Below are 71,010 nucleotides of genomic sequence, written 5' to 3'. Positions count from 1 at the left end.
AATAGGATTTTTTGGGAAGGTAAGTCTGGCCAGTTATACAGCAACACGAGTCAGACGAGTCTGAAGATCTGAGCTGAATTTGGTGAAACATTAAAGTTCTAGTCTGTGTCAGTTACTCTCATAATAAATAATAATAATTAAACCTCTTTCCTTGAAGTTCTTGATGATCCTATAAATTGTTGATTTAGGTGCAATCTTAGTAGCCACAATATTCTTGACTGTGAAGCCATTTTTATGCAATGCAATGATTGCTGCACGCGTTTCTTTGCAGGTCACCATGGTTAACAATGGAAGAACAATGATTTCAAGCATCACCCTCCTTTTAACATGTCAAGTTTGCCATTCTAACCCAATCAGCCTGACATAATGATCTCCAGCCTTGTGCTCGTCAACATTCTCACCTGAGTTAACAAGACGATTACTGAAATGATCTAAGCAGGTCCTTTAATGACAGCAATGAAATGCAGTGGAAAGGTTTTTTTGGGATTAAGTTAATTTTCATGGCAAAGAAGGACTATGCAATTCATCTGATCACTCTTCATAACATTCTGGAGTATATGCAAATTGCTATTATAAAAACTTAAGCAGCAACTTTTCCAATTTCCAATATTTATGTAATTCTCAAAACTTTTGGCCACGACTGTAGAAGTAACACTAGCGTGCTGTTTGAGGGAGAAAAGTTTGACAGGCATCGAAGGGTCTGGTCTTTTTTATGTTATTTGACTAAACTATTATTATATTACAGTACTTATTAATTTTTTTAACACATAGAGTGCCTTAAAATAATTTTCACAACACTGGTAAGGCTTATTCAGATTTTTTCATTCTCTGAATTATCATTATAAAAATAAAAACAATTCAGAAATGAATTAAAATATAATTATATTTTAAATGTGACGCAAATATATATTCTTTTCTACAATAGCAACAGTGTTTACAACAGCAAGACCACTTTAGCCTGTAAACTCAATAATATCTCTCTGGAAATAAATGTAAAAATATCAATGTCAATAAAAAAATGCATAATATACCTGACATCAAAGTGCAGTGTGAAGGATATGAATAACAAATGTGCCCTGTCATTTTTTTACATTGCAAAGGTGTTCGATTTTAGACAACAACAACTACAACAGTAATAATAATATGAATCACTATATTCCAGTGTATCAGTTTTTTATGTTTTGTATCAATATTTAAGGTGGACTTATTGATTAGGTGCAAGAGTAGTAGTGATGGTTAAAATAATAGATTAATGTTGAAATAGTAAATTGAGCCTTGTTCCTAGATGGACAGAGAGTGGAAAGTAATAGATCAAATGAGGAGATGGAGAAAGAGGAAGAAAAAGAGGGAAATGTAGAGGCACAAGTGACAGAAAGAGCAGGTAACAGCAAGCCAGGAGACAGAGGCTGGTGAGAAAGAGGAAATGAAGAGGCACGAGTGTTTTCTATAGTTTTTACTATAACAGCTGTTCTTAATTATTCTGTAGAACAGAGAAGAAAACCCATCAGGTTGGGACAATTTAAGACATTTCAGTTTCTAATCCCAGAGCTATTATTATTTTAAACTTAAAATTCTTCTCTATTGTTTCTTTTTCAAAACAGCATCAAAGCATTTGCTGCTGTATCAATATATAATCATCCATATCGATACGCAAATCAGCAAGGAATGCATCACAATATATTGCTGTATTGATATTTTGAACAGCGCCATTTAAAGCCTTGTTCCATGTGCCCCTTTTATACTTTGAGCACCTGCCCCTCCAAAGGTCTCTCCACGGCCCTGTTCAGAGGGAGTGTCAGCCACGTTAAAAAAGTTAACCGCTTAAGTCATTTGTGGATTAATGCGTATTGGTGACGCGAACCATTTAAAGCGCCAACCCTTTAAAGTTTGAGCATATTGTTTGCAAACTGCAATTGATTAATTAATTAAAAACAAAGTAGTTGATATGCTGTTGTTTTTGTTGTTTAGTAGCAGTAATATGCAGTTATTAGCCGTGTCCACTGTATTTTTTGTTGGTTTTCATGAGACCCCCCTTGAAATGACCAGGACCCCCCATTGCCCCCCAAATCAAAATTGTCTGGAGCCACCACTGGGAAGACAATGGACAAAGCAGAGGAAAGTCATAATGTAGCAGAATTCAAAGGATTGCCCTTGCATTTCAGCAAAGATCATATACAGGTGCATCTCAATTAATTAGAAAAGTTCATTTATTTCAGTAATTCAACTCAAATTGTGAAACTTCAATGCACACAGACTGAAGAAGTTTAAGTCTTTGGTTCTTTTAATTGTGATGATTTTGGCTCACAACCCCTGGTTCACAACACTTTCTGATTTTCAGCTCATCTTTGAAATCGCTAGGTGAGAACCATGTCCCATCTCAACAGCCATCGGAACAATTCTTTCATTATCAGCGAAAATGTGAAATAACCTTTGCGAAGGTGGGTAAAGTTTTCAAGCTGCTGGTACACCAAGGTCTCCTTGACATTTTTCCGCTCATCTTTTTTTTCGAACGCTTTCTCCTGTCTGTGCGCAACCCAATGACATTTACCAAAATCATCAAGAACAGGGGGAAAAATGGTATTACTGAAGAAGAAACAGCTAAAAGCAGCTTGTTCCGGAGACTGGATTTATAAGAAAAAACTGTATAAGCAAGTCAGATGCAATACTGACTCCTCCACCACCTCACTGTATAATGCCATTGATCCTGGACTTCGGTAGTCAAGAAGTGTGAAATAAAGATACATCCCAAAATAACACAACTTATGAAACTAAATACTTTTAGTTTGATTGGTTTTAAATGTATACACCTTTTACATTTTCCCCAAATACTATAACACACTTTCCTGAATTTAAAGGACAGTAAACCTTGAACCAGTAAACCTTCAAAATCTTATTATTGTTAAAAATATTTCCCAAATTTTCGGTAAAACACTATGAACATAATGTCATAATTTTTCTATATGAGCATTTTTATAGCTTTCTGGATCAGTCCATATACGTCCGTCATGTTAGATATAAATTGAAGCTCTGGCAAGTCATAGCTTAGCCTATATGCCTCATGCACTTTACAATAGGCTACCAATCGAAAGAAACATCCTCACAGTCTAGGCCATTGCCTAGAGGTTTTTCCCCTTCACACAGAGGAAAAACATGGATAACACAGCACAGATCTCATCAGAGACTTCCTCTTACATGCACTCTTCTTCTTGAACATTTTCCGTTTCGATCCCAAGCTAATAAACACATGTAACCCTTTTTATTCATTCTGACTGGTGTGTTGAGATTTAGTTACCAGTTGTCCGCTTCTTCCAAAATCAGTCAGAAAAATGTTATACAGTCTATGGTGTTAACGGTTGCCAATTTTGCAGTTTTGTTGCTAGATTTAACAACTTTTTTTTTTCTTTTCAAAAAGCACATAGCAACAAATTTAGATTTTTTTTAAAGGCAACTTTTAGTAACTTGACTCAAATGAAAAATAAAGGCACATATTTTCATCTAAATTACACACAAAGAGGAAGCAGCACATCAGCCTGGAGAATGACGCCTAGTACTAACATCAAATGTGCATTACTGATAGTAAGAAAAGCTGTTCAGAATGTGCAGTTTTACTAGTTATTAAGAAAATGTGCAACTGTCCAATAATTCAATGTTGAAAAAAAATCCTTACTTTTACAAATTAAAATATTTTGTTTATAACAAATAACATTAAAAACATTTATGTTACATATAACATTTAAAAATATATATATTTTCCGCTGAGATCTGCCTTTAGCAACTTACCCTGAAAATTAGTTGACAATACTACTATCATTCAAGTCCAGAAGCGTAGTGAGCAGAGGGATTTTTCTGGATGTTCACTTTCCCCCATAATTCTCTGCTGCAGCATCACTCGAGGCTTTCCTTGTTTCATTCCGGGGGTGTTTTATGGAAGACTTTGACTATATATATCATACTCTCGTCTATTTGTGGAAAGCAGCTACCAAGTTTTTAATGGAGGGAAGCAGCAGCGAGACTAATTATTTTAAAGGATGTCTTATGCTTTCAGGGAGTTTAAACAACAGTCTCCAATATTTACTTAAGAATATAACTGAAATTAATATGTGAAACACAATGTCATGAAGCTTACTTTGTCCAGGAAGGCAGCATTCTGAAATCTGACCCAAATTGGTTTCATCATCATACAACTGATGCATGTGCCTCATGAGTTTAGTAACATGCTTAGATGTTATGCTAGACATACACCGAGGAAATTTCCTCCACGTCAACACCTCACTACTCCCGGGTATAGAAAGAAAGACAGGTTTCTTTACACCGACATCACTCCAAGAGCAACCATTCAGAGCAGTGCTTCCCCACCAAGTAAAACAACCTTCAAACGAAGCCACTGGATGATTGTGTGCATGAATATTAAATGTAAAATATTATTAATATTTTTAATATAACACCAATAAATAAACCACAAAATCAAGATTTGTTTCTCTTATGCTAATAAAAGATCAGATTTGAAAACTAAATCAGATTCGTCTCAGAAGCATTCATATAAACACCAAAATAATCATGAGACATGAACTGGTTATTCACTGTATGTGGGAGAAAACCCTTTACTAATCATTTTTGAGAGAAAATACAAGAGACATCAATAATGTTAAAAAGGTATCCAGGAAAACAAAAACAAGATTGTGCAATTTAGTCTCTTTGCATAAATTAGGAACAAGGGCTGTTGAGGAGAAGTGTGCGGACATCTTCTTGTTCTTTAGTTCATCTTTAAACCTTTGGTCCGTCTGGATTTGTTTAGAAGTCAGGACGGTCCTTCTTCAGCTTGCTGTAGTCCATGTTCACTGCATAGAACTTGAAAAAGAAGAACAGAAAACTGAGAAAACAAAATAAGCAGTTTAACAACATGCACTCAGCAAAATCCATTAACTCCACTGCCTGTTTAAGTATTGAACTTGAACTCGACTCCACATCAAGACACGAGCACGATTAGATTTGTACCAACTAACAGAACACATAAAATGAGCTTATGGAGCGCTTAATGAATTAAACTCATTAGGATCTGAGATTAGGTCCTGATACGGTCCTTCAGTCACATCTTTTAATGGGATTCTTCCTCAGGCGCTCCGGCAACAATAGCGGGTTTAAGTGCTAGACTAACACCACACACACTGGTCAGTTAGCTTGCAAACTCACATTTGCTGTTGCATGGTGGATGCTAAACATTATAAAGAGTGCTTTATCATTACATTAACAATGTTCTGAATCAAAGCAAACGTTTTATCAGTCGCCACAGACCATATTTTTTATTACATAAAATATTTTAAATATGAATAATAATATTAGTAATTATTATAGCATAGTTTTAAAAAAATAATGTTCCTGAATTCTGTCATTATTGAAGAGCTCAGTTTTTTCATGCCTACTTATGAATTTTATAATTGTGGCACATTAATGTTCTGGTGCTTTAAAATGTGTAAACACACAGCCCTTCAGTGGCTTTGTCACTACGCTTCCATTAAAAGTACTTTTACTGTAAATGCAATTGTTTCAAACTGAAGGATAAGTCAGATCCAAATGCCGTTGACAGAATTTGGATGGTACCCAAAAACATTCCTTTAAATACATGTAACAAATAAATAACTTAGAAGCAAGAGACATCCAGGACGCAGGGTTTAAATGATCATGCACATGGATCATACCTTGTACTGATCATTGGGCCCCAGTTTATTCCAGGGCTCTGGGTTGTTCTTTTTGTCCCAGCTGTGGATGAAGTGCAGAAATGAATGAGGCTTGCATGATAAAAAAAATTTAAATGCAACGATGGCATGAAGATCTGAGCCACACTGTTGTTCTCTCCCAATACTTTGGGTAAAGATATGAACAATCCTAAATCATATTCATGAATCACAATTACAATCGTTCCTCAATTAAAAAAGACTGTTTTATCTATTGTAAGACAGATGATTAATGCATTTGAATCTTCTATAGAACAGGTGCTTACCAAACATCTGGGTTACGCAAGGCCAGGCGAGCCAGATATGTCATAGACATGGTGCATCCCCCGCCAATGAAAATAAACAGTGGGATCAACTATGATGAGAGGTGAACAAAATAAATAAAAATTTAAAAATTAAATCCACTATAAAGAAAGTCAAATGTAATAGATGATGTAATAAACCATCTAGTATTGTGGTTCACGGCTGGTTTGGTTTTATAATATACATTTTATTGTATTCCAACTGGCAACCGAAAACATGATTTATTGTACATCAGCAAATAAAATGTCTAAAAATCATACTACAGACCTCCAGCTGAGAACCACAATTCTAGATTACACAGTAATGAATGACATTACTGTTGCATATAATGTTCACAAATGTTACTTAAACACAAAAGCCTTAAATAACTCAAATATAATAAATTAGAGTTCCTAAAACTTATCACACCTTCAAAACTTCACATGCAAATATCTTCAGGACACGGTCTTCACATGTTCAAGAAGATGTGGACCGCGAAATTAAAATATGGGGCTAACTGACAAAGAAATATTAATAATGCGATTATTACAGCTGTTTGAAAGTAAAAATTTATTTGTCCTCAGTGTAACCCGCTCGTCCTTGAGCTGCAGACAGACATGTGACACGAGGTCTCCTTATGGCAAGTGCGCACATGAAATTAAACTCGGTTTAATGTCACCTGATTTAAATTATATTTAAAATTCACCTATTTTTGTGGTTAGCGCAATACATGGGGAAAATGTGTCGTTTACGTTAACGTTACTTGTGTTGTGACCGTTTTGACACCGAGATAGTTTAATAGTTTAGTGGCAACTCAATATGAACATTTTGTTCGCTTCTCAAAGCATTCTTTTGTTACTTATTCTGGATTCTTTATTTTTTCTAAATAAGTTTGAGATGGCATTAAAACGAGCAATTTTAGCCGATGAAATAACTCAAGGCAGATCATTTCATAAACCACTATAAACCATTCCACTATTTTAATAACTTCCATAAATGTTCCAGGCATGGGAATCACCATGTTAAACATTTCGTGTAATTTAATCGATACGTATTTTGAGATGGTATATGACGTTTATTCAGCGGCAGGGACGCTTAGACTAGCGGAAGTGTTTTTACAACGCCTTCTTGACTTTGACGGGATATAAATCGCCCCGAGATCATCGTTCACTTACGGCAGGGTGGCTTCTGAGTTGCCGACTGACTGTGCTCAGCATCGTGATTGATGAGATGAAATAAACTCTCCCAAAATGTACAGAAAGAAAGAAAAAGAACTATAGGAAGTCCGTTCCAACCGTCGACGGTTCCAGCACTGAGGAGAGGACACAGTCCGCGGGGGGCTTATAGAGTTTGCCTGCTTCCTTATTTTATTCTTTGACATACTTTGTTGTCTCATTTCAGTTAATAAATGCTTATTTATAGTGTAATAATTTTAGTGTTAATAAACTGCTAATAAAAGAGATGAATTAATGATAATTTAATTATACTCGGAGGTATTTTGTAAAGGCGGCGCTGTGGATACCCCTTCGAAGGCGCTTTGCTTGTTCTATTTGATCGCTGAACTGATCTAAGGTCAGTTTGTGAGTTCGCACGCGCTACAATGTTATCTGGAGTGATTTCAAATATCTGATCCCAGACGAGAAAGATCTTTGGACTTTGCCGGATCTTGAAGTGACCGAGAAACAAGGTCGCTCTAGGTCGAAACGCTGTTTTCTGTCAATATTAATAAGAAATATAACATTAATTTGAAAATGTGCACGGACACGTTTGACTCACGCGCACATTTTAAAGGGTTGTTCATTTCCAAGTGTAGTTAGAAACCAAGTGTAGTTAGTAACCAATCCATTACATTACACATTTCAGGCAATATAATCAGACTACCTTTAGATTACTTTTGAGCTAACAAGTTTATCACATTGATTTAAATAGGATAATCTCGTACCATATTGATATACAAATGTAAAGAAAATGGAGATAGATTGCATTTCTTGTTATTAATATAATGAAGTGCACTAAACATTACATTATGTCAAGGTTTCCCAAACTGGAATTCGTGAAAGAACTGCAGGGGGTTCACGAGTTTAATGAAAAGCTAACAATCATAAAAATGTAAAATGAAAACAAATAATATTAAAATAGCAAAAATCTAAATTAAACTCTTACTATAATTTCATGTGACTATTAACCAGTGTTAGAGAACCCTGAATATGCAAATGTGCTACTAAATTATTAACTTATTACCTTAAAATCTCAGGGGGACTTCAAATAATCAGGCTATATTAGATGAAAAAATCGGCTAAAAAAAAGAGAGAATCCCTGCATTGCATGTAAAGAAGATCTGATGTGAATTTGTGCATTTTAATGTGTTTGAACGAAAAAAGCCTTCAAAAGACATAGCCTAGTAATAACCTGCTGAGTGATAATTCAAATAAATATGGATGTGTTCATCATAGTTAATGCAATGTTGAGAAAACACTTATTAAATGAAAATGATTTTTGTAAATCCAGTGGTCAAATGCTGTTTGGCCTCACAATTGTCTGTGAAGGCACATGACGACTGCTCTTTGTGTGAATGTCCACAAAACTGGAAGACTTTCTGAATGTATATAAGCAGTAGGAACATTTAAACGATGAAAAAGAGGATTGATTAATAATTTATTTCTATTGTATGAATAATATGTAATCAATAAAAAAGTAACTGTAGTCTGATTCCAAGGATATATAGATAGATAGATAGATAGATAGATAGATAGATAGATAGATAGATAGATAGATAGATAGATAGATAGATAGATAGATAGATGTAGACTACATAACATTGTTTTGGGTCACAGATTTATGAACCTTACTCTTTAAGAGCCACTATCATCATGCATTTGCTTATTTATAGTCATTCCATGTGTTAACAAAACCACCTTAAAATTCTGCTTACATATCTTAAAAGTGCTCATTTTAAAAATGAGCATAAGATTAAAGTAGAGGTAGAGAGCAGGAGAAAAGCTCTTCATCATCGTGTTAGCCAGGACAGCCTCAGGGCTGAGTTTTGCTGCGCTGCAGTTCTCCTCTGCTGGCTGCCTCTCTTAATCAGATTGCCTTCCTGACATCCGTCCTTGTTTGTTTCCCTCCAATTTCATTTTCTGCTTTGAATTGCACATTAACCTTTCCTCAGAGTTCCTGTTGAGCAAACGGCGCCTGTTCTCTATTGCGATCACGATTAATGGAAGCTGGAGAGCTGATTCTCGTCAGGTAGCCTACATTTCATCTTAATTCAGCGGCATCTTCTGCTTCATCCATTCAAGTCAGTGCATGACAGAACCAGGCCAATACATTATCTTCTACTGCGCTGATGTTAAAAAAATGTGCTCCTTCCCCTCGTTTAAATTAATTCGTGGTCACGTATTACGTTACTACTAATACGTTCCTTCGTTTGCTTAAGTCTAAAGTCGTGGAGAATTCTTAGTTCGTGGTCAAGATATTTTTGTCCGAATATAATTCGCGGGGCTCTGTAGTTTAGTACCACCACTGCAACAAGCCTTCAAATGTAGGGCTGGGAGTCGATTCTAAAAAGAACCGATTCCTCGATTTCGCCAATTTTGAGCGCAGCACGACAGAATAGATCATGACGTCATCGAGGGTCTTGAGCTTGAACTTGATCTTATTACCATGTGAACGTTATGTCTTGTTTAATTCAAGCGATAAACGCATGTCCCTGCTGAGCTGTGGGCTATGACTAATTTCACGGGCAAAGCAGACAAAATTACAATTTACGTAGCCTATCTTTTTTTTTTTTTTTTACAAACAAAGCTTCATATTATGAGAAGGACACATTCTACGACCTTTCCTGCAGTCATCATGGTGAGATTAGTTTCCTTCAATCTAAAAAAAAAAGAAAAAAAGAGAGAGAGAGAGAGTCGAAACCAACAGTGAAGAATCGATTCCAGAACCAAGAATCAGAATCGGACTCGCAGAAATGCAACAAAAAACTGCTCAAATGTCTATAAAAACCCCAATTACAGAAACCAATTGCAAATATTTAATTGGAAGTTGAACCTATTAAATGCAATTACCAAATCATCTAATACCATTAAATATGATGTGTCTTTACATTATTTTATTAATTTTTAGGACTTATGTTTGTTTTATGGAGAGCTTGGCTAATTAAAATAAGATACTGAGAGCTACAACGCTTCCTTTTTATAATACAAAAACTTGTCATTAAAATGAATTAGTAAAACTGTTCAGAAATAATTAAAACCACTGGCTCAAGGATTCATATAGACTGTAAAATGATTCGCAAAGGGGGTGAAGCTTCAGGAAGCAGCCCACAAACACATTCATGCCCAGGCTGTGTTTTTTTTTTTTAGTTTTTCTGTCACCAAACGGAGAGAGAAGATGATGCTGACAGACAGTTCCCCAATGACAGCAGGTCAACGGCATCTTCTGGAAACATGATTGAGTTTAAACACGTGTTACGATTCCAAACAGATCGTTCCATTAAGATGCAGAGTAGAATTAATCTACAAAACTCCAACTTTATTCTGACATAAAGATAGTTATTATAATGCAGATTTATTTTATATATATATATATATATATATAGTCAAAAAGAAGTAAACTTTCTAAACATTTACTTTGTTGACTTCAAACAACACTCATGAGACATGAATATAAATATGACATCTGGTATGAAAAAGCCATGTTTTGACAAATATTTCATCTATACAGATGTTTGTGCATTACATACACAAAGTAAACACCACATACACACACACTTCCTGGGGAATGCAATGACGATGAGACGTTTAACAATTTACTGCCTAAATTAAGACTACAATTAAGTCAGACCACACCAGTGTGAACTCCCTGTACTTCTCAAATATCTAGGAGGCATTTATAGAAATGTGTCAAAAGTATGAAGTGGGGTAGTTACAAAAATCAGTCGCTGCCTCGCTGGAGGGAGTCTTCAAGGAATACAATCAACTGTGGTGTGTCTACATTTTATAGACTACAGTTTTAAATTGGATCTTTATCCAACCTTTATCTTTTCGATTTTGCCATATGAGCATGACAGATTATGATTAGGCACAGACACACATTAGCACTGTCCCTCTGTTTCCAAGGATACCATTTTGCAAGATGAAGGGCAAATATATCCCATAATTAAATGTTCCGAACATCAGCATAACAATATTTTGAGTGCTAAAACGTCATCTCTTAAGTACACCACTTATGAAGTTAGTGTGGTAAAGGTTTTAGAGTAAATGTCTATGTTTGTTTCAGGGGTTCAAACGCAGGCACACACCGGGTTCCAGTCTTCAGTATGTCGTCTTCTTAGGAGACTTTCCAAATTTGGCATCCAGTCCAAGGCCTAAAAGACAGAGCACAGTCATGGTTGAGCTTATTATACAGCTGTTCACCATTTCACAATCTTACTGTATTTTTGATGCAGACTTGGTGAGCTTAAGAGACTTCTTTTTGAATCCTAGTGTTTGTGTGTGTGTGTGTTTATTACAATACCACTCACCGAGGAAGACGAGGATGGTACCAAACCACTGCATAGGGCTGATGATGTTCCCAAACAGCAGCACAGACCCCAGGATGGTGAAGAACTTCCGTGTGGTTGTGATGATGGAACAGGTGAGCGGCCCAAAATACACCACAGTCATGAAGATGAAAGTCTAAGAGAAGAAGGATGAGGAGAATAAAACCCTGCATAATCACCTCATTCTCATGAATGATGATTATCATTCAAACAACAAACCTACCTGTCCAAGAGCGCTAGTGATACCGAACAGGAGGATATTATAGATGATGCCAGGATAGCGGTCAGCAAATGCCAAAAACTCCCACACCTCCCCTGTCCAAAGCACAGCTATGCAGAAATAAACAGCGAGACAGAACTTCATTTTGGACTCTTTTATAGTTAAAAGAGAAACTTTATAAAAAATTTTCATTATTTTTGATAACTTAAGAGAGCACCACAGGACGGCTCTGGTTTCATAATGAGAGATTTGGAAGAAAGGAAGTTTGCTGCATGTGTGATGAGATTAAAGATTAAAAGTGAGGAACAGATGCCTTTCAGAGCGGAGGAAGACAGACTGAACAGCTGCTGGAGATCAGCAGGGTTGCTTCTGTCAGGCCTGAAATAATAACAACATCAGCAACACTAACCATAGAACCAGAGCTCCCCCTGCTGGAGGAAAATACACTGACAATGATGAAACAAAACCAGAACACTAACACTTGATACAAAAACTAGGAGGAAATAATGCGGGGTACTAAAAATGATATCTAAATATGTATACATTGGCTCCGAAATGGCTTAAAAGAGTGACAGAGGCAACAATTTCAACCAAACAGTCATTTTTGCTTAGTAGATTGCGGATCTACTAGAAAAGGAAAATTTGGTTAAAAAAAATAATCATGGCATGTTTTCAACACTGATTTTCACTACACGAATACCAAAATGATATTCAATCATTCTCATTTTATGCACCAACATGGCAAAATTGTTCATAATTATGGAGTTGTTAAGGTTTTTGAAACAAGTCTCATGGTCACCCAGGCTGATAGTATTTAAAATAGCTGACAAAGCTGGATTTTCAGCATCTTTACTCGAGTCTTCAGTGTAACATGATCCTTCAGAAATCATTCTGATACAATGATTTTGTGCGCAACAAACATTTCTTATAATTATTAATGATAAGATTATTAATGAAAACAGACGTCATGATTTTTTTATTAAGGTTAATCGAAAGTTCAAGAGAACAGCATTTATTTGAAATATATCTATTTTGTAACATAATAAATATCTTCACTGTCACTTTTGATCAATTTACTGTATCACTGCTAAATAAAACTATTCATTTTTTCATCTTACTGACCCAAAACGTTTAAATTGTACTGTATTTATAGCTGAAACACTTTAATAACGGCCACACAGTGACTTCCAGGAATACTTTTGAGTGATGATATGAATGAATCGTTGAGTCAGAACTTTTTAAATGATTCACTGAAGTGCATTATTAGAAATGATTCACAGAAATAAATTCAACTTAATTTTTTCTTTAAATAGTCTTAATCTCATATGCAGAAGTCATGAAAAAAATGTATATTTATTGAATTTTCTACTATATCACCCAGATCAAAGGGTCGGTAAAGCCAGTATATGTCCTCTGTTCTTACATTCAAGTGATAAACATGTATTCTTTTATCTTTAATAACCAGTATTTTGACTAATGAAGTGCCAGTGTTCCTATAATTTAATACGCCTCTCTTTTTGAACTCACTTATTCCTAGGACCAGTGTGGACCACATGTTGATGTTCAGCATCATGTGATTGGCTCCTGTCTGGTACCGTGCCCTCATGTGGTCCTGAGTTACACCGGTCAGCCCATCCAGAGTCAGAGACAGCAGCTACAGTCACACACACACACACACATCAGATCTGCCTTAACAAGACAACAGGAAATGGTATACAAGTTAGAGAACGTAATACTTTAAAAGAGAGACCTACCAGTAGCATTTCTCCAAAACCAGATGTGTGTTCATCTGATGTGCTGGAGCCTTTGTTGGGTTCGTAGAGGAAGAGAGCGACCCCGGTGACGATTAGAAACACACACAGATACTTCGCCATGGGATATCTCTTCCTTAGGATTATGACACCCAGAATCATCACTGTGGAGCCAAGGGGAAAAAAGCACAGTGAGAAGACATGACCAACACCATAACTCTGCAGACGTTTCTGTTGGGTGGTTAAAAGGAATATGCAAGAACAAAGAGAAGAGTTTGCCATATGGCCAACAAACATAAGCCAAAAAATATAGCCATATGGGAATATGCCGATACAGAAAAGCGTACGCTGTCTGCATCCAGCTCATAATCTCCAAAATGGCGTTACGGTGAAGAGGAGAGAAACAGAGGAGATGAATTGTTGAATAAAGTCATTATTTTTGTTTTCTTCGTGTACAAAAAGTATTCTCATCACTTCATAACATTACGATTGAATCACTGATGGCAGATGGACTATTCTGATATACTTTCCTGGACCTTGACAGTGTTATTTACTTGGCAGTCTATGGGACAGTCTCAAGCCTCCCGGTTTTCATCCAAAATATCTTGAATAGTGTTCCGAAGACGAACAAAGCTTTTACGGGTTTGGAAGGACATGGGGGTAAAGTGATTAGATGACTACATTTTCATTCTGGGATGGAGTAACCCTTTCAACTTTTGAATGGAAGTGTATGAACAAATGAAACTGAATATCCCTTAAGCCTTAAGTGTGTGTGTTTTGAATGTGAACTACAGTAAAACAAGCCCAGCATGTTCCACATTGTTTCCTGAAACACGAGAGTGGTGTTTGTGGGACTAAAACAGATAAAGATGCTCACCTGGAATCGGTTTACAAGATTTTCCCAACACCTAGAAAGAACAAAGACTCATGAGCATGATGTTGTGAAGAGCGGAAACAGAGACACGCGAGTAGAGAGCTGTGCAGACCTGTGTGGGGTAGTTGACATACTGCAGGGCCGAGTTACTGGACACCATGGCACCAAGGTAAGAGAGAGAGCACATGCCGTACAGCCAGCTTCTCGTGTGGTCCTGCTTTGAGCTCTCAAATATCTGAATCACTACAGACACAAAATAGAGAGAATAGGACATTAGGACTTTAAACACCTGCAGCAGCATTTATATGAAAAAAGAGGAGCCATAACATGATGCCACCCAATCACTACGACACACACATGATCTCCACACATGCCATCAGAACATCTGCAGGTTTGACTCACAGAGTCTGGCGAAAGCGGAGTTGATGATACACTGGATGAAGACTAGTGTGATGGCGTAACGAAACTGCTCCTTCTTCCCCGCGTGACTGTAGTCTCCTCGCGTGCTGGATTAAACAATACAGAGGCACTGAATTATGGGACTGAAGGGAACAGCTGTGTGGAGGTTAAAATAACCAACAGAGGCTGGGGAAGAAATTGTTGTTTACAGCAGCGACTAATTGAAGCGCTTGATAAAAGGACTTGGTGCTGACAGGTCGACTTGTCTAAGGAGGTTCAAAACAGTGTGTCTGGAGGTTAAAAATCTGAAGAAAAAAATAATAATAATACACTGCTTGTTCATGCGAGACAAACTATGCCCAGATTTCAAAAGGACAAAGACATTGTGCTGGGTTTGTGTTACTTAAAGACACATAAAAGAAAAACCTTCTGACCTGAAACTTGTTTGCTGACATGGTTTTGGCTATGACCTCTGTGGTTCAGATTCATCTATTCACTTCTAATCAATATACATTCCAGTCTGGTTGCTGGTTCACATTTTGGTTTTAAAACTCATTACTTACTAGTACTTATTCTGTCGTTTCCTCCTAGTCCTTTTAAATATAACAAATAGACTTTAATCCAGTTGGTCTAGTTCTAACTAAATAGACACCGGTTGCATATTTATTACACACTACGGTCTCATTCCAGATCCCTGTAGTAAAATTGTAATTAATCTTACTATTAAGATTTTCAATTGAACTCTAAAACTGTCAGTCTCACACATTACAAATTGAAAAAGCTGTAATGACTAGTAAGATAATAAATGTTACAAGCACCTAACAACTGGGATTGATAGGACAGTGTAAATACTCATACAAGCGCTAGTGACTCATGAATAATCAATCACTAGTAAAATCTGTAAAGGTTCCAGAATCAGTTGGAGAACATGCGAAATTAATTCATTGTGGAACTTCTGACTAGTATCTAATGAAGAGTTACAAACAAAACTGAGATTCGAGAACTTAGTAATTACACTAATACTATATTACATTATATTATGCTAGTAAGTATTAGCTAGTTTACAGCAGTGTTTTTTTTTTACCGGGGGCCCGAGTATGTCTTGACTTTTTTTTTTAAAGTTAGTTATATTAATATAATCATAAAAAACACTTATATGTGATGGCAGAAGGCAAATATATTTTGCAAATATATTTCTGGACAAAGAGGGGCCTTGAAGTCAAAAAGGCTGAGAACCACTGGTTTAAAGGAATATATAAAGTGAAGTGACATTCGGCCAAGTATGGTGACCCATACTCAGAATTTGTGCTCTGCATTTAACCCATCCGAAGTGCACACACACAGAGCAGTGAACACACACACACACTGTGAACACACACCCGGAGCAGTGGGCAGCCATTTATGCTGCGGCGCCCGGGGAGCAGTTGGGGGTTCGATGCCTTGCTCAAGGGCACCTAAGTCGTGGTATTGAAGGTGGAGAGAGAACTGTACATGCACTCCCCCCACCCACAATTCCTGCCAGCCCGGGACTCGAACCCACAACCCTTCGATTGGGAGTCCGATTCTCTAACCACCAGGCCACGACTTCCCAGCCTCACATTCACACACCGACTGCGGTGTCAGCCATTCAAGGCACCATCCAGCTCGTCGGGAGCAGCTGGGGTTAGGTGTCTTGCTCAAGGACACCTCGACACTTGGTCAGGTGGAGCCGGGGATTGAACCACCAACCTTCTGGTTTGTAGACAACCTACATGAACCACTGAGCCACTGCCGCCCCAATGCTAAAGCAGCTGGCCATTTATAGAGAACAATAAAACAACAGTGTGTGATAAAACATTGCTCTGAAAGAGACTGACATGTGAGCTGTAAGACTGCACATCTTTACCATAATATACTTCATTTCGTGGACAGAATGCAGAGTGTCAACTAGCAAGGTGAAATAGCGAAGAGAGGTTTCCTCTTTAACTTAATTTACTGTATTTAGCAGACGGGCAGAGAGTAATCTAGTGCATTAATAACTTAAATGAATGGAAGAAGAAATGCAGATATGCAATATCTGGTTAAATAAATCTGTGTCTATGCAGTGCTGTGTTGAACTCACATCGTCTCCTGCAGTATCCCGTAGTAGAGGTAACAGACGAACACCCCGCAGAAGCACACGATGAACCGGAGCCGCTCGTTCTGCCAGAGAGACGGTGTGCTCGCTGCCTTCCCGGCGGCCATGCTGTCGTCCCGCAGTTTCGGTATGGACACGGACACCGCTCCGCTCCCCGTCCCCCGCGCTCCTGCGTCCCGATCCACTCTACCGGCGATGACCGGGAGCCCGGAAATGATGACGCGACTCTAGATTTTCTGCTCTGATGATGAGGCTCTTCTTCCTCCGATGTCACATCTATAGTGTTAAAGCCACTTTGTTTAACACTAAACTCCCGCTCTTGCTATCTTACGTTTATTTGTGTTTTATTGTATTTACGGTTCAGTCATGTAAATGCACCGCGCGCTAGCTGTATCCAGATAACGTTATCCGCATTCTGATAACGAGGTGTAAGTTAAGTGAATGCAGGTAAAAATGCGTACAATTGTTTCCGGGTATTGCGATGAAGCCTCAGAAGTAACTCGAGATGCTTAGTTAATGGTCCGTTTTTGACATTTAATAACAACAGATGATAACTACTGCTGGGGCATCCTCTAATAAATGTTTTGGTTTGACGCGTCAAATGACACTAGAGGAGAAGGACCCGAGGAACTCCAGGTACTCTGCTGATATGCCTGTAACTTTATCAGGATCGAAGACGGATTTAAAATACAGTATTACGCCACGAACATGTCTTTATTTGTTAAATCGCGTTGACTTCCCTCACAGCTCAGGTTTTCTGCTCAATCTATGTTTTTGTCTACTACTAACAGCACGCGGCTTGAACTTTATTTGGGCATTAGATACAAGTCCCCGTCAACAAATCTCTGGGGCCTTTCTTGAAAATAAGCAGGTAGGATTTTTACGTAGCGGTATGTGTATTAGCTGGATTGGTCCAAATAAGCAAAAGCTGACGACATGCAGCCAATCACAGGGATGGAATCTTTAAGAGGGCGGGGCATAGAGTTCCTCCGCACGCATCACGTGTACGTCTCATTCATGCAAATATTAAACGGACACACATGAATGTATATTACATTGTTATATGTATGTATGGACAGACAGACAGATAGACAGACAGATTGATAGACAGACAGACAGACAGATCGATAGATAGACAGACAGACAGACAGACAGACAGACAGACAGACAGACAGACAGACAGACAGACAGACAGACAGACAGACAGACAGACAGATAGATAGATAGATAGATAGATAGATAGATAGATAGATAGATAGATAGATAGATAGATAGATAGATAGATAGATAGATAGATAGATAGATACTTATGTGAAACTTGTGCTCAAGAATGCATAATTATGAAGCTGATATACAGAACAGAAACCACACTCTTAATTCTCAGCACTTCTCATTTATGGCAGCCAAAACTGAGTAACATAAATGTACAATATATAGAACAAAACAGGTTTGGTGTACTATAATTGTACTCAAGACAAATAATCTGAGAACAATGTCAATGAAACAGCACCCTTACAGAACAAGGTAACAAGTGAGAACTTTAAAAAAAAACTGAATGAATGATGCCAAGACTGAGACAATCCATGCAAGCATATAGGATAATAACAGTGCTTTAAATGTCAGCAAACAATAATTTGCTGGAAGTCTCGTCCTGTATGATTTGCACATATTGTACCTGAATGCAGCAAACGTGCTTGTGTCTTATGTAGAGTGTTTGTGTAACAGCTTGGTGCTCAAATGAACTGAACAATATGACCACTGTGGGTTAAAATAGTAGTCAAGTCTGAAGTGAAACTCAGAAAAACATACAGCACACTTATCAAGTGCCTAGCAAAATAAACCCTTAATGGGGTCCCGTCGGTATTCTTGTCTTATACCAAACTTGGCACACAGTACATGAAGACCTCAGAATAAACAAGCAATAATGGCCTCTGCTTTTCTCTTATTAAATTACAACTGTAAACTGTTTCTCTGGACCGGTGAATCTCACATAACATCTTTTAAGAAAATATCCCCATCATATTTCAATCCAAACTCAAAAGATAAAGTTGAAAAATAATCTTTGTACCTATTTTATTCGTACATATACAAATATTTCTTTGTACTTTTTAACTTTAATACAGTAACAATGTGCTTACTCATCCTACAATTATGACACAATGAAAATCCTAATACAAATGTATTCTTTATTTAATTTTATTAGTGGTGAAATATGATCGGGACATTTTTTGACAAGCTCTGCAAGATTACTTTATGAATAATAGCTTTTCACTGAACATTTGGTGACATTCATTAAAACACTTAATGCTTAATGATGTCTAAATGTATATATTGTGAACTACTAAACAGACCAAACAAACCCAGCCTTCAAAACCCAACTTGGACAGCCGTTAAAAAGAAATGCCACTGTAATGAACAGCTGATGAGAGACGATCTGGTCTATTGCTGCCTCTTTTGTGCTGGTAAAAAAGTCCAGCATGCCGTAAAGACCTGTGTCTGTAAATACTGAATAAAGAAACATGTTTCTGATTGATCCACAGCTCTGTAAAACCATCATGCACTGGGTCAGGCTTAAAGCACATATGTTTTAAAGTCTGATAGACGAAATATGATAGCGAATGCTCAGAATAACTCTTCTGACAAAGCTAAAAATATATTCTTACACAGATGATGAATAGTCATCGGTATTGTTTTATAGAAATTAGAAAAAATATAGCAATAGTTCAATGCTATAACGTGAAAAGAAATGATCACAAGTGCCAAGTGGAGTGTCCTGAGGTCAAAAGGTTGCAGACAAATCACACTGGAGAGAGTCCACCATAGTTTTGGACTATGATGTTTTGGATTTTTTTCCCTCTCTGTGCCGATCAAAACAAATCAGATACCGCGTGGATGGCATGAGCAGTTTATTCTTTTTGAGACGCTTTAATGCCAAAGTCGCCGATGAGATGGGACAAAGGTATAACAATCTTTAGTTTTTCTTTCCTCGTCAAGAATGTCCTCCTTTCACAGAGAGGTGGTGGTAGGATCCGGGAGGGTGCCGCTCAAATAGCCACCCACAGGAGTCTGACAGGGGGCAGCACTTTGAGCCGAACAACCAGTGACGGGTGAAACAGACAGGCCACGAAATAACAGGTCCATTGAAGGGAGGAGGGGCTTCAGGAGACTGACAGGACAGAAGGCGGAGCCACCGTGAGGTGTGAAATTCACCTTGTTAGGGTCAGGACAGGAAGGCTGAAGAGGAGCATTTCCATCACACAGAAGGCTGAAGAAGAGATTGGCTGATTAATTAATGAAATTAACTGCATATGTATAAGCATATGTTAGTATTCAAGTCATAATAGTATATCGTTATAATAGTATATCAATAGTAAATAATTTTTTAAATGATGCATGTTATCATACTGCGTTTTGTTTTATTAACAATTATTTTTTCATGATGTTTTGGGCTAAATATGCTTTAACTGTCATGAAAACATCCTTCTTAGTATTTAACAGTCGCTATCATTCACTTTCGGTTTTCTACTAGTCATCATCTTCGCTGATGAAGTCTTGCCATGCTTTGTGTATGCAGTCATAATCTTAAAGACTGTTGCTCCAAACAGCAGTTAAGGTTACAGATTCTCCTACTAAACAGTCATTTTTGGGAGTCCAACAAGTCACCCATCCAGCCATGGCCTGTACTAACCACTATATACTACACTGATATACATCCTACAGAATACAGACAATGAAAATAAAAAGATTTAGAGATTGGTTGATGAAATAACTAATTTAAATTAACTTCATGATATGCAGATGAATTGATAATCTATTATTAATTGATTATCAATATTTGCTGAGTACCGGCCCACTCAATTTAAATTGTATTATTGTGGAAGACAAGAATATAGAATGGTCTTGTATTACTTTCTTATCACTATTAATAAGACTATATTTATGTGCTGACATCCCTATTCAATATGTTTTATAGGTCAAATATGATCTAAAATATGGTCATGCAGAATAAGGCATTGATGTGTGACTAATAAACAGCCAACAAGCTAGTAATATGCATGCTAATAAGCAACTAGTGAGAATTGGTCCCTGAAGTGTTAGTTTTATGTCTATTTTCTAACACATACAGCAGTTTGTGTTTGTGCTAAACTTACATGGCTTCCTCAGACACACGTACTCTCTCGCAGCCCTCTGGAGGTTCTCTCTGAAAGACGTACGTCTTGTTGGGACGAGGAGAAGATGATGATGGCTCAGACATACATAGAGGAGGGGAGGAAGACAGACAGAGCGGCCCGCACAGAACCGCATCTAAACACAACACACGCAGACCGATAAACACAGTCACTAGCCAAAAGCATATTATACAATTAACAGTTTCACACAGACCTTCCTCTCATGTGTTGAAAAAATATGAATGATGTACCTAAGAGCAAGTTCGGTATGTGCTATTTTTTTAACCGTTAGACATACATCTTTGGCTTTCTTGTCTCAATTAGACATGGAACATGAAATACAGACTTTATAAAGTCTGTTTCTGTGTTTATACATATACTGACCGGTGTCTGTGATGGGGCAGGGAGAGTGTGAGGGGGACAGCTGGGCAGGAGAAGGGTCGCTCTGTGAAGCGCTGCTGTACCTTTGAGCTGGGACGGGGGCTCTGTGGCCATCAGGTACATCCAGAATCTAAGCACACACAAAATCAGACGGGTTTCAGAGGATTGTGAATCTGAAAGTGTACATCAGAAACACGCATGCAAAACAAATACACACTGACTTTGTGCTGTGACTTTGCCGTTTCAGACACAAAGACGCCCTCCAGCTCCAGGTTCAGTCCTTCAACACTGCGTCTCAGTCGGGGGGCCAATCGGCTCAGTGGAATCAGAGGCATCGTCTGCACACACACACACACACACACACACACACACACACACGACTATCAGATATATATTTATATATATGTGTGTGTGTGTGTGTGTGTGTTTGGTTGTTTTTTTTCTTCTAGCTTATACTTGTACACTAACTGGTTTATAGGTCTCTCTGTGTGCATCTATAGATATAGATCTCTAGTGTGTGTGTGTGTGTGTGTGTGTATTGTGCAGTTAAATGTAACCTGAACACATGACCTGTATGTTTATACATTTATGTAATATAATAAACATGCATAGCATTCCGGTCCAGTAGATTTATGCATATTGTCACCTCTAAATATACTACTGTACAAAGAAAGCCACTGCCACAGAACCAGCTGTGTGTTTTCACCATATCAATGGCTGTAGCTCGCTGACAGCATCCAAGTAAAGCGGCTGTTTTTAAATCTCTTTTGCTAGTGAGATGTGGGCCAACCTGAGAGACTTAGCTCCTAATCACTGCTCATAAACAAGCACAACCTTTATAAATGCCCCCAGCCTTTCTGTTGATGTCCCCGGGTATCACTACTGTAAAATAACAAGCTGCTCAAAATGCATTTATACATTGTTTAGGTTTGTGGTTTGTGTATAGATTCTTGTTTACCTGTGTACTTCCAGGTGAGTGTGTTTGGCTGTTGTGTATGTGTTGGTGTGTCTGGTCACAGTCCATGGCAGGAGGTGCATGTCTGGAGCGTTTCTGTAAGGACTGTCGAAGTTTAGCAACCTGAAGGAGAGAAATAGAGTTGTAGCATCAGATGTAATCTTCTAAGGTTCAAAGGAGAGGACAAACTGCTATGCCCTTTATGCTGATCTATAATAAAGGATATACCTGTTCAAAGTCGAGTATTCTCTATGGATGCACTTGTAAAAAGCAGCTAAGGTACCACAGAAGTAGTTTAGTATGAAAATCGGCACAGAATGGTTCCTAAAAATGGATGGGACAGAGTGGCCCGGAATAATTTGAATAATGGGCCTAATAATAATGATAGTTTATTTTTTTAAAGTTGATATTATTTTTCTAAGCAATGGTGGCTGATTTGACCAGTATTCCTTTATCAGTAATTTAAATAATTTTATATCACATAATGGTACAGTACTGTTCAAAAAAATGTTTTTTTTAAAGACACATTAAAGATTACATAACACATACAGTTTCTGCCAATCTCATGTTAATCTTGAGTAGCTGAACAATGTTATCTTTCCCTCACATCCAAAAACACACTTCTTTGGAGACATTCTTCTCGAGCAAGTCCTGTGTAACGCTGCTGCCATCTTCCCTAACCAGGATGAAGCATGTTGACGGCGCGCTCTCGCTCTCGCTCTGTGCACACACTCTTCTGGGAGAATTGACCATATAAGGAAATCCACCCTTCTTGACGTCATAAAGGGCCATGATTGATAAAAAACTTTCTGAAACTCATACGAATCCTGAAGGAGTGTAGGTGACACAGAAATACTCAGTTTTATGTTTACTTTGGCAATGTTTAGCATGAGAATCCAACTCTTTTAAAGTATAAATAACTCCCTTTATAACCTCCCTTTAAATGGATCAATAGTGACACTGAATATATTTCTAAGGTTATAAAAGAACTCTATTTCAAATAAATGCAGTTCATTTGAACTCTCTTTACAGCTGATTCTTAAATAATCCTGAAAATCATCATTTCCACAAAAAAAATGTAAATAAATGTGATAAATTCATGATTTATTCATGGGAATAAATTACTATACACACACATATTACATTTATATAAAGACTAAAAATATTTCACAATGTTACTGCTTTTGCTGTATTTTGGATCAAATAAATGCAGGCTTGGTGAGTAGAAGGGAATTCTTGAAAGAGTATTAAAAATCTTATCGTTGAAAAACTTTTGACTGGTAGTGTACTTTCTTTTAGTAATACTACTGTGTGTATTTTTTCCGGCCAACATCAAGTACTTACCTCTCTGAGGTGTTCAGCACTACCCCATGATGCAGAACGCTTGTGACCGCTGCTGCCTCTCCGCCCCCGAGTCTCCTCTATCCAGGAACTGGGAGTCTAAGAAAAGAAAGAAAACAAGCTTACATTTGACTTTCCAAGTGACATTGTTTAAAAGATCCTGGACTTTCAAAAGCTCACACCCAGAATGCTTCCTCAGCGATACATCAAAGCTTAATTTCATTCAGGGTAATCCAAACTGAACCTCCCCTCACTCAATACCTCCTATCCCAAACACCCGCAGACTTTACATAAAGTAATCCAGCCCTTTCCACCGAACACAAGACAGCCGATGACACACCCCTCCTTTAAACGCAGTTCCAGTTCATACTTAAGCATCCGTTTGTGAGAGTGGTGCACCCCACTCGTCAAGTGTTGACATGTTTTTCTATATGTCACAAATGGAAGTGAAAGCTACTTCCACGCCTCACTAAACGCATTTGAATATGGGACAGAAAATGTGACACACCTGCAAAACAAAGACACGCCCAAACACACAGCTGTGCGGAGACGTGCATGATAGAAACCACTGACACTTCTGCACCACATTTCAAAGATGTAGAGGAAAAAACACAAGCGTGTCTGTCCTCAAGTGCACTGACACAGACAGACACATGCGTACCGTCATGATACCCCTGTCCTACACTCCCAGGCCTCACTGATCTGACTCTGAAAAGAAGTGAGAGCCCAGATAGTGCACACTATTTCGCCAAACACCAAACCATTATTTTCCAAGAGACCCAATCACGGAGCTCCATCTGAGAGCTTATCGTAACCCCAAAAGTGTCCTCGTGATGTGTCTTCCATCCCTGTCCCTGTCAGGGGTCACAAATATCTTGTGCAGTTGGGATGCTAATGCAACTCCATGCAGTTGAAGAGGGCCATATTAAAAGATGTCATCACCTCCAGCCCCTGGAGAACAAGATCAGGACTAACAGTGTCTGCTTAGTGGCTACAGGTTTCACATGGCCCAGTGTGGGCAGGGTTGATTTAAATATAAATTTGGCCCTTATTCCTTTCTGCCTGGACACCCGTCTGCCCGCCCGCCGGCATCAGGCTGCCGTGGAATTAGGCCTATAAACAGACATTGAGTTTGAGGGTCTGTATGCGCAGCACACTAGATGCTGGCTAAAGTTTCAGAAGTCCCAGTCTGCGCTCAAGTGGACCGGACGGGAGGTCAGATGGGGGATGGGCAGACTGTCGAGAGTGTCTTGAGACTGTACAGTTGTTAACTGTTGAATGTCCACAAAAAAACTGGGAGGCATTTGTTCATCAAGGAAGAAATGCATGATGTAACAAAGATAATAAAGTAGGATGTGAGTGGGGGTTTGCTTGTGCATTGTATGTGTGTGTGTGTGTGTGTGTGTGTGTGTGTGTGGGGTCATGTAAAAAAAAAAAACCTTTTTTGAGTGACCAGTTATTAGTGAAATCATAGCAGATCACCTGCTGAAAGGCACAGCCGGCCTGGATGTAGCATCTATAAGGAAGCGATGACCATCCAAACAAACTACTGCTCTCACAAATCAGCAAACCAACAAGGTGGTTTGATGCAGTGTTACAACTACATGTCTAGTCTAATAAATAAAACTACCATTTTCAAGAATAAATAATGGTAGTTTCCCAGTTGCATTGCTATGCACTTCCACAAAGACATGACTTATGAAATAGTTCAATAGAACCGTTTTTTTTTTTTCAAAACAAATAAATATATAAATGGAATAAAGAGCTTGTGAATCTGAATCAAATTGCGATGGATGTCTAGGACTGGATGGGCTCAGATATGCCTTCCTAAAAATCTTTGGGACTTTTTCATTATCCGTTCTGAGATATCCTCCGGTCTGATTGCTTAGAAATAATAACAGCACAACTCTCATTAATAAGGAGCATGGCACAAACAGTTGGATGAAAAAACAAAACAAGTACAAACATAGTATGACATTTTCTTACTAAATATAATTATTTTAACAGAACAAAACCTTTCACAAACGAAGAAGCTAAATCAGAATGAACAGCCCCAGCAGGGAGACTTTCAACTTGTGTGTGTGACTGAATATAGCAAACCCCAGAAGGCATGTAGGAGCGGTGCTCCAGGAACTCATATGGAAACCATTTGGAAAAAAACAATATGGCTGCCGTTCCAGGCTGACTTTTCCTAAACTCCTTCCATTACCAGCCAAACTCTTTCTGCCCAAAGCCAAGATCTTTCATTAGTAACCGCTTGATTTAAGATTTCTAAAACAAACACTATGTACTCTGACCATTTCAGAATTATGCTTTGCAAACAACACAAATGTTAAAACAGCTGTGTATAATTCTATGGTCAGCTTGATTTTGCCAAGTAAGAAAGACATGTTCCTGGATCAACATCTTTTGTTGATCCTGGATCAACATTACTGTCCAAAAATACAGACTTAACCCAATCCCTACCACTAAACCTAACCATAGCTAGGGCTGTGCAAAAAATCAAATGCGATTTTCATGTGCATCTCATCAGTAAAGACACTCCTGTAATAAGAAGTATACCTCCAGCACGTACGTTCAGATCAGGGTTGCCAGGTTGTCACAACAAATCCTGCCCAGTTGCTTCTCAAAACTAGTCCAGAACTAGCCCAATCACGCTTCCAGGAGGTTCCCCAAAAAATCGCTTCCCGGGGTTAAAATATACGTTTTTGGCAGGGTTGCCTTGATAAAATTCACATTTTAGAGGTCTAAATATCACGTTAATCTACACAAAATCAATTTTAAAATCGCAGGCAATTCTTTGTCGATTTTGAAAGCGATTTTGTGTTAGTTGTCGGTAGAATACGGCTCTAGGGGTGCGTTTCCCAAAACCATGGTTGCTAACTAAGTTAGCAACTTTGTTGGTTGCAATGCAATTTCCCATTGCCAACCAACTAAGTTGCTAACAGGTTAGCAACTGTGTTTTTGGGAAACGCACCCCTGTCTAGTAACTGCCGCTCCATCTGAACCAGTGTTGCCAAGTCTGCAGTTGTTTTTCCATGTCCGCGGTTTGAAGCAACCACAATACCAATAACGTGATATTTAGCCCCTAAAATGCAAATTTTATCAAGGCAACCCTGCTGGAAAACGTTTATTTTAACCCCGGGAAGCAATTTTTTGGGGAACCTTTTGGAAACGCGATTGGGCTAGATTTGGACTAGTTTTGAGAAGCAACTGGGCAGGATTTGTTGTGAAAACCTGGCAACCCTGATCTGAACACACGTGCTGGAGATATACTTCTAATTACAGGAGCGTCTTTACTGATGAGATGCGCATGAAAATCGCATTTGATTTTTTTCGTGGCAAGTGACGTAAGCGGTGGCAGGTGACGTAAGCAGTTTCCAGCTCACCACGCCCCTTGGTACGAGCTACCACGCCCTTGGCAGTATAAAGCCATCTTGTTCCGTCAAAATCACTGTAGTGAGTCAGTGAGTTGGAATTGCGAGTATTGAAAACGACCAGGATAGACTATTATAGCATCTATTTAGCATAGCAATTATAAAATTATTTAGATTATTTTGTGTAGCCTATGTAGTTTATTAGCATAGTTGTTAGTGTAATGTTAGTATTGTTAGAAGCATAGTTAGTTAGTAGCATAGTATTGCATCAGTTAGGATAGCTTCAAGTTAGCGTAGATTTATCTGTATTTAGTACAGTGGTCAGGATGGTACGTATGTGTAGTGTTGCTGGTTGCGACAGCACTGCATAGTTTTTCAGCAGACTTTAAAATTAGGCGCCAGTGGTTGCATGCACTTGGCCTGGAAGACCGCGAGTTCCCCCCTAGAGCTAGAGTGTGCAAACTGCATTTTACGCGGGATTGCTTCTACAACGCAAAGGAGGTGGAAATGGGCTTCTCCACACTGCTCGCGCTGAAAAGCAACGCGGTGCAGGAGTTAAGACCGCAGTTTGAGCCAGCGGCTCGAATTGATATGAACAGACACCTCGACACCCTCCACTTCAGGTGAAGGTGGGGGAGAAAAGTCCTCTACTTCATATGAACGCTCTGTTGCAAAGCTACTTGCGTCCCTACAGTCACTCTCCATTTTAGCGACTCTGAACAGCAGCTGTCAATCAATCCGTCACTGCGGGTCTCAGGTTCACGCCCCATCCGCTCAGCCCCGCCCTAGTTTCGTCCCCTCTATCTCCGCTGTGATCTGCCCACTTTTCAGAATTTTTCAAATATTGCCAGTGGGTGGAGTCAGGCTCTGACCAGGGGTTTAGTTACCCTTTAATGGTTGATAGGAATGATGTTCCTGGATCAACAAGGATGTTGATCCAAGAACATGTTGTACTTGGTGAATTCACGCTCACCATAATTCTATATGTGTCATAAGGCAGATCAAACCAATGGTTTGTTTAACTCCTCACTAAGTCGTAAAGTCTCCAGTCCACGTGGTCAGACAGGATCTCCTTTGTTTGCTATTAACACCTCAGTAGTTGTGTTAAACGAAAAGTTCACCAAAAAATGAAAAATTGTGTGGGTAGCATCTCACCTGTGTGGCCTTGTCATTGACACAGGTAACAGGCTGACACTCTGGGTCTCTAGGCCAGTTGCCCTGAAGATACGGTCCCACCAGAGTGTCCAGAGACAATGTCCGTCGTAAGGTTGGCTTCGGCGGCCGACCCTTCATCTTGTACTCGGCTACAAAGAGAGGACAAAGTGAGAGAATGAAAACTGTGAGATGTTTTTAAAATAATAAATGGATTCAACAATAAAAAAACAAAAAAAAAAAAAAAAAAAAAAACGCGTAGCATGCAATACTCTACTCCACAATGCAATTTGCTCATTTAGAGTGTGACCAATAAGCAAATAGTGAACTCATTTAACTTCTTTTTGATTTGTTTGATTGCACTGACAAAAGATACAACATTTTAACACGGAACTGTTACAAAAAGCAAATTTTTTCCTGTATGAATAGTGGATGCCCCTCACATGCATTAGCATACTACTGTTGGAAATGTATGCGGTTTATAAAATTTTTAGATAACATATTGCAATCTATAGTGAATATGACACAGTAAAGGATAAGGATAAAGTAGTATTCCACTTCAAACATACCCAATTTAAAACAAACGAAAAAAATCACAATAACATTATTAAAAAAAAAAAAATTATAATGATGTTTAAATACTTCAAATTTAAATAATGTAATAAATATATTTTGCATTACTTTTTCTCTATTCCAGTAATGGGAATCAGGTGGGGAGTGTGCTTAATTTGCATGAAAGTAACAACGGCAAAAAACGGCCCAAAAACAGTGTGATGAATAAGATGGAAGTGAACACCTTTGACCTCTCATCGTGATTCAGTTGATTAAACTGGAAACAGATACACTGAATTACCAAAACCTGCCAAAAAGAGAGAGAACGAGACCAGCGTCCCATGAGCATTTGCACTAATCTATGTGCCTATATCTCTGACATTAACATGTGTTTCTGATGATGTTTATGTATAATAATCTTTTCAGTTCATCCTGTGAGCTGGAATGCTGAAACACAGTCCATGCATGAGACGCGTTATAAATAGACACAGTTGTCGTAACGGATGCTGAACATCCTGGTGCTTCATCAACACACAGCAGACAAGCTAGTTATCAGGCTCTTGCCAAAAAAATACTTCAGAGGATCATTACCCACATGTACACAAGACGGTTTTACTACTTCAGTGCATTGATCATGTCATAGGAACTAATAATGGTACACCTGATCTCCGACCTTGTCAGGTCCTTCCTGGATTCATTCACCTCCTCCCAGCCCCTGGGCTCTATGGGTTTGGTACGGTGAACGTTTACTGGTGGGTGTTAAACAAGGCACACTTGTCTAGTACGGAGACTTTTTTGTCCGTTTTGTGACTGTGAGAGGGAGTGGTATCAAGCAGGTTCGGTGACTATGTGAATGAGACGGTGATATTGTAAGGGTTGAGGAATATGCATGTTTTTTGTCTGATATGGTGCAAGAGTGTTTATGTAAGGTAACCTCACAAAAACAAATCCAAGTCACATTTAACCCATTCATTGTAATGAGAATCAGGTGCAAATGTACTTAAATTTGCATGAATGCAAAACGTCTTAAAAGTCTGGATTTGCCCCAAAACAGGTTTTGTTTTCTTTATGTAAATGGAATTTGGGTGGAAATGTATCATAGACATGTTCTTGTCCTGATGAAAACTGCCAATGAGCTGCATAGTTCAAAATCATATCCTCCTCCTGCAAGCATAGTGGGAAGGATATAAAAACAAACATACTGGCAAAAGGACTAAAGTTACACTCAGCCAAACCTCTGGCCACCGCTTGTGTGCTCCTTTGCGCAACCACAGGACAGAAACGCATACCATGATATTGTGCCAAATTCAGTGATGGCTAAAGAAGCTCAAGCTCATTTATTTTTCTTTCATTAAACAGACTGCTCATGATCAGACGAGATTTAAGGCTGCAAATACTACACTCATATGCTGCCATTGAGTCTAAATGCTTAATTAACACCCAAAATGTGAGAAGGGATGTGCAGAACTTCTTGAATGACTGGTGTTTCAGTTCTGTGGAAGTTTGTGGAGATTTCTGCCTCGTTTTGTGTGGGCTGCACACGTGACTTACTGAGCAACAGCACAAATGTTAAGAGACCAGAGGGATTTGCTGTTTACTGCCTTGGTTAATTTACAATAAAAAAGTTATTTTGGTCAGTCTATCCTATTTGTAGACTACCATGTGGAAGACCTACTCTACTCCAAAAGCCTTGTGAAGATCTAGTTGCACTCAGAATCAATGGGCCTTTGTGATCCACATATTGTCTTAAAACTAAAGACGAGACTTTTCAAAGTATTCTCACTTAGTTGAGAAAAACTGACAATATGCTGATGTAAAATACCAGAGGCAGCCTGACACCTATGAAAAATGTCACACTAAGAGACAAAAAGTTGTAAATAAAACATATTGTAATGCGTTTTGTAAGAAACCATTAATTCAGTTTTCCCCCTCAAAATTTCATCTTGGTTAAAAAATTAATTCTACACCTTTTTTCTTTATTCCAGTGGAGCTGTTTTGCCAATAATACAAGACAAAGGTTTTCAATGTCAGTCTAAATACAAACAAAATGATCATGATAAAGTGTATTAAATAAATAAAATGCAATGCATAAGTGTACAACTCTGTCAATCAATAAGGATCAAATTAAAGGATTTGAAACATAACCAACATACAGTATGTAAATGCATTAACATTGTACAATACACGTTACTATCGACCACGTTTAATATGTAAAACTGTGTATTTTAGTATTTAACCGTGGGTCCCTGCTTTGTCTCTCTACCAACAAAAGGGGCCTGAAAAAGGTTGAAGACCCCTGCCCTGATCTACGATAGTAAACCTGCATTTATACCAGATCTCTGTATAGTACAATCCATGAGAAGCACAAAAACAATGCAAGAACTGTTTCCAAATTTGACATCTTCGTGTATATCAACAGGTCCCAGTAATGTGACAGCTGTGATTTGTTTTTCCTGATGGTGCCTTTAGATTATTTAAGATGAAGCAAAGCAGACCTCCTGAGCACTGGACACACACGGTTTATGTGCTGACCATGCCAAGACAGTGATGAGTTTATTAAATAAGAGACATCAAAAGTGACTTAATAGACAGACGTGCTATGTTTATTCACTTCCCATGCCATGCTTTGTGAGCACCAGGGCCATGAAACATGTAGGGAATGAGGTGGGGGTCGTTCAGTGCTCTGGGAACATTTCTTGAATACTGTTGCACCCAAGGCATGAAAAGAGCAGCTAAATAACAGGACTTCCGCAGATTATCCATTCAGAATATTAATACGATCAATATTATTATTATTACACCTAAGAAGTTAAAACTAAGAAGTAGCATTAGAATGGACAGGACAGTTGGGTATACCAGTAAATGAACGCCATGGCTTTATAAAGTGCTTCTCCGTGTTTCTAGTGGTCTTTACCTGTCCTGGTGTCTTTGCAGCGCGGTGCTGGACGGTTTTGGAGCTGAAACGGGACCGTGGCTCGGAGGGGCTGCAGTCCTTGATTACCCACCCGGGCCACTCCATTCCGACACGACATCCCCACCGTCGCTTTGTGCTTTCAAAAGTCTTTAAAAAGTTCACCAATCTCGCAAACTCCTAGAGCTGATACTCCAGCAAAGGTTTTCGTCCGATTAGCAGTCAAAAAATAAAGTTTGTGTGCAAATACTTTTGCTTTAGCACACTCGCTAGCTTGTGAGCTACTTTCTTTTGTGATGATAGTTAAGTTTTCCCAAACGAATTACTTTAATAAAATGCGTTATTTTATTTTATAATTGTTTTTCTGGCTGAAAAAACGTATACATTTCTATGAGCCGTCCTAAACGGCTAATTCCACTTAGCCTAGTAAAGAACTACATTGTATATGGGCTGCTGACAATTCTTCAGTGCACAATCTGACAACAACCAACCTACACACTCGTGTCGGATAAAGAGCAGTGCACCGCGTCTAAACACATGTTTCCACTCTGATTGGCTGCTGAAAAATACTACTCACACACCATTGGTCGTTGGCAGCATCGATCTGTTAGGGGCGGGTCTCATGCGACTCTCCCCTCCCACTTCATTAAAGTTCATACTTTCCAAGAGTTCTCCCATCAGCGTGAGCAGCACAATGCGTGCTGAGTTAGTATCCTAACTGAAGAAACGTGTTTGTTGAGGCAATGCTGGATTATATTACAATTTAATTTTAAGTAATTAAAAAAAAAATCATTTTTTTAACCAAGGGGCTTTTTAATAGGATATTTAGGATGGCAAAGTCTTGGTAATGGGAATGTAAATATGATAGGAAATGTCGAACAAAACACCCCCCATTTTCTGAGTCTCAAACGCATTTATACACTCCAGATTTCAAACATAATAAACACTTTTTTTCTCACATCTGCTGACTGTGGGGAACCGGAAGAAGTGCAGGTGGATGTGGTTCGTCATTGCTCTGTGGTTAGCAACGAGTGCGGAGAGAGAACAAAACAAACCACTGGTCATGAATTAGAAGCACAAAATGAGGATTTGTAAAGAAAAATGTCGGAGGATTTCGAAATAAGCCGAGAGGAGACTTTCCTTTGCTTAAGTTTCCTTTTCTAAAGCTCCTACGTTTCCCAGAGGCGTGCACGATGCATACATCTTCCGGTTCCCCACAGTCAGCAGATGTGAGAAAAAAAGTATTACATTTGAAATCTGGATATTTATCTTACAAAAACGCATGGATTCCCTACAAGGTGCCTTTATTCAACCCCCCCCCCCCCCCCCCAGACGCATGTGAGGGACGTTTTATTTACAGATGCGCACAGTTTATTTCAGCCTCCTGAAATGTTGACATCAAACACACGCTTACCCCATTGAAAGGCTTTAAAGAGCAAGAACAATTTTTAATATAACTCCGATTGGATTATTCTGAAAGAAAAAAAGTCATATACACCTTGCTTCGAGGGTGAGTAGAAGATGGACAAATTTTTATTCTCGGGTGAACTAACCCTTTAACTTCCTTCCCCTACATCAGTATGGGTTTTCCAGTGATTTAAGTTGTACATTTCTTCCCTCTGATCTTGGATATTACAGGTAGGGGGTTCGAATCCCAGGGAACACATGTTAAGAGAAAATTGTTAGCCTGAATGCAATGTAAGTCGCCTTTGGATAAAAGCGTCTGCTAAATGCATTAATTTAATTTTAATTTAATATACAGTACTGTACTGTATTCCTGCTATGTATATACAGACATGTACTCATGCAAGTGCATACTTGATATATATATATATATATATATATATATATATATATATATATATATATATATATATATATATATATATATATACACACACACACACACACACTCAGAGGACCACCAGGACAAGACCACAGGAAACGAATGATTCTTCTTCACAATTTGACTTTGCTGCAGCCTGGAATTGAACTACTGGTTTCGTCTGGTCAGAGGAGAACTGGCCCTCCAACTGAGCCTGGTTTCTCCCAAGATTTTTTTCTCCATTCTGTCACCGATGGAGTTTCGGTTCCTTGCCGCTGTCGCCTCTGGCTTGCTTAGTTGGGGTCACTTCATCTAAAGCGATATTGTTGACTTGATTGCAAATAAATGCACAGACACTATTTAACTGAACAGAGATGACATAACTGAATTCAATGATGAACTGCCTTTAACTATCATTTTGCATTATTGACACACTGTTTTCCTAATGAATGTTGTTCAGTTGCTTTGACGCAATGTATTTTGTATAAAGCGCTATATAAATAAAGGTGACTTGACTTGACACACAAAAAGGGGGGTGTTGACCACAAAATGCCAGATAACATTTCTTTGAAGTCAATATGAGTTGCATTTTGCAAATGTTTTATATTCATAATTTGTCAGACTTCTGAGTGAAATAGGATGTGAGAAAATGTAGTGCAGGACTTGGTTTTATCCATCAGAAGCTGATTACGGATGTTTATTATGAGTAAAACTGAAAATGTCTTGCACTGCTTGTGCCAACATGATATTTGTATTATCATATGCATTTCTTCATTTCTTCATCAAACTGTGTATGTAGCACAGGCCAGTATTGAGTAGATATACTGTGTCTCTCTGTTTTATAGTCCCCTGCTTAGCAAAGCCATTACAAGCAATAGCCACTAGATGTCGAGTTCTCCCAGGAAGTGCTGCTATTATGACTCTGCTGTTTGCCCTAAAGCATTCTGGGAAAAGAATGGGAGATTTATAGGCTTTGAAATATTTATACAAATAAGTGTGTGTTGAGATAAAAGAATCGTTTATTACCACTCAAAACCGCAGGGCGCTGCCACCACATAACAAAAAAAATAGACAATTATGTATACATACAGAAACTGAAGAAATGAAGCAACATCAATAAGATAAATATGAAAAAATATTTGAATTTAGCTGACAACACTTGCAGTTACTTTCAGTCACATAACATAACTGTCAAAGAAGCAAGTACATAAAGTCTTCTGAGGCATTTACAGCGTCAATAAAGCGCATTTGACATGCAGATAGAGACAACAGATCTTTCCTCTGTCTCTCTTTTATTCCCTCATATCATTTATTAGTAAGTATAGGAAAGGTAATATGTCTAAATTAGAGATTCAACTGTGAGTAGTATGAACAGATGTGCCACTCTGTATGCTCATATTCATTAAGATGAATTTATGTATAATAAATAACTGAGAAGTCTCGAGTTTTTGTGTTCAAGAGATAAGCTGCTGTGCCTTTGGGCTGTAATATCAGGCTCGGGAATGTTACAGACACAAACATGCTGAAGAAGACTGCACTAAAGGATGGAAGACAAGAGTGAATAATAAATTGGCAAGATTGGCAAGTAAAGACAGGAAAATAAGATGGAGGGGTTGTCATTCATGGATTTTTAAGCTCACTGGGATCTTTACTTTTTGAAGGATGTTGCTAGGCCAGAGGTGGTGTTTCTTGGAGGAAAGTACAGCTGAGACTGAGAAGTTGGCGCCCCCTAGCTAGGAGACAAGGCAGGACTAGGCTCTGTGCTGATGTTGACCAAATACTCACTGGATTTGAGACTTGCCAGTGATTTACAGCTGGGTAGAGAAGCCAAAGAACCACATAGACCGAGCATAGAGGGAGTGTTGTCTTTAGCTGAAGAGAAGAGAAGAGAAGAGAGAAGAGAAGAGAAGAGAAGAGAAGAGAAGAGAAGAGAGAAGAGAAGAGAAGAGAAGAGAGAAGAGAAGAGAAGAGAAGAGAAGAGAAGAGAAGGAACATTAATTATTCAGACATGATTGTATTGTGTGTTAATCTGCATATTTTTACCTGCTGACCAGGCCGTGTCTCCATTCGGATTGTCGTCTTCCTTCTGAGAGTCAGAGGTCAAACTCACATCAGCTGAGAGGTCCAAACTGTGAAAACTTCTTCTAAACCCCAAAACATAGTTTCATGACTAGATTGACTAGACTGAATAGTGCTTTCCTGTGATACAGGTGATTTCCGGGATGTAGTTGCTAAGGTGTTCTGAGCGATTGCCAAGGTGTTAAACAAGGTGTGGTGAGGGTCTACAAATTTCAGCACTACAAGAGTCAGCACTTACCGACGGAACAGCTTTACATTTCCTTTGTTGTTGGTGGGTTGTGCACTTGTGCACTGGTTAATGAACGGAATAGACAGTCCTTTTACCAAATGAGAGGACTCACGAGGAATTATTCCAGTGCTGCAAAACATACCAGAATAAAGCCATTAGAGACTTCCAGTTGACACAAATGCAGAAGGTGTTTTAGTGTGTGTGTGTGTGTGTGTTCATACAGTTGTGCTTGTAGCTCCAGTACAATGGCCTCCAGTTCTTTCTTCTCTTGTCGACTCTGGACCTGTAGTTCCTCTAGTTTAGCATCTAGCCTCTTGTTCTCGGTTTCTACATTTTCCAGCTGGGATTCCCTCAAGCGGACCAGTTCCTCTAAATAACCCTACAATTACAGGTATTTATGGATTAGTATTTAAATGCACTATTTCTGCTTTAATCAAAACATAGTAGCTGGTTTCAGTCTGATCCAAATTGGTCATTAGTTGCTAGCCTATCTTGGACCAGCAAGAAACCAGCTATCAAGCTGGATTATTCAGCAGGCAACATGGACAACCAAATCACCCAGTGGCTGGAAGTCCAAAATACCTTTTGGGCATGGACAATCTTGAATCTTTGCTCCATCTTTTGGCATTTGTTGCTCCAGGTCTCTTCGTCTGTGACCAAAGGAATGTAAGGATGCTCAGCTACACTCTCATCACTGGCACTGCTGTCCACACTGCGGCGGTCTTCTTCATCACTCAGGTAGTCATAGCTGGGGAGGCACATAAAATAGCAGCAATGGCATTTTAAAGGCTACTATAAGGTTTAGGATTTGGGTTTGTTCAGCAAATGCAAACTTACCTCTGGGTGAACTTCAGGTAAGGTGTGTAGTCGATCACTGCAGGTGTCTTTCCATCCAAAACTTCTCCTTTTAGACAGAAACTAATGTTTGCAAAAAAAAAAAAAGAAAAGAAAGACAAACAGTCATATCACATTAATTGGTGGGAACACATTCTAACTGGTGCCACTAGTGGCTAATAAATGACACATTCCTGAAAAGAAATAAAAAACACATTCACGCTGAAGTATGTGTCATTTGTGAGTTGTCATGAATACAATGTTTTTACCTGAAGTCAATGGCACTGAGTCCAATTAGCATCCCCGTCAGAACAGTAGCCTCCTCCCTTAGCATTATGGCACCATCATCATAAAATCTCCTGCAGCACAAATACAGTTTTTTTATATTAATTAATTTGAAATGATAAAGACAGCTGTCAAACTCATTGGAAAGAATGCAGAGTTATAACCTTGTAGTCCGAGTGTCTCTTAACGCAGTTGCTACATATTCAGACAAACGCTTCTCCATCAAAGCTACACGAATCCAGGCTCGTCCCTGTAGGACAACCAGAGAGTAAACAGTCACAGATAAAGCTTTGCTAGTGAACCAAAATAGAATAAATCAGTACAACAGCATCCCATGGTAGGGACCAGCAACCAAAACAAAACATATGCTATGCTTATCATCTCAAGAGGGTAAAGATAGAGTGCTTGAGGATGAAAGTGTCTCGCCTTTGCTCGTGACGTGCTAATGTTCTCAATGCTCTCAATGCTACAGATGCAGTTGTTGTGGACTTTACTACAGGCCAGACGGATATAGTCCCAGAAACTCCTCTGGCCATCTGAACTGAACCAACCACCCGGACCTGATGAAATAAAAATCACTACAGATTATTCATGAGTACCAACAGACATTGAGAACTGACAGGAAGTTGTTTAAATATATACCTTTGAAACGATGACTGAGGATGTGCTCCAAAATTGCCGCAAAGTTGATGAACTCCTCTGATGAGTCATCAATAGGCTCAGCAGTGTACTTTTCCAACAACGTCTTTACAGAAAACCTGAGAGAGTAGTAGAGAGGCAATATGTAGTAAAATTTAGTTACACTAGATATGCTACATAATATATCTCATTGGGAAACTCAAAATTTATCAAAAAAAACAAAACCATGCATTGATGAAATACCACACTTCTCTCGGCTAGTTCAGAAACACGTTGTGTCACTGACAAGGAATTGTCAACCATTCCCTCTGCAACTTGATTTTCTTCTTGAGGCAATGTCGCCAATATGCTCGCTAATTTACTATCCATGCTAGCCTTTTTAGACTGTGATCCAGCGTATTTCTGTTTATCGTTACTCATTGTGCACAGGTTAATTTGGAACCTCTTCTTTATTTGTTTAATCATATTTACACCATCGTATAACATAAAATTCACTGCAAAATGTGTATATAATGTGAAATGATCTATCCATCCTGCTGCCTATCCCTTAAATCGTCACATCGTCACCACTAACAGTATGATTAGCATCTTACAGACAGACACAAACGCTAGTATCGGTGAAAGCCCCATTCAATGCTGCCATTCTTACTGATGTAACGACAGGCTTTTTCGAGAGCGGTGCCACGGCGGACTGCTGAGGTCAATCCCAATTGTACTGTGTGCTAGACAATGCCCTTTTGATGCCGTATTCACGTTACCACTCCTGCCATCACAATTGGAGTCCTTGTGCCCCTGCCCCCTTTTTTTTAAGGCAACAGTATAGTGAGCAAATCTCCCTCGCATCCCAACACACTCACGCTCATTTTCTCCACCCACCCACTTGCTGAATTGGTGGTGTGATCTATTTAGGGCTGTCCCGATACCGATACTCCCAGAACAGCCAAACCTGCAAGGCGCTGGTATGCTAAGACTCTAGCCCACTCAAAGGGTAGAGGAAACAGAGAGAGAACTGAGAGAGTGAAGACCTGACGACCTACATGCCTTTATGGGGAACACCAGTATTACGGAAGGGAAGACTGCCCTGTCTGTGGGTGGCTCTTCAATAGCCCGGGGCAAGACTTCCATCACCATGGGAAAGTCCTCAATCACCCGTGGGGTCACCACTACCTCTATGGGCGACTCTACCATAACCAGAGGCAAGACTACCATCTCCCTGGGCACAGCCAGTTTCAGCCGAGGCAAAACTACAACTTCCTTCCGCAAGGCCCTCATGCCCAAGCGCCGGACCATGTAGATGGAAAGGAGATCTATAAACACTGAAACAAACACCAATACTTTCAAAGCAAGAAATAGAACTGAGAAGGATGAGACAACAGATATACAGCAAGAGAACGACTCCAAAGGCTTTTCTTTTACTGAGAAAGACCTGCTTTACAAAAGGTAATGAAAAGCAAGAAGGCCATCTCATGGGGGAAGATAGTTCTTTCAAGGAGCAAGACCAAACTGAGGAAGGGAGAGACTGCATTTGTGGTGGGTACAACTACTATCACTCATGGGGAGACAACTATTTCTTTGAGCAAGGCCACTTTAAGTCAAGGGGAGAAGTCTGTCACTGTAGTTATGACTTCCCTCAAAAGAGGCAACGAAACGCAATGGAATCTCTACTGGGATTTTCATCTGTGACATAAAGACACCAATATAACTGCAAACAGTATATGTACAGTATATGTATATGTGTGTCCACAAATATGAACTTTATAGAGAGTGTGTAAGCAGGTTGGATGTCTTGTAAGATGCAAGTGTTTGCCAGCTTGCTCAAGAAAAGCACACAAATGCATTCTTGATGCAAAATGAAATGTAAGTGTATCTTAAATTAGCTTGGAATGGAGCATGACATCTTTGTCATACAGTTGATATTAAGATAAAGATTTGTCTGAGAGAACACCAATCTGGTTTTCATGAAGACAACATGCATGCATGTGTGAGGGTGTGCACTGCCACAACTAGAATGGCTGCTATTGTTGTTCACATGCAGAAGGGTCTAAGTTGGATAATGATCCGGAATCCAGATCTGAGATTCTGTTTTGCAAATGGAATTGTGTCATTTAAGTGGACTAACCCTGTCATAGCAAAACGTTCTAACTTTAACCATTGCCTTAAACTTAAAATGAGCTGTGTAAATTTTTTGACTTCTTAATCTTATTAAGTGTAGCATAAGTCAACCAGTATAACAGTGAATTAAATCAGAATGGTCAATAAATAGATCTTTGAAATGGTTAAAACATTGTTTAATGTGTCTACCTCTAAAATATTTCATAGAGTTTATTTCATTATACCTTAAGCTGGGCACACACTGCTTGTCAAAATATACAATGTGATCCAAATCAGATCTAGGTAAAAGCCACAGCACACTGTAACGTTTCTTTTATGTCAGACTACATGATCGTAGCCAAGACTTTGGTCCTAATCATCTCATCTACAGTTAATCGAAGCAGTCAGACTGCACGAATGTTTTGCAAAATTTCTTACGCTGCCAGAACTTTGTCAGTTTTAATAACAAGAAGCCAAAATTTTACAATGTGAACCTGGCTTTACCTAGTAGCCTGCACAACAAGCAATAATCTCAATAATTGGCTGTATAGAAAATGTTTTCATTGTCACAACTGGACAAAACAAAACGTTTCGATAACTAATTTGACTATACATTTTGGGGGTCTGACATAACAAACTCATGAAAGCAAACCACGCCCTTGAATCTCAGCAATCAACTGTGTACAGTATAAAATTGGATAGCGGTTCTAGGAAGGCACATTGCCACGGAACTGAGTGATGTCACCATCAATTGTGTCGCACAACAATGTGTTCTTCAGTGCCTTGCTTTAGTGACAGGACAATGCAGTCTACTGTCCGCTCTTCCCCAGATAGAACTAAGGCCTCCTACGGCAGCCTCTGTCCATTCACGGCACACAGGGGAGGTATGTGGCCTTGCGGAGCCCACGTTTTACTGCTCAACAAGGGCTTTATGCTGCATGGGGGTCGTTCTCACCAAGCTTAGCATTCTGGTCCCATCCCGACACTAGCTGTTTGGACTGTCACACCCAACCAGACACTGTCTGTGTGCGTTGTGATGCTTTGCTGCCAAGGCATGCGATGAGCTATCATCACCTTATCCTGTAGATTCAGGAGAGCAGAATCTTCCCAAGGAAGAGTTGAGAATATTTTACCCTGAACGTGCTCCTGGTCAGGTTATCTAGGCTGGCTGCTGGAGGAGACCTCCTGGAGCTTCAACGCTACCACCTTTGGTTCCGCCATGGGTAACACCAGTATCACAGAAGGCAAGACGGCCCTCAGCCTGGGGAGCACATCGATCAAGAGAGACAAGACCAAGATCATGATGGGAAACTCATCTATCTCTCGTGGGAAGAGCACAACTTCCCTGGGCTCTTCCACCATCAGCAGTGGCAAGACAAAGATCTCCATGGGAGCTGCTTCCTTCAGCCGAGGTACCAAGACTACATCCTTCCGAAAGGCTTTTATGCCCAAGAGGAAGACTGTTTAATGGGAAGCAAGCTAAATCTTTGGGGAGGGTGTAGGGTGCTGGACAAAATCACCAAGCTGGGAACCAATACAATTTTGGCAAATATCACCAACAGCTGAGGAAACATCATTGTCATCAAAGCCTACCTTCTGTGAAAAAAAGATACTGCATCTTGAATCATTGTTGCCATTCAAAACAAAAACTTTACCTTTTGGACCAAGTCTCTTTTTTTGTTTACCTAAGATTTCTCTGGAATACATCCTGGATACAGGTTAGTACTTAATGAATCCAACTCCAAAGGATGGTTTTTATGCCATGGACTATTATTTGTAGCAATAATAGAATTACTTATGAAACACATGATTTAATGGTGCTAATTAAAATATTTCATTATGTCATTGATCTTGCCAGCTCAGTTTAGTCACCTGTAATTGTTTAATTGTGCCCGTTTCATTGCTTCATCATTTGGCCAGAGTAAATTTGGGCAACTGTAAGGACCACCCAGTTAGATTTGGATACTTTAAACAACAAACATTTTTGAGTCTTGATTTTCTCTTTGGCTCTATGCCTGAAGCAAGAGGTGTTTTCCAAGAGTGTAGGGCATTCCCACATCCCATGAACTATGCTAATCATTGCAGGAAGGTTGACTACCAACACCAGCCAACCAAATACAGTACCTTGATTGCACACTATGTCTGGTCACAGGAGCAGCAGAAAACACAAAATTTGCGTACAATCCGTAAATGTAAAGTGTAGTGAAAATATAAAGATGCAAGTTTCAGAGGGTCAGCAGGGTGAGGGCTAAAATGCTAATATAGACATGTGGCAGCAAGACTGTCTTGGTACGATTTGACACTGGAAAAACAAATGTGCAGCAACTTAACAAATGGCTTTTGTGTCCTTGGTCTCGCCCACTTTGATAACAGGCCAAAAAGCTAAACCCTTCTATGAATATTACTTCACAGCACTTGCTCTTAAGATTTTTTTTTTTTCAAGGCACCTTTGACAATACGCTATAACCTTTCAGAATAACCTCCCAGGGTTTGTTTTCAGCTTTTAAAACCTACAGATTACCGATTATAACAGATTTTTCTTGAGCATCCTTCTTACAGGTTATGCTTTGGTTCCTCTCTTCTATACCCTTTCCATCAGTCATCACTATTTCCCTGTTTGGCCCTCCTTGTCCAAGCCTGAACAATCATCCTTTCTCTACATCTCCCTCCCACTCTCTGTTTTTAGCTTTTTAATATACTTCTTTCTCCCCCCTACCCTCACCCTTCTTGTAGGCAGTACCAGCATTATCTGCTAATTCTGGATAAGCTTTCCCACCCAAAATACAAACTTTTATCAGATTCAAATGCAATTAAATTGTGGCACATATTAGAGACAACAAAATAAATTTCTTACTATAACTGGAGGATAGTTCAATGAGTTAGGTATGTGCTGAGAAGCTAAGTAAGTGAACATGATTGTTTGTGTAATTGTGCATTTAGCCTCATTGCTCTGAGTTAGAAGTTAAAGTTGATCATGGAAGAACCAATCAGAGGTCGGTGAGCTGGTGCCAAGACATGTTTGGTTAAATAAATATGATTTTGATATGTTCCTAGGAAATCAGATGGTCAAAGAACTAGATCTCAAGGATGAAGATGAAAATGCAGCAATTGATATCTAATTCCGTCCCTTTTAAAAATGTCTGAAAGACATTGATCTCCAGCACCTTCAAGACAAATCGAAAAAATCTAATTGAAGGTAGATGAAGGAATCAAGACAACTATGAACCCCCCATCCCCTTTTTTAATGTCCCATAAGACATCATCTACAGTGACTTCTGTGTATCATTTTAGATTAAAAGTCATACACAAAACTAAAGCTGTTGATTGTACAGTACAAAAAGCCTCATCCTTGCAGAGTCCTTGAATCATCGGAGTCCACACCTTTACATTACAAGCTTCAGCTGTCTGGAAACCTTTATCAAGGAGAGGAGCAAAACTGGCCATTCCATTATATCGGAAAGTCAAGACAGGGGGACATCAACAAGAGCCTTTCTTTGACTGCTGGAACTCTTACCTCTCGACTTTGACCTGGGAGGCATTCATCATGCCCTGTTTTATACTTCATTATGTCTTAAACCTCTTAAACTTGCCATTCATTTTTACAGATTTATTGGTTCAAAGTACTGAGCTCTTGCCTTGTTACATGAAAACAATGTTTGGAATATTCTTTCATCCAAAAAAACTTAATGGGTTCAAGGTTTTCCTTTAGTAAAAACGAACCGACAAACATGTTATGAGTGCCCCTAATACAAAACCTTTATTTATCGCCTCTGAAAATGACATTTGTTTAGTCTGAGTGTAAAAACTGAAACTGTGTAAACTGTGTGACTGTCTTTAGTTATAGTATGTCAGTGAACCAGACTGTATGTGTAACCAAAAAAAAAAAAAAAGCTGAAGAAATGCAACATCACTAATGTTTTGATCTTAGCGCAGAACAAACTCAGCTTTGAGATAAGAGAGTAGGTTATGGAGAGTGAAACTAACCATGTTTCTGTTGGTCAGAGCCCTTCTCCACAATATCAACAGCTCTCAGTTTTAACAAAGATGCTTTAGATAAATATATTTGTTAGATTTGCTCATGATTTCCAGCTTAGATCAGCTACCATGCCCAAGAGTACACTGCCCAGTGTGTTTTAGAGGCCAAATTCATGTGTCCCTGACATTTCAGCTTTTCAACCTGGTTTAAAGGTCTCTAAAGACTGAACAACCACTTTCATTAATGTGCATCTCACTGTGGACTGAGAGACGTTGGGGTTCGATGATTGAGAGTGAAGGAAACAAACGCAATGGTCTCCTGATCTCAATGTACCAGAGAAATACAGACACATGACATAAGCATGGGAGGTTTTAGTTACTCTGAGCAATGTGTCTCTCAGAGCACCAAGTAATCTGAGCTAATCACGATCCAATTCAATTAAGCAGGGTTTGAGATTTCTTTTCTAGCAGCCATTAATTAAGTCAATTTTTTTTCTTGTCAAGTCCTTTGTCCTGTGTAATTTGTCGTTTATGGAACAAACCGCTATGGCATGGCCATACAGAAGATGTGGGTAGTGAAGAAAGGCCTCTGCCCTTTTCAACAAAAGCGTCTTTGTGTTTATAATAATCTGTGAAGTCTGAAGTCCATTTTTGTCATTCTTTCTTGTTCATTTTTCCACACTGCATTAGCAAAGCATGTGTTTCATGTGTTTAACAAGTCCTGCATTATACCATCCAGACAGTAGAACCTTGGAAAGTTTGGTTCTAACCATGGTGCTGTATACTTAATAAATATGTGCTGACATTAATGAAGATATATTTCCATGTTGTTCTCCATATATCATTCAAAATGTTGGGAACTAAAAATATGTGGGTTTTTATCCATTAGTATTAACCCATCTGGAAACCCATATTCCTTTTTACTGCAGGCAAAGAGATGGGGATGATGATGTCACAACAGCTTGCCACATCACAATCATCTCTTTGACTGCATTTCCATTATGACTGCACAATGGTGCTGCTGTCCCAACAGGAGTGACAGTGTTTTGTGTACATTCTGCAACTGTACATGGCCTATGCCTGGGGCGCCCCCAAACATGAATTATTTAACACCCACTTGCTGCTCTGTACCAACCGACCGGTAAACTGCAGCTCTGGTGCAGTTCCACACAGCCCTGCAGAACAGAATGCATTGATGGAATTCGGTGTTCCTCATATGCTTCAACCATGACTCACCAACGCACAGTGTGTTGGGACAAAATGGGCACATAGTAGGCTATTGCAAGCGTACAATGAGTGGCTTTGGGCTGAGACACTGCAGTCTAAGCAACGACTGGTGTGCCATAAAGTCAAGATCTTTATGATGTGGATCTCCTGATAAGAGCTAGAAAAAACATAATAGCTTTCAATTTCTTATTTCATGAAACATCTGTAAACTGCTATGACTGTAAAGGCTAATTACTGGGGTTCAAACTAGATTTATTTAGTAAGCATGCTCATTGTATGATGCAAAGGAAAAAAAAAAGATGACAATTAATTCTAGTGTGATTTGGTGATCAATAAAATAATACATTGGAAAATGAATGCCTATACAGTTTGTTTAAAATATGATGTGCATTTGACATTTTTACATTATTATTTGCAGTAAATTCAAGGGGAATCAACATTATATCTATTTGGTTATTGGTCAGCATCATCCAGTAGCCTGTATGGACTAAGTGACATCAGGGAAAAAAAGTTAAGGTGAAAAGATAACATTCTATGCACTGAGGATGAATCATTCAAAAAGGAACGGGTCTTATTTGAAAGTAAACAGGGTCAGATTTTGATCTGATATCAACTTTAATAGATAGATAGATTACGATCTAGTGCTAATGTATGGTCCTGTTTATGTATGTAGCCCTTATTAGAAAAAAATTAATTAAAAATTTTAAAAAAATAAATATATATATATTACCAAATCCATCAGGATTTTTTTTTTGTGAAAGGTTCTGTGAGTGTGAAGGTCATGTGGTTTTAGCCTGTCGAGTGCACAGCAGTGAAAATGGTCGGGTGGATGTAATGACGTCATGGATGCTGGTATGAAATAAGGGGTCGACGTCCTTAAAGGGCCTCGTCTTCAATATTAAGCGTTTACGCAAAAATGTAAATCAGAAAAGATGCTATATCCTGTTATCTAGTTAATAAAATATATAAAAGTTTTAAATATATATATATATATATATATATATATATATATATAAACCGTTTGACAGTTTTAATTACCCAAGTATTGGTATATTCCAAGCTAACTGAAAGCACGCTTCGTGATGTGGACAGCGGTTCGGTGTGTGTCATGCAATGAACTACCTGCAGACGGTGATGAGATTCTTGCGTTCCACGCCGCTGTTTCTAGAAGACGATTTTTTCGACGTTAGACCCATAGCCATCGCGGTCTGGAGACAGCCTGACTGGACACGGCGGAGGCTGCATCAAACCTCTGGTTTCCCGGAGCAGCTCAGACCCCTCCCTCCTTCCGCCGCTCGGCGCTACGAGGCTGCTGGGCGACTGGGGTACAGAGAGAAGACCTCTGGATTCTTGTACCTCTAATCATCAGTGTGTGTGTGTGTGTGTGTGTGTGTGTGTGTGTATAGACTATACATGCAGGCCTGTGTGTGTGTGTGTGTGTGTTTAAATACTAAAAAAAGAACTGATTACTGATAAATAATAACCCAGCGGTCACATACATGGATGTGGAGAACTTCCTACTGATTAAGGAATCGAAAATTTAAAACAATTATAAAATGTTATGCAAAGGTTCAAATCAATCATTAATCATATTTATACAAATGAGTGTCAGGTAAATTAAGTGATGTCAATTTGGAATAATAATAATAATATTTCGATTGTTTGTTTGCTAACTAAAGCAACTAAAGCCTATAAACTCTGTACCAACCAGTTTGTTTGGCATAGTTTAACATAACTGCATTCACAATTACAGAATGTGTCTGTTATTGATTAAGTCTTGAGGGTAAAAACAGCAGGAATAAGCACAGATCCACGTAATTACTTGTTAGATCAGCAAGTGCTGTGAAAAATATTGCGACACGGGCGTTAGGTTAGAGACGATTCAGCTAAGATATCATCGAGCTGGCTTTATTGCGCTAGATAGAGTAAGTGTAAAGATTGGCCACCAGGGGGCGCAGCTTACATTTGTTCTCCCAGCAGTGTTGCCAGATTGGGCGGCTTCCCGCCCAATTGTGCGGTTTTGAATTTGATTGTGCGGGTAAAAATGGTCTTGGGCGGGTGGACAAATTTTGGGCTGGTTTGGGGTCAGTTTGGCGGTTTTCTAAAATATAAATTGTATAGGCTAATTGGCTAAAAAACAAGCTCAAGTGTGCATATACTGCATCCGAACAGTCATCACGTTGTTATAAACTGCAGTGCAGAGGTGCTGATACTGATGTGGACGTCGCGGCCGTACTTTTAGCCAATCACTAGTGATCTACAGACACACGTGATGATTCATGAGCAATAACGGATCTAATTTTAAATTTATGAACTGTATGAGTGATCATAATGCCTAAATATATGTTACATGGTAAAGAGAGGGAGAGTGTTTTAACACTCAAAACGTGAATCACACCTGTTGAGGGAAAGATGACACCAAGACTCTAATATTACTGCAACTCCTAAAATAGAGCACAGTTAAATTATTTAATTTATTATAACAATCTATTTATAATCTCTAAACGATCTTGTCTTTTATCTTTTAAACAATACAGATTGGTATATCTTCTTAGTTTTGACGGTGCAAATGTAATGTTCTACAATATGAACTTCACAAAAGACTATAGCCCCTATTAGGGCGGTATTGTTTCTCATGTGGACCGCTGTGAAAATAAATTTACATACCACCTCAGTGATAAACTCATGGATTCGGATGGCGATTATTATTGTTGTTGTTGTTAATTTTCATACAGTATTTATAAATGAATGACAACACAGTTTTGACTGTTATATGTGTGCGTAAACAAGTGTGAAATACCTAATTACGTTGCTTTTTCCTATCACTTATATTGGACACTTATGCATTTAAATTCTGACTGTTGACATTGAAAATGATGCATGTGTTTTTTCGAGGGTATCGGTAAATCAATTGTAAATCAATCAAATGTTTTGACGGTGACTGCTTGCATAACCTATTTTAATCATATTCGGTAATTGTCTTTAATGTATGTGCCACCATTTGATCCATGGGAAATTTATCTAACGTAATTATTTATTATTTAGTTTTAAGGAGTTAGAATGGCTCTTAACGTCTTTGACTGACATGTTGTATCACATTATTTTTTAGTTAAAGTTTTGGGCGGTTTTTTGTTGGAGTGGGCGGGTTTTTGTGAGCTTTTGGGCTGGAAATCGTCCATCCAATCTGGCAACACTGTCTCCCAGACATTCGAACCAGACGCTCCTTCACGATGTGAGAAGAGATTCAGCCTGCTGGAAAACGTGTTAGAATGTATCCATAAATCTAGATTTAGTTTTATTAGTCGGGTAATGGAAATGCACTACAACTTAAAAGCATCTTTGGTGTTTCTTTTACCGGGAATTGGTCATTCTGTGAACTGATGTATGAATATATTATGCGGAATTAAGGTTTGATAGAGTTAATTTATATTAAACTTCAATACATTATCATCATTATGGTGAGAACACGGTGACGACGTGACCATCTGAGTTTACTTCTCTTTTTACAACACCTCTAACAAAACGTTATTCTCTGATTGGCTAAACAAGAGAGAGCAACTCTTTTGATCTGTGGTTTTACACATAGACAGAGCCTCGGTTGCAGAGACGAGTGTGAGATCTAAAGACACGTTTCTCTCTTTTTTTTTTTTTTTTTGTAAAAACTATCGGTTGATGAGGCATTGTTACTGCACTTTTAACATAACTAAGACAAGAATTTGGGAATAAAGAAACCTTAAGTAATTGGCATTGTGTTTCAATATACTAAAGAAACGCATACAGGCAAATTTCATTGAACTAATTATCATTTCCTCTCTCACACAATCAGCAAGTAGCAAAGAAACTTTGTTTCAGTGTAAAAGAAGGTCACACAAAGCATCAGAGCACAGCAGGAGAGAGCAAGAGTATATATCAGCTGAGAAAACCAGAATTACAGAACAGTCTTCAGACAACTAGATAAACAGAAGCCTACACAGAAGAACATTTAGATGTGAAGTCATATCTACATTCAGACTTGGCCAAGTAAATACATAAATTAAAAGAATAAGTTCACAATAAGCATAATTACAGTCAGAAGAGTCGTCATTCCTAGCTCAAAATATAATTTTTAACCTATGCCCAAACCAGTACACTTTGCTATAGTTGAAAATACTTGCCCTTATCCATGGCCAGCACTGGGCAGTCCCTTTGAGCGTTGATGACCCAGTGTAAAACAATCCAGCAGTACTTTGTGTAAAGAGCATGTTGAAAGCATTACTTTTAAGGCTACATGGATGCCTTTTGGCATACGGGCTAACTGTAAAGCAGCAAAACAAAAATGTTCTAGTGCATAACAGAAACATGACTAATCTATAAGACTCCAATTATAGTGGTCCAGAACTAAATCCGAGACGTTGATCTAAAATGATCTATGCAGTGCTTTTAAAAGTATTACAGTTTCTCACAGACTTGGATGTGTTTAGCATCCCTCCTTGTGAGAATTCAGTGCAAGATTCACTTCTAGAATCCACCTTGTGCGCCATCCTCTCACCTCCTCCCCTAATAATACTGTTTAACATCAGACTGGCATCCCTGTTTGAGAGCATAGCAGAAGCATCAGGCCTAAGGGAGGTATGTGCTGACACGGTTATACCAACGACACTTTTACCATAAAAGTGAGGACTAATTGGTGACAAAACACATCAACATTGGACCTCCTATATATCCAGACAGAAACAAAGTCTGACTACTTGAGGAGAAGCAGTTAAGAAAGATCTCGTCTGTGTGGAGAAAGAACACGGTTGTTACCCATTCAATGTGCAGATTACAATCAGTGAATCCATATTGTGGTGTTGGTCTACTAAGAGGTTAGCGAGGGCTATAATGCTGGCATTCTCCTCACATAAAACTGTATGAAATGTAAAAACCGATTGGCTCAGGTTCATCTGAGAGCCTTGGCAGCTCTGTCCCTTCCCCCTCCGTCCAGTGTCTCGATCTTAAAAGGATTGGAGTACTGCAGCAGAGATATGTGAATGCATTACCTCATTACCTCGAAGACTCCCCTTCTACTTTATAAGTGCTGATTCACTAACTAACTGGTTGCAGCCACAGCCATCTTGTTTTCAGCTGCCATGAAAACCAGGAAAGTGAAAAAACAGAGAGATGGACAGCTGCACCACCCACAGTGAGGATTCGAGGGGTTGTTCTGAACCCAACAGCTTCGGTTTTATTGAAGTGAGCGGTTTTGTTTCAAACTAGTCCTCCCATAATTAGGAATAGAACCGAATAAATAAATAATAAACAGAATCTACAAAAATCTAAAATCCATTTGGAATTCAACGTAAATATTATTAAAAGCGTATGTACAAATCAACAGACATTTCTGCTTCCTTTTTCGTATCCTCTCTGTAACTGTAACAAACACAGAGAGAGAAATTCACAGAGAGGAGAACAGGAGGCATCTATCAGTCCTTCCATACATCACGAATTAGAAATACTGTTCCCGTTGCATCCACATCAGTTCCTTTTTCTGAAGCTTACGACCATGGTAATCTACAAATGAGGCACTAACCCTGTAAAGCAGCAGACATACTGCTCCAACACAGAGGACATGCATGTTAGGAAGAAAACTATCAGTTTGGTTTGGTCTGCAGTCTTATTTTTCTTCTCAAAGAGAGGATGGTGGTGGATAGTGAGGGTACAGACCTTCAGTTTTTTTTTACTTGCTAACCCACAGCGCTTGATCTAAGGTAGATCCATCCATTGTAATAAGATGATCTGCCTTCAGTCTCCTGTTTGGTCTAAACCCAACTACCTTGTACCTACATCTCTATCTCTACTCCTCTCTCAGTGCGAGTCAGTCTCTCTGGGGATGTATCCGTTGGCAGGGGGCAGGACTGAGGTTTTTGGTTCAGAGTCTGTGGTGCTAGGGGTCGCTTTGTGCTGTGAGGCTCCAGTGAAGAGACGGAAGGCACGCTTGCAGATGAGGGAAAACCAGTAGACCTGTGGGGCCATGAGCAAAGCTGCACCTGCGTTACACTGCCAGGGCACAGACAGCGGCACCATGTAGAAGGGGATGGATGCATACCTGTGATATGAGCACAAACAAAAATATGCATAGAGTCAGCATAAAGTAAATGAGTAAAAAGAGATATTTGGTATAATCCTAGAAGGAAAGTCATTTCCCTCAACAGCCATATTTGCAATAGGGTAAGATAGGACCAACCCCTATCTACTTGAATGGGGAAATCTAGAAATCCCAATAAAACAATGCACATTTCAGGTTGGTCCAGCCAATGCACATGTGCAATCCCAAGGATGCGTCTCTGGACTGTTTTTATGTAACACACAGCAGTAATGCAAAGTTTTTACCAACTGGCACATGGCTCTCTTATTTAGGACGGGACTCCTTTCACAAGAAGGATAATTATAACAATAACAATTACTATAAAGTTTGCCACTAAAGATCACACTCAGCAAATTGAACTAGCACCACAATTGTTGAGTCTAAGGATGCTCAAATTTCCAATCTTATGAACAATACATCAAGATTGCCCTTTTTAAATTAGAACATGCCATCCAGTGTAAGGTTTGTCCTGGTATTACAATGATGCAAAATAACACAGCTCGTGATCTCTGGTGGAGATTACAATCATTCAAGAGGATTATACTGTATGTCTCATATTAAAATCAAATCCTGGGTTGAGACTGAGTGAGAAATATGATGTTCATGTTATGATTCATTAAGAATCCATGTTAATATCAGAGGCATTGTGACTCAGTGGAGAAGAGACTACATGAGCAATAGAAATAAAAGACACGATAAAAGATTGAACGACTGAGAGGGTTAAAGTGATCGTTACCTGCCGTAGGCGTAGTAGAGGTAGGGGAAGAGGAGAACTCTACAGATGAAGAAAGTGACCAGCATAAGAGCTCCATTGACTTTATGTAGGAGAGTGTGCTGTTGCTTAAACTGAGTAAAGGAAACAAACGAGAGAGCCAGGAGTAGAGAAAGAGAGTGTTTAACAGATAGAAAAATATTAATAGGCAGAGCAATGAACCCTCATGAACCCAATATTCCCCACTACACATTTAACACTGATGCGTTGAAAAAGACTTGTAACAAGAAAGAGTTGTTACAGTACAAAAGTCTGTGAAAGATCATTGTCAATCAATTAGAGGTTTTATGATTAGTTAGAAAATTAGGTAGAAATTTCCCATACATTTCCAAGAAAATAAATGGTGCAAAAATCTGCTTAACTAAGTTGTTAAAAAAAAAGATGCAGTCACTAAACAAAAGAAAGACTGAGGGAGTTGGAATGACTGTGTGAATGTGTGTTTGTGTTTAGTACCTGGATGAGTATTTTTCCCAGACAGACAGACGGAGTGCTGAGTTCTGCCAGGAACATCACACCCTGGAAATAATCCCCTTTGCCCCGTCTCCAGAACTATGAAAAGAGAGGAAAAGAAAAGAAAATAGGGAAGGGAAAGGAAGAGAAGGGGAAGGGGAAAAGGACAGTAGGAGAAAAGGGATGGGTGGGAAAGAAAGAGGAATTGGAAAAATATATATAAAATATAAACAGAAATAGAAAGCAGCAGAAGAGCAACAGGAAAATGGAAATGGAAGGTTATGGGAAATCAAAGGGATAGAAGAGAGAGAAAAATAGATGGAAGGAAAGGACAACAGGAAAGAAAAGAAAAAGGAAGGGAAGAGGAAAGGTATATATAGGAATAAAAAATTAAAATGGAAGAGGAATGGGAAAGCAAAAGGGAGAGTGGAATGAGAAAAGTAAATGGGAAACAGAAAGTAAGAGAAGATGAAAAATGAAAGAAATAAACGGAACGGAATTGAAGGGAGAGGAAAAGGTAAGAAATGGAAAAGGAAAGCAGAGGGAGGTGAAAGAGAAAGGAGAGAAGGGGGTTGATGGAAAAAAAAGGAAAGGGATGAGGAAAGGGAAATAAAAGGAAAATGAGCAAAAAAAGAAAAGAAAAAGTCATACTTTTGTCGATGTAGGAAAGCTTAGAGTGGTTTTATGGAGGAAAGTGCTGTAGAGGCTCTCTGTCTTATCAGGCCTGAACACTCATTGGCAGTTAAGTGCAGCTAATGCCAGGGTGCTTGCTTGCTGAACGGCTGCCGACAGCAACAGTCTCCATGGATACAGATAGAGAGTGATGGAGAGCATAATTACAGGGTGAAAGTACACAGGCCCGTTCAGGACAAGTTTGACTCAGCCACACTTCAAGCCACCCACAGATCATGATCCCGTCAAATCACTCTTAACCCTCTGGGCTTCTTCGTAAATGGGTCACACTTAGCTTCCTCCCGCCTGAAAACGGGCGAAGCCTTAAAATTGTACTTTACTTTTTCCCAGGATAACCAATCAAATATATTTTTGTTCTATAATGTTTTCTGATTATTATTTAGAATTTTTTATGATACTTTGAATTAATTATATAATTTTTATGAGCTATTTTTTCCATTAGAATTAATATATCATTTTTTATTTTATATTTATTAAAAAAAAAAATTTCAATAAATGCAGCATTTCACATCAAAATAGAGTGCCAGCCTAAAAAAAAAAAAGTTCCAGGAGAAGAACTTCATCTAGCGGCTTTAAAAAATAGCCACTTTTGTGTAATGTCCTGTACCAGCCTGTAGGCTGCCTATAGCTTCCTATATATCCTATATAGAAAGGCTTTTTGATTCCTTTTGTTGTTTTAGACATGATTTCTCTATCTTATTCGTTTTTTTATTTAGATATACATTTAGATATTCTAAAAGATGATTACTTTATTTTCTTAACAAAAATGTTTAGATAAGTATCAGGTTTTGCATTATGATTACAATCAAACTATAGCATTTGGTTAGAAAGGGAACACAATGTGTGTGTGTGTGAGTGAATGTGTGTGTGTGAGTGAATGTGTGTGTGTGTGTGTGTGTGTCTGTGTGTGTTGCATTTGAGCGAGAGTCTCTTTTTGTATTTTTTATTTATTTATTTTTGCATATTCTCAAAATTTGCTGTTGCAGTCTTACCAGTCTCTCTCTTTCTCTCTCTCTCTCTCTCTCTCTCTCTCTGTGTGTGTTTGCGTCTGTGTGCATTTGAGCAAGTTTTTTTTTTTTCATTTATTGATTTTATGTGGAATATTCTACAAATTTGCTGTTGCAGTCGCCAGTTTATCTGTGTATGTGTGTGTGTGTGTGTGTGTGTGTGTGTGTGGGGGGGGGGGGGTCTTATTTGCACTCTTGATGTTCTAGAGTGTCACCCCTTCATTGCTGTACACTTTTTTTCAGCACAGTTGCTGATCTGTAGCTTGTACCACCAAAAGTTTCTCTGAGTTTTCCTATTTTTTCGTATTTCCCATTCTTTTCCTATGTTGCCCGTTTTTGGGCGGGAGGAAGCTAAGTGTGACTTTTTTTTTTACGACCCTTTAACATATCAGAATCATCTCCTTGATTTTTTTGTGTGTTCATATAGGTAATACAACAAAAGTCACCAAGTTTCATCCCCATCCGATGAAGCAAAAAAATTAAACATTTCAAAACGTTCAAGTTTTCGCCCGTTTTCGGGCGAAGAAGCCCAGAGGGTTAAACAGTCATGAAGCCCAAGCCATGTTACTACACGCTCTCATGGGCCTCCAGAATCAGATTTCAGTTAAGATGTACTTTATTATGTCTGTGTTTGTGCAAAAGAGAAAAAGAATGAAACGTTTAGTAATGTCACTCAACCCTCATTCCACTCACCACAGAGACAGGGAAACAGACAGTAACCATCACGACATGGTGCAAGACCATAAGGACCTCTCGCCGCAGATAGCCGCTGAGGGCTGACCTCATCGATTTGGCCTTGCTCTCCTCCTCATGGTCTTTGACCTGAAGTTTGTACCAGTAGCACAAGAACATGGCATAGATGTCATAGACGAAGTAGGGGACAGCAAAGAGGATATAGCTGCTGGTAAGCCAATGCCTGGACAGAGGGAGGATAAAGAGAGAGAAGGAATAAAAAGAACAATAGTTAGAAACCCTGAGATGATTTTATTAGGGTTACTTTGCAACAATTAGCCTTGTTTATATACAGTACTGTGCAAAAGTCTCTTTAAACATTGTTTTTTTTGGGGGGGGTCAAAAAATACTAATGGCCTAAGACTTTTGCACAGTACTGGACTGTAATATATAAATTACCATAACATTTTCCATTATTGTTTTCAGTCATTATTAAATATTTATATATATTATATTATATTATAACCTGTGCAGATCTAATTCACTTTTAATGACTTTTCCAAATCAGTTTTAAAATCCTTTGAGAACCAAAACAAGTCCAAGGTGTTCACTAATACTGGAGGTTACAGGCAAGTCTGATAAATGTGTCATTTTGTGCACATGTTAGACAAGCATTCATATACTGTAGGTTTAGAACAACAACATGAGAGGAAGTAAACGATTGGGGTGACATATTCCCTTAAAATTTGACTAGCAAATCAATTATTATCTACGTGGCGTGATTTGTGAGGATAAATGTGCGTCTATTTCTGAAAATAAAGCACACACTACCCTCCACAGGTTTGGTGTCAGTAAAAGATATCAATACTTTTATTTATCAAAGATGCATTAAATTGATCAGTTACAGTAAAGAATTTTACTTTGTTATAAAATCTCGGTTTTAAAATAAATGCTGTTCTTGTTATAAATGCTGAACTTTTGAACTATTAATCAATAAACCTGAAAAAAAATCTATCACAGTTTCAAAAAAACAATAAGCAGTGCAGCTATTTTTAAAACTAATATATATGAAAAATACCCCATTATTTTGTTCACCCTCAACCCATCCTAGGTGTAGATGACTTTTTTCTTTCAGACAAATACAATCAGAGTTATATTTAAAAGTGTCCTGGCTCTTTATAATGGCAGTAAATGGGTGTTATTTTTCAACAGACCAGTGTTTTGTTTTGCTCTCTCATTAAATTTAAAAAAATGTAACTATAAGCTACAATTTCAATTTGTTTATAGTGAAATTACTCAAACATATGTTTTTGTGTACTCTGATAAGAATTGTTATTGACTGCATTTCCCAAAAGTATTAATGGTTTAATTAAAAGTTAATTTTGGGAAAAGCAGACCTATTTGAATGAGTGAAAACTCTCTGTGATTGATTGGTTATGTCTTGCAGCATTTCCGAGTGCTAAGCAGGAAAATAGTTAACAGGTTATTCGTCCAATTCAGTGCATACTGTACGCATAAAATTTCTTGTTAAATGAACAAAATCACAGGTAAAAAAACAAACAGTAGTATCTATATTTTTTCTTTGAGTATCCATACTTCAGTATGGATACGCCCATCTCTAGGCTGCTCCTACTTTCGTCACTTCTCACTGAAGCTTATGCTACGCCTATGTCATCAGCTGGAACGGTGTTTTATTGTGAATGCGCATACAACAGTTAGCAGAAGCTAGAGATCAATGTTTATAAAGTTTTAAACATGGATCTAGCATTTGACTTGGCCCTTGTCTAATTCCCAGCCCTCTGCACCTTGACTGATGCATTTACTACAGATACAGAGAGTAACTGAGCTTACCTGGTTTAAATCATTTATAAAACATGGGGCTGGTTTTACAGACAGGGCTTAGATTAAACCAGGATTAAGCCATAGTTCAATTAGGACATTAAAGTAGTTTTTAGAAACTTGCCATAGAAAAAAAAAAACTTTACTGGTGTGTATCTTGAGACAAGTCAATGACACTTACAATATTTTAAGATATATCAGTGCAAAGCGATTTCAGGTAAAACAAATCAGAAATGCACTTTAGTCTGGGACTAGGTTTAAGCCTAGTCTTTGAAACCAGGGGATGATTGTTCTGACCTATCTGAGCTGCTGTTCTTAATTCACCTGTGTGCCTTTGGGTTAAGCCAAAATTTAACAAGATATACAATTCGATTAGGTGAGGAAAATCATTTTCCACAATCCTCCTAATGGGTTTCACAGGGTGTGAAGACGCAGCTTTCAAGCATTAAATGAAACCGCTGACTAAAGCGGTCATAAAAAGTCCCGTCAAGTTTTTCCACAGTATTTTGCCAGTCTACTCTCCTTCGCTCCTTGTCCCCCGAGCTTGGTGCGCCACAGTGGATTTACAGAGAGGCTCGCAACCTAATTAGTTTTTAATTAGATTACAGAGACATAAGGTGCACATTGGAGGAAAAGCACATTCTTAGAAACACTCAAGAGTGAAGGGAATACTTTCACACTCCTTTACATCTGGGAACAATTCCATAGAGAACGAGAGAATTCTCAGCTATATATGCAAACACAACAAGTGAAAGAGGTGAGAGAGACACATGCACATATGAAAACAAACAAACACTAAGTAAAATTAAACAGAAAGCCCTACATAAACAATCAATCTAAATTGCCAAAAAAAAAATGTTCATTGTTATATTTTGCCACCTATCTTCATCTGATACTCACTGGTCTTCAATACTGTCTTTACAAGAACAGGCGATGATGTACCCAGCAGAGGATGCCATAATGGCCTGAACGGAGGACACCAGTCTAATTAAGGGTGAGAGAAAAAACATGCATGAAAGACAGCAAGGAGACCAAAACAGACTGCAAAAACCCTAAGACAGGAGATATTTGAAACCATTAATAGCAGATATTGATGACACCAGTTAAAGGAAGGGTTTAAGCAGGATATTACATTGTAGCTTTCCTAGCAAAGCAGAAAAACACAGCAGCACATCAGATATGCACTGCAACCAAATGCAACCCTACATGCAACTTCTTTGCTCAGAAGATTTTTATCAGACACATTTCACGCAAACAAGATAAAAATCTTTGCCATAAACTTACAGCAACATATTTAGTAACAGACCGATGAATCATATATATATATATATATATATATATATATATATATATATATATATATATATATATATATATGTATATGTGTGTGTGTGTGTAGATATATATATATATATATATATATATATATATATATATATATATATATATGTGTGTGTGTGTGTGTGTGTGTGTGTGTAGTGTATATAAGTAAAAGAAAGTAAATAAGTTTTTATCTCAGCAAGTGCTCATTTTATGAATGCATATTTTAATTTTATGCATATTACATATATATCATTCAAAGTCACATTGACTGATGCAGTTAGGGCTGGGCGATATATCGAATATTAGCGATAACATCGGAATAATTTTGACGACGATGTACAATTTGAATATATCGGGAATATCGAATATTTCAAATTCAAGCATACTTTCCCAAAAGAACGCGCCGAATGTCCAAAAAAGGAACCTGTAACTGCTGACTGCTCTACGCCCCTCTACTACGAGAGCTGTAATGATAGCGGTTGCCAGATAACAAGAGTTTAAATCTCCGAATCAGAGCTCCACTGTTACAAGGATTCATTTTCTGCCCGGTGTTTGCTTATTTTAAGCAATCTGGTAACCATGCGCACGTGCTCACTCCTCATTGCAGAAGAGCCGCTGACGATAATCTGAAAACACTAACAAGCTGGAATTGAGCGATCTAATGAAAGCGTCGTTCAGCCGGTCTGTGTTCTGTCGTGAGATCTCAACTGTATTGTTTGCGTTTGTGATCGCAAAATAAATGCACTTACTCGACCGCTGATGTTTGAATAGAGAAACATAGGCTATGGCCATTTGGAATTACTATTGGGGAATTTCACTGATATGTTTACCAGTTTCCATAATATAGACAGAGAGAATGCAAAAGTCTTTGGTATTCATTTATATATATTTATATATAAGAAATAGCTATGTGCTTCAGCAACTAGCTCCCCATCTAAGAGGGTTTTTAGTGTCAGTAGGACCATAGTTTCATGCCACAGAGCTTCTCTTAAAACCACAGACAGTTGACAGACTTGTGTTCTTAGCTTAAAAACGTGTTAAAAAAAATTAAATAAAATACTTATCCCAGTTGCATAGTTTAAATTGTGAATTGCATGCACTAAAAAGAAGAATGCACTTTCTGTAACTGTTACTTAATTTGCACTGCTTCAGTTAAATATAGGCCTACATTACATTTTATAGTATTCATTTAATAAAAAGCAGTAAGTGATCTCTTGGTCTAGATTTTTTAACTGCTTAAATTAGCTGTTTAATCTAAATAGTTTTTTTTTTTAATGGGCAAAAGAAAATCATGTTTTATTTTTTATTATTTAAATGCAAATGCAAACATATCGAGATATATATCGAATATCGTAAAAATTGACAATATCGAGATATTTTTTTTTGTATATCGCCCAGCCCTAGATGCAGTTCAACAACTGGTTTGTCAATTATCCTTTTTAATTGAACCTTAATAAACACACAAAAAGAGCACAGTAAACAAAACCAGGTAGCTTGAGCCTGACAGCATCTTTTAACACATCTCACTTTATCTTCCCTTTATTTACCTGGATGAGACGATGACAGCATCCTTCTCGCTCCATTTGATCCCAGGAGCATGTTTCAGGAATCGCTTGGACAGCAGGAACAGGCCTGGGAAGAATATGGAGCCAGCTGCAAGGATGCTCAGCATAATCTCAAGCAATGTTGCTCAACGTCACTGTGTCTAAAGAGGATAAATGTAATGTTTTGTTTTAAATGGCATCTTAAAAAGTCAATATATTTTTAATAATAGAATGTATATAAAAACAACTTTGCCATTCATGAAAACTCAAACTTGAAAAACGATTTGAATAGACAAGCAAGCAATAAAAGTATTTCAATTCATAATAAGATCTTGTATAGTTAGTGGCAGACATGCTTGATCATAAGCATTGCATTCACATCTCGCTGATTCTCAACAAAATCTGTTCACTGAAAAAAAGTTAAGAGAAGGGCAAGGCAAAGGCAGAAGGATGAAACAAATGGGGAGAGTTAAGAAGCAAAATTGGACCACTGTGGCAGGGGGGGCGTGGTTTAGCGAAGTCTGCAGCGGGAGAGAGAATCAGGAGACCAGCGGTAAGTGAGTGGTTTGGGCGAAAATTATCATCACCTGTTTCTGGTTCTAGTAATTGGCGTGGAGAGAGTATAAAACGCCAGGAGAGTCGGAAGCAAGCGAGAGAGAGACGGACTGCTGACGCGAAGCCGGAAACGAAACCGGAAAGAGTAAATCGGAAGTGCCGTGACAATGTGCCAGAACAGAAGTCACCATTTGGTGTTTGCAAAGTTTAAGTTATTTTCTGTTCAATAAATACGTCAGCAGTCCTGCCGACCCCTTTGTCCTCTTCCTTGCCCACACGAACTTACTACAACCACAAAATCCACATTAGCACTCGACCAACAAGACATATCACACTGTGCCAGATTACACAAATACATGAACTTAAAGTTCCACTAAACTCACAAGCCATATTCAAATGACTACAAAGATATGCATTGTGATAGCATGGCACAGACCTTCATTGGTCTCATAATTAGTGTTCCTGTAGCTCAATTGGAAGAGCATTGCGCTACCAAGCGTAAGGTTGGGGGTTCGATTCCCCGGGAACACATGATAGGTAAAAATTGATAGCCTGAATGCACTGTAAGTCGCCTTGGATAAAGCTTCTGCTAAAAAAAATTACTTTGTTCTTAAATTATTCTGGACAGCTGCCATATTTATATTCAAGCAGAAGAAGCTGGGATGTTTGGGAAGGGGGTGTCCATATGAAAACAGCCATGGAAAGGATTAGAAAGCAAGAGCTTTAGAAAGATTACAGCAGGGAAAGGGAAGGGAGCAAGACAAGGGGAGACCATGAAGAAAGAAGGTGTGTGTGGGTTGGGGGGGGGGGGGGTAGTGAGGGTAATCATGTGGGAGGAGGTGAAAGGCAGTGTATTATTCCTCTTATTGCTACAGTGGGACTATTAGCGTGTCTGGAGCAATCCAATCACAAAAGCTGCAAAAAAAGTTTCCATCCAAATCTGAACACACACCACAACAAAACCAAGAAGTGCATTACAGACGTGACAGCCAATGTGTTAGTTATTCATTATTCTGAAGCTTGTTAGAATGAAGCAGTTCATGCAGCATGCCAATAATTCAAGAGAATTCTGTTACGAAAACACATCACAGACATGAAACGTGATGCGCTTGGGTTTCAAACGAACTGTAATCTTGCTTAGGCTATATTATAAAACCGTCCGCTGATCCTTACAGTCATGGCCAGTTTTGGCAGTGACATAAATTCTGTGGTGTTCATTTCCATTGTTTCTAGATTATTGTGTAGAGTGATCATATGCATTTTAAATAATTGCTAAAAGCTTCATTGGCCAAAAAAAAAAAAAACTTTTCACATAAAAATAAAAAAACTCCTGAGGAATCATGTCTCCAGTGGTACAGAGCTTGCTCAGGAACAGCAGCAGGTTTGTGTGAGAGCATCTGCACACACCGTGAGGACAAGACTTTTGGACAACGGCCTGATGTCAAGAAGGGGAGCAAATAAACCACTTCACTCCAAGAAAAATGTCAAAGACAGACTGAAATTCTGCAGGAAGTACAATGATTCCAAGATGGGGCCGCACATGGCTGCTTCAGTGCTTGGCTCTCCAGTGTTTGTACTGTTTTTGTTCGTTTTTCCTGTTTTTTGTTTAACAAACACGATCAGTTTCACCAGGGATGAACTGCTGAACATTCGGCAGAACACACCACATGATATTTTTCCGGATTTCTATTATACAGACGTTTGGACTTCCGGTTGGAGCGGCGCCATGTGAAGACGTAAAGTTATCGAGCTCTCCACAACCAGCTTTAAATTTCTTTTATTTTGCTCTTATTTTATATATTAGTGTGCTAAAGCTGCCCTGGTGTGTTAATAAGAGTGTACCAGTGTTAATCCAGTTGGGCTATTTTTGAAGGAAAATGAATAAGGGCCGGAGTAACCGCAGAGATGCAGAATCGACTGCCAGTCAAAATGCTAATGCTAGCGCCGAACTCCACGCGACATCAAAGAAAGACACAACTTCAGCTAGTGACAACTGCGTGGTTCTTCAAGCAATTAATTCACTTAAAGAGGACTTGATTGCAAAAATAGAAGAGAAGCCTGCTGCCCAATCAGCTGAACTCTGCAGCCAAGTAGATCAGCTCCGAACAGAGTTACGCAGCGCCGTGGATGCTGTTAATGCCAGGCTGGAAGCAGCGGAGGCGCGGGTGAATGGGTTGGAGTCTGCGATGAACGGCTACTCGGACTCCACTACTACTCTTGAGAAGGAGCTTATGGCTATGAAAAAGGAGTTGGCCGTATTGAGAGAACGGAGTGAAGATCTGGAGGCGAGGTCACGCCCCAGATTAACAAAATTCTGGGCTGACATTTTCAGAACGTTTTCATTTATTTGTAACAAAGATCTTGATCCCAATCCTCTGACTTCCATCTTTGGGGTAGTGCCGGAAGAATTGCAGCTAACAACCAATCAGATAGAGCTCATAGCTTTCTCCACATTATTGGCTAGACGCCTGATTCTTCTCAACTGGAAAAAGGCATTGCCACCATCTTACAAACGCTGGGTTACTGAGGTGATGTCGTGTCTTAAACTTGAGCATCTTAAATACACTATCCGAGGTACCTCTGCAAAGTTTTATGGGGTCTGGCAGCCCTTTTTATCTTATTTGAATCTTCATTGGCCAGTATAGTATAATCAGTACTATGTGTATCCCCCCCCCCCCCTCTTTTTTTTTTTTTTTGCTGCAGGGGTGTGTATGTTGATGTGTGAATAAGTATGTAGATCCAGAATTAATGTTGTTCATGGTTCTGTGTATTGTGTTTGTGGAAAACAGAAAAATCAATAAAAATATTTGTATAATACAGACGTTTTACTGAACATTGTTATCGGAGGAGCAGCGGTGCTGATCAAGCGCTTCAGGACGCGCAGGCGGGGAAAGCGAGCGGGAGCGCTCGTCAGACTCAGGAAGCGCGGATTTCGAACGCCGTTGCCTAGCATCCATCTCGCAAATCTCCGCTCTCTACCCAACAAAACGGACGAACTCCTTCTGCTCTCTCGGACAAATAAGGATTTCTCTCACTCTGCTGCTCTGTGTTTCACGGAAACCTGGCTGAATGACGCCATACCGGACAGCGCGCTCTATCTGCCAGGCTTTCAGCTGTTCAGAGCGGACCGCGAAGTAGAATCAACGGGGAAATCGCGCGGCGGCGGGACATGCTTTTACATCAATGAACGGTGGTGTACAGATGTAACTGTATTAAAGAAGATGTGCTGTCCTGATCTAGAAACGCAGTTTATCAACTGCAAGCCATTCTATTCGCCGCGGGAGTTTCACTCGTTCATTCTGGTTAGTGTTTACATTCCTCCTCAAGCCCATGTGAGCTCAGCTTTACAGAAACTCGCTGATCAGATCACAGACACAGAACAACAACACCCGGACTCTGTTTTAATCATTCTTGGGGACTTTAATAAAGCCAATCTCTCCCGTGAACTGCCAAAATACAGACAGCATGTTACCTGTCCCACCAGAGACAGTTATATACTGGATCACTGTTACACCACAATAAAGGATGCATATCACTCTGTTTCACGAGCAGCTTTGGGACGTTCTGATCACTGTCTGGTTCATTTTATACCGACCTACAAGCAGAAACTTAAATCTGCTAAACCTGTAGTAAAGACTGTGAAGAGATGGACCAGCGAAACAGAGCAGGACTTACAATCTTGTTTTGACATCATAGACTGGAGCGTTTTTGAAGCTGCTACCACTGATCTGGACGAACTCACAGAGACTGTAACATCCTATATTAGTTTCTGTGAGGATATATGCATTCCTACCAGGACTTATTTAACATTCAACAATGATAAGCCATGGTTTACAGTAAAACTCAAGATACCTTCGTCAGGCCAAAGAGGATGCCTACAGAAATGGGGACAGGGTCTTGTAAAATCAGGCCAGGAACACACTGAACAAAGAGATTAGAGCGGCTAAAAAGACCTATGCTTAAAAGTTGGAAGACCAGTTTACTTCCAACGACTCTACTTCAGTTTGGAGAGGACTGAGAGCCATCACAAACTAAAAGACACCATCCCCTTGCACTGAGGCTAAACGACTTGCTAACGACCTGAATGAGTTTTATTGTAGATTTGAAACCCCCAACACCCACTCTGACCATCTCCCTACACAACCATTAACACCTCCTGCAATCCCCTTCTCCATACCTCCTGCTCTTCAAATCTGTGAAGATGATGTGCGCCAGGTCTTCAAGAAAAACAAAAAAAGAAAAGCACCAGGCCCAGATGGCGTTACACCAGCCTGTCTGAAAATCTGTGCTGACCAGCTGGCCCCCATCTTTTCACAGATCTTCAACAGATCTCTGGAGTTGTGTGAAGTGCCTTCCTGCTTCAAACGCTCCACCATAATCCCCATTCCAAAGAAACCCAAGATCACAGGACTTAACGACTACAGACCTGTGGCTTTAACGTCTGTCGTCATGAAGTCGTTTGAAAAACTGGTTCTGGCTTATCTGAAGGACATCACTGGACCCTTACTAGACCCCCTGCAGTTTGCGTACCGAGCAAACAGGTCCGTGGATGATGCAATCAACATGGGATTGCACTTCATCCTGCAACATCTGGACAAAACAGGGACTTATGTGAGGATCCTGTTTGTGGACTTTAGTTCGGCTTTCAACACCATCATCCCAACAACCCTCCAGACCAAACTGACCCTGCTCTCTGTTCCTTGCTCTATCTGTCAGTGGATCACCAGCTTTCTGACAGATAGGCAACAGTTAGTGAGACTGGGGAAATTCATGTCAAACAGCTGCTCCACCAACACAGGTGCCCCTCAGGGATGTGTTCTCTCCCCTCTGCTCTTCTCCCTGTACACCAACGACTGCACCTCTAAAGACCCCTCTGTCAAGCTCCTGAAGTTTGCAGACGACACTACAGTCATCGGCCTCATCCAGGACGGTGACGAGTCTGCTTACAGACAAGAGGTTGAGCAGCTGGCTGTCTGGTGCAGTCTTAACAACCTGGAGCTGAACACGCTCAAAACAGTGGAGATGATTGTGGACTTTAGGAGAAACCCCCCTGCACTTTCCCCACTCACCATCATGAACAGCACTGTGGCTGCAGTGGAGTCATTCAGATTCCTGGGAACCACCATCTCTCAGGAACTGAAGTGGGACAATCACATTGGCTCCATTGTGAAAAAAGCCCAACAAAGGTTGTACTTCCTTCGCCAGCTGAGGAAGTTTAACCTGCCACAGGAGCTGCTGAAACAGTTCTACTCAGCCGTCATTGAGTCAGTCCTGTGTACTTCAATTACTGTCTGGTTCAGCTACAAAATCAGATATCAGAAGACTACAGAGAACTGTTCGGACTGCTGAAAGGATTATTGGTGCTCCCCTGCCCACCCTCCAAGAACTGTACACATCCAGAGTGAGGAAAAGGACTCAGAAAATCACTCTGGATCCCTCACATCCAAGTCACCCCATCTTTGAACTTTTGCCATCTGGCCGGTGCCTCAGAGCCGCAAATACAATTTTTTATTTTGTCTGTGTGTTGTTGTCTCTGTGTACTGGAAGCTTATGTCACTAAAACAAATTCCTTGTATGCGCAAGCATACTTGGCAATAAAGCTCTTTCTGATTCTGATTCTGATTGTACTGCAGAAGATTGGTGCAAAGTTATTTTCTCTGAAGCTCCCTTCTGACTGTTTAGGGCATCTGGAAAATCGATTGTTGGGAGAAGAAAAGGTGAATGCTGCCAAGAGTTCTGTGACATGCCAACAGTGAAGTATCCTGAAACAATCCATGTGTGGGGATGCTTTTCAACCAAAGGAGTGGGCTCTCTCATAATTCTGCCCAAAACACAGCCATGAATAAAGAATGGTATCAAAACGTCCTCCAAGAGCGACTTCTTCCAACGATCCATGCTGATGATCCATGCACCATGTCACAAAACAAGAGTGATAAAGAAGTGGCTCGAAGATCATTACAAATTTTGGATCTGTGACCAGCTAACTCCCCAGATCTCGGTCCCATAGAGAATCTGTGGTCAGTCCTCAAAAGGCGAGTGGTCAAGCAGAAGAACACAAATTGTGATCAACTCTGAAGAGTAATAAGGCAAGAATGGATCGCCATCAGTCAGGATTTGGCCTACAATCTAATATCCAGCATGCCAGAACGAACTGCAGAGGTTATAAACAACAAGGGTCAACACTGTAAATACTTACTTTTTTGCCAATAAAAGCCTTTAAAGCTTCTGATATGCTTATTATTGTTTTTCAGTATACCATAGAAATATGTGGAAAATCTACAAATACTGAAGCAGCAAAACACAATTTATGTCACTGCCAAACTTTTGGCCATGACTGTAGAAGGATTAGAAATATTAGATAAGTTTGAATGGGTTAGAAATGGCACATAGAAGGGAAGCTTGACTGAGCCTCAAGCATTCTGGGAGTTTAAGTTTGAATTTTGACAGTTGGATTTTGAATAGTCTTGGCTCATTTGAACATCCCGTCCGTGTATATTAAATCTATGGGATTTTTATCATTTTTAATCTTTTATGAAAACCGAAAGTCTGATCAGTTAGAAAAGATATAGCTCACTCAGTCAGATCAGTCTGAAGATCTGGGCTGAGTTTGTAGAGTTAAAGCTGTAGAAGTAAAAGAGTCAACGTTTTTAGTAAGAAGAATAATAAGTTTGAATAGCATTCCAGTAAGTTGGCTTTCTCAAGCCAACCTAATTAGCTACACTTCAACAAGGCCACCTTTGAATTAAGTGTTACCTAAATATGCGCAGAATATGAATTTCATTGCTGTAAGAATATTAATCTAAAAATGTGAAACCATGTCAAGCAGTTTTACATAATGTATAAAAACCCCGGAGTATTATAAAGTAAGTTAGAACTAAGTTACCCTGGATCTGAACAGGTTAAAACATTTATAAATGATGCTAGAGAAAAGCAGCAGGAGGACATGGTCATACTTGACAAGAGTAGAAGCCAAACAACAATGAAAGGCATATGTTTACATTAAAGTTGAGCAGCGTTGGTTATGGGGAAGGAAAATCCTGTCACTGTCTTCCAGAAATTGGATCACAAGGTCCAGGAGGCATCTGTGAGACGGTCCACATGATGTTGTCAATTTATCCTAAGCACTTGATCCCGGAAAGCAGCACAGGTTCTGGATTGCTCGCACCTGCTGGGAAAATAAACGTGTTAATACAGCAACCAAAAAGGTGACCAAGGACCGACAATAGCGTATCAGTACTGCAAAGTCTGTCCACATCCACACGTCCAGGATTCCTAACGTTAAATATTAGAGAACCAATCCGCATCGATCTGGTCTTCACAAAGCTCTTTACTCAAGCCTAGAAATGCTGCAGTGGTAAGACACGGCCACACTCAAACAAATGACTTGCAAATTACTTATTTAAATGGAAAAGTAGGCTAGCCGTGGCGGAGAGCGGATGCCTGCACCAGATGGATGGATGGAGGGAAGCAGGTATCCAGGCAACCACTTTGGTCCTCGGTTCTGCCTTTCCGACCCCCTCACTAGGATTAGACAAAACAAGTGGGGGCCGGGGAAGGCAGGGAGGATGGATGGCTCAAATTTGACTACAAAACATGTGCAAATGCTGAACCAAATGCCGAGAGTTATCTAAATAATGGCGTTATGCTGTATGCAAAGTAGAGGAAGAGAGTCACGCTAGCTTTCAGGCTAGCGCTGTGCTAACATGACTCGCAGCCTCGCTGAGCGGTTAAATACAGCCGCTGTCTTTTCAAATAACCTTTACCTGTTATCACCGGATAAATAAGTAAATATTACAAGGAAAGACGGTTTAACTTACTGGTCATAGCTCTCGGTTCAGAAATCACGTCTTTTCGACGAGACCCAGTCCTAAATGTGTTGTTGACGAGAATTAATTTTACTTTTAAATCTGCACCGCGACTCTTAGTAACTAACTGCTGATTGGACGAACGTGAAGGACTCGACAGATTTGCCCTTCACTGATTGGTTTAAGGTTTGATTGATAGTAAAGGTGACCAATGGCGAGTAAAAACAAAGTGACCTGATAGCAAGAGACCGCTTTTACCATGTATGGTCCGACGTCTTTTTTGTCATCTTTCATTGTCTCAATAGTCCGTGCTAAACATACAGAATTATTAAGATTTTCTTAAATAAAGCGTATTATTTGCCCAGTAAACGTAGGCAGAGAGTAAGTTTGTTTGCAGATTTTTAGAAAACGGAGGAAATATGAACAGCGAATAGAGTTTAAAGTCACCATGAATTGAAAATAGACAGTTCTTGTGCTTTTATGAAATGTTGCGTTGTTTATATCCATATGCCCTCATAATCTTTAAACAAAATTATTTAATAACTTAAATAAATGCATTACATACATAACTGTTGCTAAAAGCTTTAGTCCCTGACGTGACAGAATGATGTTGTGCAACAAAAAATTAGTGTCAGATCATGCTTTACATAATAGCTGTTAGTATATTGTGATTTTTTTATATGCAATATTCCTATTATCAGACATGAGAGGAAAAGATTAATGCTATGTTCTCACGAGTAAGCGTGCATGTGGCAAGTTTAATATAATTGTTGATAAATACCGGTGTGTGATTGGTAAATTTTACTATATACATCAGGCCCCAGGAGCCAAAAAAAAATCCATAAAATATATTTAATAGAAGTGCTATTTTTGAGCACAAAGAAACCATGTTTTTAATGACCGTAATGATTTCTTGGTTTGGTGCTTGTGTTTTACAACATTGCACAAAGAAATGGGTCACCTTTCCTACTTAACCTCAACCAGTTCATAATGATAACTCTGTCTTTGCACTGTATGAGGACCAGAGTGGTTAGCTGTCACTGTATGCACAGAGGGCCCTGGTGTTCATCCTCATTTAACAGTCTCAATAATCTGTATTATAAAATATACATCTGCAGCTGTCATTAGATGTGATCCACTGAATTTTACTATGAAGATAGTCCACAAAATAAATACTTTTTACACGTGGGGTAAGAATACATTTGTTGTATGTTTAAAACACATTATGTGAAAACTTAGGATCTCATGCAATTTAGTGTACATGTTTCAGTTTTTTTATGATTTTAGCTGCACAATCTCTCTTATATCAGTGCAGGCGATCCCTGCAATCTGTATCAGCTACTGTTTTGTGTCTGGAAGGCAATACGCATATGGAAATTGTATGCAAAAGCAGTCAAAAAAAAGTATACTAGGTTCCATTTATGTTTGGGGACTTGAGAACATGGAAAATAAAGCTTGAGCATGTACTTACAATCAAATGAACCTTGTGTAGATTCTGATGTACATATGATGTTACAAATCTGAATGAAACAAAGCCTTTCATACATGTGGCCCTCAGTTATTAGGATTTGATTTATTGTAGGAGTCTAGTCCTTTGTGACCAATTTTGTATATTTAAGATTGTCATGCGAATTAGAAATAACCCATGAATGATAGTACTTACAGTATATTTATAGTCATTAATAGATAATGTAAATATTGAGTTCCTTTACTAAAATAACCAAAGTCAAGATTAGAAGTTTTTGTTTTTTAAGGAAACTTTTAAATCACATAACTTTAAATACATGATGAAACAAAGTAGTGAGCGTTCAGCAAAAGCGACAGTCTGACGTTTTGTCAGATATGACATTTTGATGAAACACAACGGAGTGAAATCAAAGAAAGAAACATGCATAGATCAGTTGTTCACAATAGGAGGAATTAATTTCATGCTGATTTTAAACACCCAATAGCTGCAAACATAACAAAACCTCTTTAAATCTTTGTAATTGAATTCCATTGTCCTGTTCAATGGTGGCAATGCAATTGTGATGACAAACCAATAAGATGCAGAGACAAGGATTCCAGTGTCTGTCTCTTTAATGTCTATTTTACCCAAACCCACATCTCTGTTTTTTTTTTTTTTTTCTTAAAAACTTCAAGTATTTGTTGGGAACACAAATCCAAAAACATTTTTTTCTTTTAAAATGCAAAGACAAAAGAATACAAAATAATTAAAAGAAAAACAAAAACAGATAACAAAAAAGTAATAACCATCTTAAAACAACTGTTCAATCATTTTATCAGAATAATAGTCATTAACACGAATATCAAGTTTTGAGATTCATCTTAAAAATGTCTAACATCTATTATCTTACGACTGAAAGAAATTCACCATTTACTTAAAATGTCTACTTTCTGCTTGGCAGTCAGTACGACTAAACCAAGCCACCAATCTTCATTCCTTCACTATTTAGCAAGCTTCTCTACCAAGACAATAGCAAAAGTGGTCATAAAAACATCATCTACTTAAGAAACGAAACATTTCATCCGAAAGCTAAAAAAAATAAAATTGGTTGCAATACATGGGGGTGGGGGAGGGTGTATTTTCCTATAATAAAATTAAATAACACATAAAAAAAAGTTTCTAAAATAAAACCCCTAATGCACTGCAATTGCCAATCCAAGTGAAGTCCATACACACAAGCATTGAGAGACATTACTGATGAGCAACATCTGCCTTGATGCATCCAAATGTGCCCTGTGCTTTTGTTGCCATCTGGTGGTAGGAGGCAAACCTTTACAGTACTGGGCATTTTTGAGTATTCAGCTCTCTGCAATCAACCCAGAGAGCACCAGCTACTGTCTACTTCAGTGTCTACAGTCTAGTTCATATTGTATAATATGAAACCTGAGCTCTAGACGCGTTACTTTTACAAATGAGTCGGGGAGGTTTTAGAGGTATTACACGAACAGCAGCATTTCCCCAACAACTATCTAAAATTAACCATAAGCCACTGTCCCAACAATCTGCTCTGAAGCAAAAGGAAAAGCAGACGGATTCAGGGATGGACTGCGGCCCAGTGAAGAAGCTCCACACACACACACACACACACTTGACGTCATTCGACTACATTACAGTACATTTTTGATAAACGATTGGGTTCAGTCTATATACACCAGCCCTGTAAACTGAGGGCCAGTTGAGGTAATGACATATTGAAAAAAGTACAACACTGCACATTCCCTAAATTCTCCGATACGCACAGTTTTTCAAAAACAGACCAGACGGCTCGCTCATGCCATTATGAAACCCAAGAAACTGGTCCG

General features: G+C 39.0%; 6 protein-coding genes across 7 annotated transcripts; 1 reads left to right on the top strand and 5 right to left on the bottom strand.

The window, feature by feature from the left end:
- Positions 1 to 4,570: 4,570 nt before the first annotated feature.
- On the bottom strand, positions 4,571 to 7,351 carry LOC132148975 (cytochrome c oxidase subunit NDUFA4-like). The gene is made up of 4 exons (XM_059557820.1): positions 7,190 to 7,351; positions 5,999 to 6,087; positions 5,697 to 5,757; positions 4,571 to 4,848 (listed from the first exon to the last, which is right to left on the bottom strand). The coding sequence occupies exons 1-4, from the start codon at positions 7,229 to 7,231 to the stop codon at positions 4,792 to 4,794; spliced, it is 249 nt and encodes an 82-aa protein (XP_059413803.1). The 5' UTR covers positions 7,232 to 7,351; the 3' UTR covers positions 4,571 to 4,791.
- A 3,523-nt stretch (positions 7,352 to 10,874) lies between these two features.
- Positions 10,875 to 17,724, bottom strand: LOC132148974 (solute carrier family 35 member B1-like). The gene is made up of 10 exons (XM_059557819.1): positions 17,378 to 17,724; positions 16,902 to 17,192; positions 14,804 to 14,907; positions 14,514 to 14,644; positions 14,405 to 14,435; positions 13,531 to 13,691; positions 13,304 to 13,430; positions 11,780 to 11,886; positions 11,539 to 11,692; positions 10,875 to 11,382 (listed from the first exon to the last, which is right to left on the bottom strand). Exons 2-10 carry the CDS (start codon positions 17,021 to 17,023, stop codon positions 11,330 to 11,332), a joined length of 990 nt encoding a protein of 329 aa, XP_059413802.1. The 5' UTR covers positions 17,024 to 17,192; positions 17,378 to 17,724; the 3' UTR covers positions 10,875 to 11,329.
- Positions 17,725 to 19,591: 1,867 nt separating this feature from the next.
- LOC132148973 (protein FAM117A-like) lies at positions 19,592 to 32,245 on the bottom strand. The gene is made up of 8 exons (XM_059557818.1): positions 31,758 to 32,245; positions 28,295 to 28,443; positions 23,766 to 23,861; positions 22,425 to 22,544; positions 21,688 to 21,804; positions 21,470 to 21,596; positions 21,068 to 21,221; positions 19,592 to 20,181 (listed from the first exon to the last, which is right to left on the bottom strand). The coding sequence occupies exons 1-8, from the start codon at positions 31,873 to 31,875 to the stop codon at positions 19,923 to 19,925; spliced, it is 1,140 nt and encodes a 379-aa protein (XP_059413801.1). The 5' UTR covers positions 31,876 to 32,245; the 3' UTR covers positions 19,592 to 19,922.
- Positions 32,246 to 35,041: 2,796 nt separating this feature from the next.
- LOC132148972 (RUN domain-containing protein 3A-like) lies at positions 35,042 to 46,231 on the bottom strand. The gene is made up of 11 exons (XM_059557817.1): positions 46,061 to 46,231; positions 37,649 to 37,764; positions 37,433 to 37,566; positions 37,171 to 37,256; positions 36,991 to 37,080; positions 36,725 to 36,805; positions 36,470 to 36,635; positions 36,109 to 36,266; positions 35,897 to 36,016; positions 35,623 to 35,723; positions 35,042 to 35,451 (listed from the first exon to the last, which is right to left on the bottom strand). Exons 1-11 carry the CDS (start codon positions 46,138 to 46,140, stop codon positions 35,309 to 35,311), a joined length of 1,275 nt encoding a protein of 424 aa, XP_059413800.1. The 5' UTR covers positions 46,141 to 46,231; the 3' UTR covers positions 35,042 to 35,308.
- LOC132148971 (autotransporter adhesin EhaG-like) lies at positions 38,580 to 39,050 on the top strand. The gene has a single exon (XM_059557816.1). It carries the CDS (start codon positions 38,691 to 38,693, stop codon positions 38,937 to 38,939), a length of 249 nt encoding a protein of 82 aa, XP_059413799.1. The 5' UTR covers positions 38,580 to 38,690; the 3' UTR covers positions 38,940 to 39,050.
- A 4,027-nt stretch (positions 46,232 to 50,258) lies between the features above and the next one.
- Positions 50,259 to 67,874, bottom strand: LOC132148970 (ceramide synthase-like). Of its 2 annotated transcripts, none has more exons than XM_059557812.1 (8): positions 67,714 to 67,874; positions 66,895 to 67,064; positions 59,345 to 59,502; positions 57,375 to 57,458; positions 54,657 to 54,879; positions 52,267 to 52,362; positions 51,778 to 51,887; positions 50,259 to 51,002 (listed from the first exon to the last, which is right to left on the bottom strand). In XM_059557812.1, the coding sequence occupies exons 3-8, from the start codon at positions 59,467 to 59,469 to the stop codon at positions 50,762 to 50,764; spliced, it is 879 nt and encodes a 292-aa protein (XP_059413795.1). In that variant the 5' UTR covers positions 59,470 to 59,502; positions 66,895 to 67,064; positions 67,714 to 67,874; the 3' UTR covers positions 50,259 to 50,761. The 2 variants fall into 2 exon arrangements, with proteins under 2 accessions (XP_059413795.1, XP_059413796.1); XM_059557813.1 differs by having other exon boundaries at positions 66,895 to 67,061; positions 67,714 to 67,831.
- Positions 67,875 to 71,010: the final 3,136 nt, after the last annotated feature.

Source organism: Carassius carassius, chromosome 9, assembly GCF_963082965.1.
Source record: "Carassius carassius chromosome 9, fCarCar2.1, whole genome shotgun sequence".
Taxonomy (NCBI): Eukaryota; Metazoa; Chordata; class Actinopteri; order Cypriniformes; family Cyprinidae; genus Carassius; species Carassius carassius.
Note: the sequence above shows the minus strand (reverse complement) of the source record. Positions and strands in the feature narration are given on the sequence as shown.

Excerpts from the sequence above, each read along its gene's own strand:
- LOC132148975 (XM_059557820.1), bottom strand. The coding sequence starts at position 7,231 with ATGCTGAGCACAGTCAGTCGGCAACTCAGAAGCCACCCTGCC. Across the intron at positions 5,758-5,998 it reads TTGCGTAACCCAGATGTTTG|CTGGGACAAAAAGAACAACC; the intron begins GTAAGCACCTGT and ends CTTCATCCACAG. Across the intron at positions 4,849-5,696 it reads GGCCCAATGATCAGTACAAG|TTCTATGCAGTGAACATGGA; the intron begins GTATGATCCATG and ends TTCTTTTTCAAG.
- LOC132148974 (XM_059557819.1), bottom strand. The coding sequence starts at position 17,023 with ATGGCCGCCGGGAAGGCAGCGAGCACACCGTCTCTCTGGCAGAACGAG. Across the intron at positions 14,436-14,513 it reads ATGTCAACTACCCCACACAG|GTGTTGGGAAAATCTTGTAA; the intron begins GTCTGCACAGCT and ends TGTTCTTTCTAG. Across the intron at positions 11,383-11,538 it reads TACCATCCTCGTCTTCCTCG|GCCTTGGACTGGATGCCAAA; the intron begins GTGAGTGGTATT and ends TCTGTCTTTTAG.
- LOC132148973 (XM_059557818.1), bottom strand. The coding sequence starts at position 31,875 with ATGTCGTGTCGGAATGGAGTGGCCCGGGTGGGTAATCAAGGACTGCAG. Across the intron at positions 23,862-28,294 it reads TCAATGACAAGGCCACACAG|ACTCCCAGTTCCTGGATAGA; the intron begins GTGAGATGCTAC and ends TTCTTTTCTTAG. Across the intron at positions 20,182-21,067 it reads CGTGTGTCTGAGGAAGCCAT|CCTTCTGTGTGATGGAAATG; the intron begins GTAAGTTTAGCA and ends TCTCTTCTTCAG.
- LOC132148971 (XM_059557816.1), top strand. The coding sequence starts at position 38,691 with ATGGGGAACACCAGTATTACGGAAGGGAAGACTGCCCTGTCTGTGGGT.
- LOC132148972 (XM_059557817.1), bottom strand. The coding sequence starts at position 46,140 with ATGGCTATGGGTCTAACGTCGAAAAAATCGTCTTCTAGAAACAGCGGC. Across the intron at positions 37,081-37,170 it reads AGAGACACTCGGACTACAAG|GAGATTTTATGATGATGGTG; the intron begins GTTATAACTCTG and ends TTTGTGCTGCAG. Across the intron at positions 36,636-36,724 it reads TACCTGAAGTTCACCCAGAG|CTATGACTACCTGAGTGATG; the intron begins GTAAGTTTGCAT and ends GTGCCTCCCCAG.
- LOC132148970 (XM_059557812.1), bottom strand. The coding sequence starts at position 59,469 with ATGCTGAGCATCCTTGCAGCTGGCTCCATATTCTTCCCAGGCCTGTTC. Across the intron at positions 52,363-54,656 it reads TCTGTTTCCCTGTCTCTGTG|TTCTGGAGACGGGGCAAAGG; the intron begins GTGAGTGGAATG and ends CTCTTTTCATAG. Across the intron at positions 51,888-52,266 it reads TGGGAAAAATACTCATCCAG|TTTAAGCAACAGCACACTCT; the intron begins GTACTAAACACA and ends TCCTTTACTCAG.